Here is a 60,948-nt window from a genome sequence, read left to right as displayed (position 1 = left end):
CTGCTGTTGACTTGCAGGCAGGAACATCCCATCCCCATAGCCGCTTCAGAGCTGAGCTTGAAGTGAAGCCTCCTCACAGGCAGATCCAGCTCCCTGCCTCCTTGTCCCAACAACCAGATGGCCAAATGTCTTATGCCAGCAAAACTGCTGCTCACTCAGCACTGTCCTTCATCTTGCACACTCTTCTCAGCATGCCACTGCTTTTCTTAATGGGAAGAGCTGCTCCTGCCACCACCATGTCCATGATGCCTGGACATGTTTGAGCCTGCCAGGGATCTTTTCAGTGGGAGTATTCATGGGCACAAGGCTACGTGGCTTGCAGAACCAAACGCCAGTGGGAAGGTCTGAATGACATGTGTTCACTGATGCTAAGTCTCCTTTTGATGACTGCACTTTTTCTGTCCCAAAACAGAGGTGGCCTCATTTCACACACAGGGTATATGATACTCCCCAAGAACCTGCTCAGTGATATGATATTTGACCTCAAGCACAATTCACAGTTCTGCTTTATGTATTAGCAGTTACTTTTATCCTGGGCCCTTTGATGGTGCTTCTTACGTTTGCTCTTGGTGGCACTGAGCCTCCCAACACTGTTGGTTCTCACCTGTCCTTACTCAAGCATTCACATTCTCATCAGCTTGTTGCTCATCATCACTATCTACCATCCCCGTTCTGCCCCCCCACCCCAACTCCTTCAGGCTAATCCTCCATCACGTCGTGCTTTTCCTTAGCCCACGGGGTACTTACTCTCCCTCCTGTCAGATCCCTGTGTTGATTTCCAAGCCTAGACTCCCAAGTCTGCAAGCCCAACTTCCACTTTCATCTCTGTGTGTCCAATGTCCACCCTCTTGCTCAACCATCCCAGCCCCAAGGGGCGAGGGAAGAGTTTCCCACTCAGCTCACATAACACGGGATCGACCCAGCCCTCGGCTGTGGACGAGCCCAGGGAGTGCGGGCAGGGTGCGGCTGGGCTGGCCGCCTTCCCCCCGGGCGCGCTCAGAGACGGATCCGCTGTTTGTCCCGAGGGTGAGGGACGGCCGGCGCTTTGGGGCACCGGCTGGGGCGGTCGGGAGGCGGGGGGCGCGGAGCCGAGCCGTGCCGTGCCGACACTCGGGGCGCGGCGGCGGTGGGCACTGACGCACGGCGGGGCGGGCGCGGCGCTATAAAGGCGGCGGCGGCGGCGGCGGGGCGGCAGCACCATGGAGAGCTGCCGGGCGCTGGCGCTGTGCGCCGTGGCGGCCGCGCTGCTGCTGAGCGCCCGCGGGCACGGAGCGACCCCGCCGCGCCGCGCCCGCGACCTGGGACCCCCCGGCGGCGGCGGCGCCTCCCGGGAGAAGGAACTGGTGGGGCGGGGACCGAGGCCGGGCGGGGGGCACCGCCGGGGCTGGCGCGGTCTGACGGCGGCTCTGGGGTCTCTCGGCAGATCGAGGCGCTGCAGGAGGTGCTGGAGAAGCTCAAGAGCAAGAGGGGACCGCACTACGAGAAGAAGTTTGGGCAGGTTCCCATGGTGAGTGTCGCGGCGGAACGGAAGGGAAGGGAAGGGAAGGGAAGGGAAGGGAAGGGAAGGGAAGGGAAGGGAAGGGAAGGGAAGGGAACGAGACGGGACAGAGTGGGACTGGACTAGACGGGACAGAATGAGACTAGGCTAAACGGGACGGGGCAGGACTGGGCGGCCGCTGGTGGCGGTCCCACTCACCGCCGGCCGCTGCCCGCAGTGCGACGCCGGGGAGCAGTGCGCCGTAAGGAAGGGGGCTCGCATCGGGAAGCTCTGCGACTGCCCCCGGGGGACTTCGTGCAATTCCTTCCTCCTCAAGTGCCTGTAAGCAGGGGCGCCCCACAAGCCGCCGGGAGCGCAGGCACCGACGTCTGGCCGCCCCGACGTGCTGGCGACTTCCCGCAGCTCCTCCACCCAAGAAACGCAGCGAGAAGCCCCCGCGCCGCCCGTGTAACGCCGTCCGTGACATCCGACATCCGTGGAGCTGTTTTCTTTCTCTCCCCCGCCCCACCCCGTCCTCTCCCTCTCCTCCTCCCCCGCTTGTTTTTGTCCGTCCAGGAAAATCCCGGGCCGTGCCTTGGGAGTAGTGGTGTCGGTCCCGGGATCTGCAGTGCCGTCCCGGTGCAGACCCGAGTAGTGCCAAGCCGTGCCGGGAAGCGGTGCTGACCCCGTGCAGTGTCCCGGGCTCTCCGGCTCCTTCCTCGGGCGGGAAACATCCACCCACTGCCAGCCGGAGGAGCCGGGGGCAGGGATTTCCCTGGGGTGGTTGGGGGTAGAGGGGAGGGGCGGGATGCGAGTGTGTCCAAAGCATCCTGACCCCCTCTCTCTTGCCTCTCCTCTGAGAGGACCCAGTTCGGCACACCCCAGAAGAAGCGGCCCACAGCCCTCAGTGGGGTTCACCTACACCGCTGGCCTCAGGCCAAATCCAGCTGTGCTCACCCTGTGCTGTAGAAAGTCCTGCATGAGACACTGGTGGTGGGCAGGGGTCTGGTACCAGCCTGGCTGGGGGGGGGCTGGGGGGAAATCGATTGCTTTACCAGGGCCACCACGGAGAGAAAGCTGTCTGGATTCGTTGCAAACTACCTGGGGATATCCTAGTCATCTAGACCAAATGGCTCACGTTTCTACAATGAACTAATGTATATAAATACGTCTGTCCTCCACAGGTACACTGTGTGTTTCAGCAAACCCATAACGTGTTTTAATCCTTTGTTTGTCTCTATTAATAAAGTCAGTGTTCTGATGATGGTATTTTGGGTGTTTTAATTCACATGGGAATCTCTAGCACTCAGAGGGAGATACTAAGGGTTTCTCCACAACTATTGCAAGTGTTCCTGTGTGCCATCGGCCAGGTCAGGACAGGACTAGAAACCAAGGTTCATGTGCTCTGGTGCTGCTCAGCTGATGTCTGCTCTCTCCCCACAGGCACCCAGAGAGACTGTGATGAACACAGAGGCTTAGGACCTCAGGTTTTCCTTTGGGACAGTACATGGTGTATCCTGGCTGCAGGGACTTGTCTGGGGAGGCAGTGTATGGGGGCAAAAACCATGAGCTGGATCATCTGTGTTACTTTGTGTTTGATTACCACAAACGATGGATCCCTGAAAGAGCCTCTTGCCTCTTCTTTGTCACAATTCATCCATGGGTGTCTTTGCGAGAACCAGCTCTTAATTCTATCAGCATGGAGACGAGGGACTCCAGGGGCCAAGGCAGACACAGGGGAAAGACATACAAGAAGTTTTCATATTTCACGCTGAAGAGAGCACAAATTCACATGAGAAACACAGAATTTTGTGAGAAAAAGGCTTCTATAAGGCATTTGTTTTATTTCTAAACAGTAAGAGCACATAACCAACTCTGACTGAAACAGGTATGAAGAAGCTAACTTCAAAAAGAGACCCACCACTTCTCATTTTGCTATCAGTATGACTACTATTATTATTGCTGGTATCAGTACTGTGGTAGGGTTGTTGCTGGTGTTTATTGTTGTTATTATTAGTTATTATTTTCCAGGCCAGGAATGAGCTCATCTTAGCCCAGAGAAGGACAAAATAAAGGGTAGCTGAAAACACCCGGAGTGCTAAGGCTATTTTAACAGGTGGGGCCACAAGACTGGCGTATGCCATTCATGGGCAAGGGAGTACTGACCTGGGGGACTGTGTATGTGGGGGAGTCAGGAGGGGAGGGTTAAATTAAGGCAAGAGCCATGGTGCACTTGGTGGGAACACTGTTCAGGAAGGACTTTACAGAGAGAAATGGATATGTAGTGAGCAAGGATAGTTCAGTCAGGAGTGGTAGCCCACTCTGCCTGCAACTTTTGTGACCATGGGTGAGTAACGCCTGTGGGGGAGAGGCGTGATTGTGCATTTGCAGGGCTGGAGGCAAGTGTCAGGTTTTGTAAACTTGTAACTGCTTGTGGAGGTTTTTATGGTATTTCCCAGAGATATTGTAGAAATCCTTGATTTCTCACAGAATAATGAAATAATTTGTGTAGCATCTCTGTTTGGTTCCCATACAAACAATAAAAAGGACTGTACGATATTAGTACTGGATGCTTTCAGGCAGAGAGTGCATGCTCTGGCTGTTCGATGGTCCTCTCAGGCTGTGTCTGGCCCCAAGTACCACAATCATCTCAATGAACTGTTTGTGTAGATTGGCTCTACATGTAACATTTACTGAAGGTGTGTTTACACAGAACTGAACTGAAACATGAAATATTGGACTAAAATATATCAAGAATTATTCAGCTTATGTGTTGATTTTATAGTTCTTGTTTTTCCTGATTACAGTGCTTGAAATTATAAACATGGTTTACATAAAGATCAAAATTATAAATCTAAAACCTAACTTTAAAAATCAGGATTTAGGGTTTACTTTCATGATACTGACATTATGACAATACTCTCTGCAATATTGTGTGCACTAACCTGAGGGCTCTTAGCATGTTGGTTATATACAAGACCACTTACATTACATTGCAGTTATTTCTATTTTAGAGATTAAAAAAAAATACATGAGGAGAGAAACTTGTTCTGTAAGAATCAGGATAGAATCAGCATTTGTGTATTTTTCACTCTTGAAATCAATTACATGAAATGACACCATTTTTTCAATTAAAATACCTCCAGATTTCACCTTACTAACACTTCCAAGATGGGCCTACAGACAACATGTCCAAAAGAAGAAGCACAGTTTTTGAGGATTCCTCTTAGGTTTAGACACCAGAAAGGGTTCAGAATAATAATAACTGTGGTTCAGAATTAATGAGTTTACTGAGTATGAAGTAGAAAAACCCAGCTGCTTCAAGTCCTATCCTATTAGAACTCAATCACTGTAAATCTGCTTGCCTCCTGCCAACTCCATTTGAAGACCAAATTTTTCTCGTTGACTGGATCTTCCAGCTAGAAAGAGATGTAAAAACTGCTCCTGACAGGCTGGTTGTCAGGTAATTTCTTTCTGTGTGATGGGTTGACCAGCAGTCTCAGCTGGCCCCATAGCCCAGGGGATCAGTGCTGTGCGCCGCTCACTGGTTTTGGGGGCTGCTGGCAGCTTCCAGGCACTTGGGTTTGGCTAAAACATTTTCATGTTTTCAGCTACTCTACATGTGAAGACTGAAACATAGGGAGACATCATGAAAAAGTCTAGTAAAAAGGTGTTAATTCAAGAGGGTGTTACATGAAACTGCTATCTGAAATAAATAAAAAAAAAAAGAAATACAGTGCTAGAAATCAAGGAATCCTTGCAGAAACCCCACCTGTATCAGTAATTCAATCCCAATGAAAAAGCTAGTTGAATATCAAGCACCAGGACAAAGAGGCCCAGCCAGTTTTTCTCTTCTCCTTGCCGTCTGTGGGCTTTCTCCATGTCGTACCTGCTAGCACAGTGTGATCCACCTTCCTCTAGAGCAAACCTCTTCCCAGAGATTACCTAGTCAAAACTCAACGATCATCAACTTACAATATTTATCTGCAGCCAAGTCTTCTCCAGGAGGCTCTACATGATTCTCAGGCTTGGTGTTCCTGGTGGAGGCAGGCAGTGCTTTTCATTAACCAGCATTTGGAATATGTATGCCTCTGGGTGGCAGCTCCTGGGATAGCAGATGGCACAGTACTGAGAGGACAACTGAGGTTCACATCAGGAGTCACAGAGGTAACATTGCACGGATAAAATGTATTTCACATATACTGGACAAATCCCATTATGTTTTCTCCTGAAGGGGGTTTTGCTTCTTCTAAGATTCTGGGGGATCTGTTTGTTGTTGTGGTAGGTTTGGTTTGTTCTCCCCTTTTTCCTCACCCCCTTTCTTTCACTGCCTCCTTCTTTGAGTAAGCAGGGAAAATAGCTACACACTAATCTACACTGATTGATAGAATATGTGGATGTTTTCAGGTGTTCTACCTTTTTGTAGCTTGTATAGAAGTAAATGACATTGCATCCAGTCCGTTGCTCTTCCTTGTAAGGTTTGCATTTAACAAAAGTAGTGGAGACTTTATGGCCTTCTGCTGGTGGTATATCCACCACAGATTGGAGCTGGGCAAAAATGAAACCAGCAGAAGAACAAGAGGTGGCAGTGTTGTAATGGAATGACATTCTCAGCACGCAGCTGTCTCTCCTCTAAATGACTGTGTTAGCTCAACAGTGATGAATGGGATTTTGGGGATTTTTTTTTTTTTTTTTTTTTTTTGTACAATAGAGCAAGGTGGAACATGCAGCTATACTTCGCCTGTGACTCCTTACGACTCCCAGCAAGTCACCCTTCTGATCTAGGTCTCTAAGAGATGATTCTCCCTTGCTGGAGAGGGAGGCTGCACAAAAAGGAGCTCAGGAACCTGAGCAGCCTTACCTGGGTCCTTCCTTCACTCCCCCAGTACCTCACCCCATCTGTGTGAGCCCCTTTTCAGCTCAGGTCTGGGCCTTCACATTTTGGCAAGATTGTTCAGAGGGTGTGTGAGACCTCCCTGGAGCCTGTGGAAACAGTCTGTCTGCAGTAGCAGCTATAATGAGATTGGAATTTAAAACAAATACTGATTAGGCATTCAAGTGTTGCTCTTTTAGTTCTTCCCTAGTAAATGGCAAATACTGTTTTGTATGTGGTAATTGGCTTGATGGCAACTTGGAGATCCTGCCTGTTTTGCCTGGGGGGCAGAATGTCTTCTCACTTGCAGGCACTACTGTAACAGAACAATCACACAGCAGCCAGGCTTTGTCCCAGAAGTACTTCCCTTCTTCTGGTCCCGTGATTGTCTTGTAGGATCCTACAGGATTCACAGAAATGATCACACCAAAGCAAAGAACCAACTGCTGGGTTCCAGCCATGAACCACAAATTACATTTCAGGGTCAGGCACAGAGAGAGTGGATGGTGGTGAGAGCTCACCTCTGTGCCTGGAAAGACAGATAGTCCTGGAAGCTGTGCTAAGGCCCACAGAGAACAGGGATATAATTTGAAACAGCCAGCACAGCTTCACCAAGGGCAGGTCCTGCCTGGACAACCCAGTGGCCTTCTCTAGTGAAGTGACAAGAGATGAGCTGCAGATATCATCTGTCTAGAATTCTGTAAGGCCTTTGACACAGTCCCCCATCACATCTTTCTCTCTAAATTGAAGAGAGATGGATTTGATGGGTGGACTGCTTGGTGGATGAGGAATTGACCAGATGGTCACACCCAGAGGGTAGTGGTCAACAGCCCAACGTCCAGATGGACGTCAGTGACAGGTGGTGTCCCCCTGGGGTCTGTATTGGGATCAGTACAGTTAAATGTCTTCAACAATGACACAGACAGTGGCATTATGTGCAGGTTTGCAGATGACACCAAAGTGAGCGGTGCTGTTGACACTCCTGAAGGACAGGATGCCAACCAGAAGCACCCGGACAAGCTCGAGAAGTGGGCCCATAGGAATCTCATGAGGTTTAACAAGACCAAGTGCAAGGTGCTGCCCCTGGGTCAGGACAACCCCCAATATCAGCACATCTGGGGATGAACAGATGGAGAGCAGCCCTGTGAGAAGGCCCTGGGGGTGCTGGGGGATGAGAGGCTGGACATGACCCAGCCATGGGCACTCACAGCCCAGAGAGCCAAACGTGCCCTGGGCTGCATCCAAAGCAGCGTGGGCAGCAGGGGAGGGAGGGGATTCTGCCCCTCTGCTCTGGTGAGACCCCACCTGGAACACTGCATCCAGCTCTGGGGTCCCAGCACAGGAAGGACAGGGACCTGTTGGAGTGAGTCCAGAGGAGGCCACCAAGATGATCAGAGGGATGGAAAACCTCGCCTATGAGGAAAGACTGAGAGAGTTGGGGTTCAGAGAACAGAAGGCTCCAGGAAGATCTTATTGCAGTCTTTCAATACTTACAGGGGGCTTATAATAAAGATAGGCCCTGCTTTTGGCAGGGCCTGCTGTAATAGGACAGAGGGAAGCGGTCTTAAGCAGAAAGAGGGTAAATTTAAATTGTGTATTAGGAAGTAATTTTATGATGCGGGTGGCAAAAAAAATGGCACAGGTGCCCCAGAGATGTAGTAGGTGCCCCAACCTTGAAAATACTCAAGGTCAGGTTGGACAGGGCTCTGAGCAACTTATCTAGCTGAGGATGTCCCTGGTCCTTGCAGGAAGGTATTGGACCAGATGCCCTCTAAAGGTCCTTTCCAACGCAAAGGATTAATTCTATGACTCTATAAAAAAAAACATCATACCCTACCATTCTTCACAACAGACTTATTAACTCTAATGGACACACTAGACATGCTGATTTTCTCCCTTATGGAGATGGAACTCCAGCATGTCTATTTGCACTGGTCTGGTTAAAGAACATTTCCCCTGACTAAACTTCCACACTATTTAGATTTCATTAATGGCACACAATTTTCAGGTACACTCTTCTCTATTGTATCAGCTAGAAATTTATATGCTTTTTCCAAAAAGCTCTGTAGAGCAATCCTGCAGCCCATGGGGATCCATGGGAGATGCAGAGATCCACCCACAGCCCGTGGGGGAGGTGCCCACGCTGGAGCAGGTGGATGCCTGGAGGAGGCTGTGATCCAGCGGGAGACCTGGTGGAGAGAGAGGGCCCTGCTTCCAGGCTGGAGCAGCCTGTCCTTGGAGGACTGCACCCCGTGGAAGAATGACCCACATCACAGCAGTCTTGGGAGGACTCCTGTTCATGAGATTGGAACCATGCTGGAGAAGTTCACAGAGAACTGTCTCAAGTGGGAAGGGACCCCACGGTCTCAGATCTCGGTGATGAACTGACCAAACCCCCATGCTCTGTCTCCCTGTGCTGTTGGTCAGAAGGAGGGAGGGGTTGGGGAAAAAGGTGTTTTTAAGGGTTTATTTTACTTCTCAGTATCCTCTTCTGATTTTGTTAGTAATAAACTCACTTTGTACCTCTAAGGCGAGCCTCTTTTGCCCTTGGAGTGTTTTCTCCCTGTCCTTATCTCTACTCATGAGCCCTTTGTTGATTTTTTCTCTCCTCTGCCCAGCTGTTGCAGGGGAGGGTAAGTGAGCAGCTTGCATGGGTGCCTGGCATTTGGCCAGTGTCAAACCGTGACAAGCCTTCAGAATAGTCATTGCATTCATGAATATTTGCAACAAGACTTTACAAGTCTTGTTTAGAGGTTTGCCACTTTTTTAAAATCACTTTTTCATGACATCTATAAGGAATTAAAGAAACTAAACCACAGAGTCAATTAAGAAATGCAATAACTAAGCATTAAAAGACTGCTTCAGTATCTCCCAGGCCAAGATAAAGGCTTCTTTGAAATGCAGAATTGTTTAAAGCTGAATTGAATTCTGGTTGTGAATTTGGGAGGCAACACTAGCAGTTGTCTTCTTGCATTTATCCATAAAACAGGTAACATCTCAGACCAAAGTGCACATCCTTGCCAGATAGAGATCACAGAAATGAAACTAATGATGACAATAGGATGATGTGTTAAACAAAATGCAGCTAAGAACATAATAAAATGCATAAAGGCAAGTGAGAGATTATTACTTTCTGGATGACATATCCATGGAGGATGCTGTACAAGTCATAGTTTTATTGTAGCCTCACCTCTCATTTTTATTGATGGAATTAGCAGCAATCTTTATGAAGGACATCAGGGGAGGATATTTTTCTACATCTGAACACAGAATTTTTGGTTTGATTTAAACTGTGACCCTAAACTCACGTGGAGACTAGTAGATGGTGAACCTGTCTTTTTAAACAGCAGAATCAAGGAGGGATTAGCTAATTTATTTGTATCAGAAAACAAGGTGGCATTTTTTTCCTGTCAATTTATTATAAACACTAGTACAGGTACAGGATTCCATAACGAACCAATGGAGGGTAGTGGATGTAAAGGCACACCACCTAGAATGGTTTCACTGTGCCCTGACAAGGCTGCAAGGGCTGAAATCCCTTCTCATCCACACCTTTTTGTATTCCTGATACACATTAAATGACAGGAATTCAGAACAGGACATGCCCTAACTTGAGCTGATCTAGCAGGTTTTTATATGTAGTATTTCACCCTCATTATAAACATAAAGAACACTGTGATTCAGGACACAAAGCTGGTGTTTTGAGTTAATTCCTTTTGATCGTAATGCTTTAAATCTGTCTTCATGAGTGCATTCAGCAACTATTGTTGCATCTCATGCTCTTCAGAATATATTTTACATTCATTTAACTCACTTTCTACAAGCTTATACATCTTTTTATATCTGTCACTTTATGAATTCAAATTGGATTGAAATTTACCTAGTTTTAGTAGTATTCTTACATGGAAAAGTTATTCGAGACTCAATTAGCAAAGACGACAAAATTCTATGCAAGTAAGATACAAGCCTGATAGAATACAGTTATATTCATGTGCAAAATACTTGGATTGGGTTTTTTGTTCATAGAGAAAACCACAGAATTAAACAGAAAACGGTGGTTGTACTCGAAGATTCTTGGAGAATGACTGCTGTGCAATAAGAGCATTATATGCTACAGAATTTTGTAGGAGGAATTTAAAAAGCTGCAAAAATATGCAGTTCTCTAAGAACCATAGAATATCCTAAGTTTGGAAAGACCCGCAAGGATCACTAAGTACAACACCTGCCCCTGCGCAGGACACCCCAAGAGGCACACCATGTGCCTGAGAGCATTGTCCAAACACTTCCTGAACTCTGTCAGGTGCTGTGACCACTTCTCCACAGAGCGTGTTCCAGTGCCCAGCCACTGTCTGGGTGAAGAACCTCTTCCAAATACCTAGCCTAAACCTCCCTGACACAGCTTTGTTCCACTCCCTCAGGAATTAAACCCTGCAGCTGTTGAGTAGTTTCTGAAGAGAGCTGCATGAAAACTGTATGCAGTTCTGAATTTCTGTACAAACAGGACAACAACAACAACAACAATGCACTTCAGGGACAGTTTTGTGGCTGGAGAACTGATACACTGGTGGTTGCATCAGTTGTTCTTTTATTTAGATACTAGTACTAGCCAAATTGCATATTTGTTCTGATTTGGATTTACTTATGCCATTTCATTGCTATTACACTATTTCTAGTGCTATTTCTGTCTCATAAATCCTTAACTGAGTAAGACATTGGAGATCTGAAGAGCCATTGAGAACTTCCTGACTTCTGTTGAAGACATGGTGTAAACTCTATTTTGAGAGACATCCAAGCTTCTTGGAAAGGCAGTGGTAGCTCCAAACAAAGAACTTGTTCAGATTGAATATTTCTGACTGTTTGAGAAAGTTAACGTTAGGTACATATAGCCGTGCTAATTACTGCTTTCCTGTCTGGGCAATAGCCAGCAGCTACTGGAGAAACATATATGAGACTTCAGGTTCCTGCTGTTATGTCAGGGTTGGGGCTTTGGGAGGTGCTCCAGGATGAAGCTCCGGAGTCATCCGGAGTTACTTGGCACTGGGTTTCGCCTCTGCACGCCGTGAACACAAGAGGGTGCTGGTTACTGTGCAGAGACTTTCCTTTAGGAAATATCCCCCGGTTCTGAACGGAAAAGAGAGAGGAAAATCTGCTGCCCTGAAGATCCATATGCCGTGAACTGAAGAGACATGATCAAGGCAACCAGTATGCGTAAAATCACAGTTATTCAAGTAAGCTTCCTTAACAGTATTGAAGTTACAGGTATTTCTTGTTTGCACTCTTCTTCATCCATCCTTTACTCTTCCTGAAGTCAAAGAAAGTAGTATTAAAAAAGGTGCAATCTTGTAGCATCATTTCAGCAGGTCTGGGCACTTGGATAAAGTAACTGTGTAGCTCTTCCAAGCGAGGGTTTAGTAAGGTCACCCCTGGGCTCAGAAGGCACACTGCATTGGAGACCTTTCACGCCGCCCAAATTCTGGATGGGCTTTTTTACTCAACTTTGACTTGCTTTATGACTCCATTCTGAAAATATGCTCATCCAAGCACTGTTAAATATACACATAGATTAGTGTTTAGACCACATTCTACAAATTCAGCAGAAGATGGAAGCAGAGGAGTGTGCAGAGTGTTTGTTGGGATATTGCCGGAAAACAGTTTAGCAGTTGATAGAGGAATGAATCAATTTCAATATGTATACTGTGCCTGGAAATGGGATATCTACATAAATCACTAGCCAGGAGCCCAGATTGACCATCCAGCTAATGGCTACTTCAGTAAATCTGGTACATTGCCTGAGGAGGTGCCGCTTGAATTAAAATTAGTTCAGACACACACTTGGAAAAGAACAAGAGGCATTTGAAGATAGACATGAGAAATTTCTTATGCTTTGATTGATAATATCTTATGAATTCTAGGAATTTATTAACCAGCTTCTTGACTGTAAGAGAGGGGTTTAAGAAACATGGAATTTATTCAGAGAAACTGTACTTTTGGTTGGGGGCAGGGGGGTTTGTGCTGTGTAAGAAAGACATTCATGTTTGTGCACTTTTTTGGTGTTTATTGTGGTTCGGGAGAGACTGATGTTAAGGTAGGAAAGATAACCCCAAAATTACATGGTGCTGTGTTAATTTTAAAATACCTTAGAAGATTCTTACTAATGTATTTCAGAATTGCTACTGCACACACACACACAAACACACTTACCTACCTATGAATCAACCAATAAATCTTCCTGTATGCATGCATGCATGCAGGTCAGCAGAAGATGTAAGCAAGTTTCATCAGGTGGTGGAAAAGGAGGAAAGAGCTATGCAATAGCTTTCCTTTTGTATACGCCAACTTTTATCCAGTCCCTTCTTGTGCTTGAGCAAGCAGAACTACTTTTTTTAGTACCATTATTAACTTTGTATCATCTTTCTCAAGTAAGCCTAAGTTACTTTCCTTGGAATGGCAGTAAATAGACAGTTTCATTCCATTTCCTATTCAATTGTGTCCCTTTTTCTTACTCTCCAGTCAGGCATGTACTTCAGCATTGCAAAACTTTTTAGCTCTGAAAGAACACAAATGCAGCAGTGTATACAAAGAGCGAGCTCCTGCAATTTAAATAGGGCAAAAGTCAGCTAACGAAAATAATGCAATTTAGCACCAATTTACTGAAGAAATGCTCCAGAGCTGGCAGAAGACGTGAATGAAACCGCTTCTACGTGCATCCAAAACACTTAATGCTAGGGACCTTTTGTCTATGGAGCTATCAAAAGCTGAGTATTTGTCAAGTACTAGTGTGAGTATGCTCTTGGAAAATAATTTTAAAAATTACCTGATTATGAAAGAGAATATTTTAAGGAACTGTTAGCAGCAGTCAACCTAGATTCAAATTAACTTTTTGAATTGAGATGTAACTTCACTTTTTTGTGTTCTACCCTTCCAATTTCATTCTTTATGGCAGATCAGCAAAGTTTTTGTCATTTCCTAAAAAAAAAATTACAAGAAGCAAACAATGCTGTTTACAAACAGCACAGTGCTTCATCTGAGGACTACTTCTTGTTTTGACTTATGCGCTAGGACTGTGTGTGCTGTGAGTGAACAGTTACAATCTCCCTCTGGAAAAGATGTTTTGCAGTTGATCTGGATGAGGATAGGCCTTTGTCTTCCAGAAAAGTCCTGACTGCTACTCTCCAGACAAGTCAACAGATTGAAACAAGCAGTTTGTTTTTACTTGTGCCATGATCACAAAAGCATGAAACGAGAAGCCTTTGTTCTGTTCTTTTTCTTGCCTCACTGCATGTCTCAATTGTGTTAGCAATTATCATGTAGCAGGGCAGAGTAAAGTCAGTGCTATACAGAACATGTAGTCACATGAAATCAGATAGAGATTCCAAGTGCCAGATCGAGAGTAGAGAATAATGGAATCACTGGAAAAATCAAGTCTCTTTGCTTCCTCTTTTTCTGAAGATACTTTGTGTTACTAGTTTTCAATTACTTTGCCTCTCCCAACTCCCCCTCCCCAGTTCATGGTATTTTCCTATTTTGGACATATGTTGTATTCACAGTGTATTTCCATGGTCACAGGAGCCAAGCTGGCCAACTGCTGTTGAATCTTGATGATTAATGAAGGTCACCCACTGGGCTGCCTGGTGGAGTACTTACGTATCTCATTCCCCAGCTCCCTCCTGGACAAATTCTCTTCTTTTTTTATCACCACAAAGAAGCCTCCAAGTTCCCTCTACTCCTTGTGTTGCAAAGCAGGAGCAGAGTATGTAAGTGCTAGTGTTAGGACAGTAAGTGAAGCACAACACCTGAGTGTTGTTAAGGATTGAAGTTCATTCAAGATGTTATAAACCGGACCTTGCTAACAGTGAACTCAGTTCCACGGCTGTATCCCCATCCTAAACAAAGATGGAACAATAGTTGTGCTGACACCAGCAAGGTCAGAATCTCACCCCAGGCCCTTGCCTTCCCCTTCCTTATAATTCTGCCCTGTCTTGTATTTGGCAAGAAAGATATGGATAATTTTCCTTGTTCTTGTTCAGCTCTTTCCTGCACCATTTATCATTCTTCTGAACATATCAGATCACCTTTAACATATACTTTAAATTTATATGCACAAAACAAGTCAGTTACACTTTACTTGAAGTGCACCTACTGAGTGTGTTTCTTATGATGTAGTAGACAGTTTAGAGTATCTACAAGAGCACAGACATATTGTTCCTAAAGCACAGTTTTTCCTACAGTAATAGAAAGATTTTGCCATAACTCCTGTCTCATCATAGAATATGCTTATGCTATGTAGTTTGTTGAGCATAAGACCCAGTACTGTTTAGGCTCTACATGCATACTACTAAAACATTGCACTACATAATGAGTATGTTAAAAAATAAATTTCTTCACTCTAGGTTTTTCACAGCAGAGTTTCTGACATCCAACAGCAGGAAAAATTAACCAAATTTTTGGTTATATGGTATAGCAATAAGACAGCTAGAGCATGGTTGATCTATTGAGCAGCCCCATACAAAGACCCGTGGGCCTTTATTCCCTCAGAATTTATGCATTTGTTCTTCATGTGCCTGTGCCTGCCTGTGCCTCTTGGTGCAATGGCAATTTTTGGTCTGGGGCCTCCTAACACCTCGTGGGATTCTTTCTCCACAACCTCACAGACAGGCTGTGGAGGAACATAACTGTTCTTATCTTGTTGAGACTCAGCTTCTGCTGAGGACTGCGGCCTGCTCATCTTCTGGTTTGTGCTTCTGATGCACTAGCATAGTTGGTAGAGTATGGGAAACTAAGCAGCCCTCAGTTTAGAGTAAGGACTGCTTGGCAATAATTTGTGTGTAATCAACATTATTCTCACTGTACATGCTAGTAGGAAAATTACTAAGGAAATTAACTCTATTCCAGCCAGAAACATCTCTAGATGAAAGCTCACAGCTATTGGCGTACAACTCCAGAAAATTCAGCTGCTCATGCTAAAGCAAGAAAATTCAAGGCAAACAACATACTATACCATACTGTGTTATAACTCTAAGTGACTTATTCTTATTTAAAACTTGCTTATTAAGCCAAAGATTAGTATCTCCCAACAAGGACCAGATCATAATCATTGTCTTCCAATATCAAATCCCTGTCTCCATTTTTCTTTAATTCATTCTACCAGGTTAAGTATCTTCTCACCATTATTTTCCTTTCAGAAAACCAAATAATATTTATTTAGCTTACTGGAACAGTAGCACAAGGTACAGTACCACAGGCTAGGTGCACAAATAATGGGACACTACTTGTTTGAGAGCAAGAAGTCACCTTGCCACAAGAAAGATGACAGCTGCTGTGTGGATCCATAGGTAGGTTTGGCACAATAGGGGAGCTGAATTTTCCATTCTGTCTGCATCGTGCTTTCAGAACAATAGAAAAGTAATGCCTTTTCACCTTTGGACATTGTTATTTAAATATCAGATTAATTTCCACATCAATCAGGAGAGAAGCATTCTCTATGTTTGCTAGAACGATGGAAGTTTCTACAACTATATTTGGTGTGCTACTCCATGTTTGTCTTCATGAATACATTAAAATACTAAAATGTGTTATATACAATAAATTGTATATAAAAGTTTAGAGATCACTTGAATGAACTCCCACTGCAGATACATGGCTTAAGTGTAGAGGCTAAATAAAACTGAATATTACATAGCCGAAAGTAAAAAGAACATTTGATTATAATAATTTTGTTATGGTGGGTGCAGATAGTAAACCAAAGTTAGGTTTGGCAATGACATAACCTAATCATAATAAACTTTTTTTTTTTTTTTATATACAGATCAAATGCAATACTTGAGTGTCAAGAATGAGTTGGAAGTGTAAAAGGACTACTTGTATGTGTACTTTCATATATTTTTGTGCATGCAATGTGGAATCAAGTTCTGCTTCACCATGGTTTTTTAAGTAGCACTACTACTCGTGATCCAGCCTCTAATTTTAGATTCTCAAAGCAAAATTCTAATGGTGTGAAGTAACATCTTATGTAGAATAAGCACATGAATAAAGAAATTGCTACATTGAATTTATATTTTTAATGAGGTTCCCTGTACAGCAATCACGAGACATTCTAGATCAAGTTTTACTGTTTTATTTTTTTTAATTAAGTATTGAAAACAGATCAGTGAAATGCAGCTACATTTCATTAGCAGATGTTCATTCATTATACAGCTACCACTGTATTCTCATTGCTCAACACTCTATACTAGATGGCTCTTAACAGAAAGTACAAACTTGAAAAGTACACAGGGACGGAGAATACAATCAGAAGAGGAAAAATGATGTAAACAGAAATACTCATATGCAGACAACTCATAACCTCTCTGCAAACGTGTAGAGGTCAGACAGAAAAAACACTCAATTCTTGTCCTGCCCCCTGATGCCCCCCTTTCTTTCTGCATCTCCACACTAAATTTTTCAGAGCACATTAAGTTGTTTGTCATTTGAGTAACAAAAAAACCCAAGTCAAATTCTGTCCCTCCTTTGGTTGTCAGGTAACTAATAAACGCTTCATTGACTCAAAAGCAGGGCCAGAAAACTGACATTTCAAATTACCTGTAAAGACTAAAGCTGTTTCAAATGCCCATTACAGTGTATAACTTCCCTCTGCCGCAAACAGACAGGAAAGATGACAATATGTTGGCATAGCAGGTTTTTAGGTCAACAGCTATGCCAACATCTTGCCTCCTCTCCAGCTCTGCATAAAGGAGCTTCTTGGAAAGGTATCAGTGGGAATTGTACAATCTTTAAGTGTGATTTGTTTGATCTAAAATAGAAACCCGAAAATTTATGTAGAAGCTTCACACTGTTATGTAAAACATCTGAATATCAGTCTTACCATACAGTGTGCAGTAATGCTAATGTGAGTGGGTTTTACCCCTTAGGTGATGAGATCTAAAAAAAATCCCTGACAAAAGCCAAGTTTCTAGTTCCGTGCCTGTAACAGCTGCAGAGCAGAAACAGTGTTTGCTTAACTATTTTTCACAAAGCAACAATGTATTCAGGACTTTTCTTACCAAAGGATCAATAAAATCCAAGAGGGAGGGTGGCTGATCTAGAGCTGTATCCAATATACCACAGTAGAATCATATTCTCAAGTGACTTCATTATAAACTCATTTTCTGTTTGTTCCGTCTTTTTGTCCTAGATTCACCTAAACAAAAAAGTGATGCCAAAGGAAGAGATTTAAAACACACACATTTGCTGTTATACGAATACATCAGCAGCTTCATTCATACTTACAAATCACACTGCCACCTTCTTGTAATCTATTTCCATTCACCCAAACATTTGCAGACGGTCTTTTTGGGAGCAGTGGATTTGCCAAGGAGACAGATTTTCAGGAGGAAAGTGGTAGTCATTACAAAACTGGAGACAGACTTCTCCAATTCACCTTGCCCACAGTGCACACTTCCACTGTTTGATGGTTGGTTGGTGTTTTCTTTTCACTTATTTTAAACAAATGAGGGGAGATATTTTAATTTATTTCTCTAATCATGTACCTGGTACTATAAAGCAGTCAGGATGGCAAGAGTGAAATATAAAGAGTCTAATAAGTGTAAAGACATTTGATAACCATCTGGAGCACACTGACTAGGTCAGTCACTCACAACACCGAACATATGCCTTACTGAACTTTTTAGATGACATTGTCAGCTGTGGAAGTTGTCAACTGTACCTTTAATTTTCATTTTCAAACTCTGTATTCAAACCGGACACCTTGATGTTATATCAGCATTGTGGAGTTTTGGTAGTTTTGGGGATTTTTTTCCCCCAGATTTTTGAAAATGAGGAGAAAAGCAAAGGAAAAGTTGTTTACATTTGTTACGACATCTTTAACATACGAGAAGTGTATTCATGGTCACCAGACACCCCGGTATTTTAAAATTTTGTAGGTAATCTTTGAAGAACCTGGGGTTCAGTAAAATCTTTCAAAGCTGAGGTTGCACAATGTAGCCTCCTTCGGGTGTTACCTTGCTACCAATGATCAAGTCACTTCAAAATATACAACCTAGAACCCTCCAAAAAAGGGAGTGAAGACAGAAAAGCACATTTTTCTGTATAACATAAATATAATAGAAAACATTCTGAAGCCAAGCATTTAATCACATTTCAAAATACCGCAAGAGAGAACCTTTGTCCTTGTTAACACTTGTGTCTTTAATAAACATTACAATTAACATGCAAGCTGTGTCACACAACTGAAAGCCTGTTTTCCACCAGTTACTCTCTTCTAAGAAAAATGTGCAGAGCTGAAGACATATGAATGACACTACATTTCAAAGAGTCTCTTTGGAATTATATTTAAAGAAAATGTCTGAAATCTACCACTTGGGAATATTATCAGGGTCTGTTAGAATTTTCCCTTCAGTTATCTCAGGATGGAAAAATGTTTAAATTCTTCAAAATGGAAAGTAAATTGTAAGTTTCAAATGCTTGTTTCATAAAAATTCATCGATGTACAGAAAAAACATATTTACTTGCCTATTTTGTGTTTGCTAAGCCTTTCTTTCTGCCTTTAGAATTTAGTTTATAAATATGTGCAAAGCTTGTATGTTCGTATATAAATTTCCTTTACCATTATCTTACCAGCTCTCTTATAAGTCAGTGTGGTTATGTTCAAACTTTAGCAATATCTCCATACTTGCTTATGATAACAACTTTTCCAATACTTTTTTCTGAATTGAAAACTGCTTATATTTGGGATCATATTCTGCAGAATGTTTGTGTGTACGTGTACTCACATCAGTAGAGGGTTTTTGTACTCTGACATGACATAAAATAAACAAGATTTAAATTAAACAGCAGCGTCAGCAGACAAGATGAGGGTGTGTTAATGTCGATGCTCTCTGACCTGCCAATCTGATGCCTCATACAATCACTTCTGTCCTAACAAAGCCTGTTTTTTTGGAGGGCAGTGTATGAAATGCAGCTTAGTCTGGACTTAGGCCAAGGGAGGTATTATTTCAAAGCTGCATATCCTGGCTGTGCCAATAACCCAAAGAGTCTGGATTTGGCATGCTGTGATGACCCAAAATCTAATCAGTTCAAACCACCAGAGAAACTATGCTTTGCAGCAGTAACAGGCTGCTGCTGGAAGTTAACATCCCATTTGACAAATCCACCTCTGAAACTGAAAGCAGAGATGTGTAGAGCTTGCAGAACTAACATGAGGAGCTTACAGTACAAGATTCTGACAATCTGCTGATAAAGTACCTTTGATGCCACGCTCATTTTAGACACAGTTTACTGTGAAAGAAAAAAAGAAGCTTTAAATAATCTAATATTATTAATGGGTTTTGTATATATTGTAGATTTTTCCACAGACCCCGTGAGCTACAAAGGCCAACAGGTTAAGTATCTGGCAATACATCAAATGACATCAAATGCATAAAGCTAACCAGCTGTTGAGAGAACCATTTTCTGACTAAGGAAAAAAATGTAATTATAACTGATAAAACCAGAGGTGGGATAGTGCATTTTTCTTAATGACTTGCCAACTTCATCTGTTCTCCCTGTTAAAAAGTTCAGCACTAGAACACAACTTCAGTACAGCCAGGTAAGAAAATGAAAGGGGAAAGCAAGCAGACTACAGGCTTATTGATTTGATCCATTAAAGCACCTCCCACTCTCAGACCGCTCTTCACAATTTTCAAACATACTGCAACAGGGGAGCAGAGAAGAGAAACGGCAAAAGAAGACATAACACATGCAGAAGGAAGGGGGGTGATAACGCAGAAGAATGGAAACTTGCAACAGCAAGGACCTGCAGAAAGAATTTCCCAAAGCCTGAGATGCGCTTGCAGAACCACTTCAACACTCTGCAGACAGACAAGAAAGACCCGTTCAGATCAGGAGAGGCACCAAGACTGAGTTAGGCAGCCCCATCTACTCCCACATGACAGCCAGCACAGCTGGCAATGGGTGATAGCAGTAGGTGACTTCTGAGAGGCTCAGAGGTACCCATTTGATGAGCTGACATGCTCTCTAGAGAGGTGCTGCTTACAGGGGAGTCATAGCAGGGATGTCACTGAGAGACCACTCAGCCTTGTACAGTCCACTAAATACTACACAGTGCTGTTGTTTCACATGAAACAGCAACAGTGACACAGCCAGGAGAATCCTGAGGAGTATCAAGAATTATTACAGAGCCCTGGGTGTGACAGTAAGGGATTCTGAAGGGCAGGTAGTTTTTACATCAATCCTCCTGGTCAAAGGGAAGGTGTTTGAAAGGGCCAGTGGAATCAGGTCTGGGCTAACAGGCAGGCAGGGACAGGTGAGATTATAGCAGGGGCCTGCTACAGGCCGCCTGACCAGGAACACTGAGAGGATGAGTCCCCCTATAGACAGATAGGAGCAGCCTCACATTCCCAAGTTCTGGTCCATAGGGGTGACTTGAAGCACCCTGACAGCTGTTCAAGGGACAACACAGCAGGACATAAATAATCCGGGAGGTTCCTGGAATGGGGTGATGACAACTTCCTTCTCCAAGAGACAGAGAAGCCAACAGGGAAAGATGCCATCCTGGACCTTGTTCTCACCAACAAGGAGAGGCTGGTGGGGAATGGGAAGCTCCAGGGCGGCTGCAGTGACCATGAAGTCGTGAACTTCAAGATCCTTATGCCACAAGGAGAGGGCAGAGCAAGCTCACTACCTCGACTTCAGGAGAGCAGATTTTTGCCCTCCTGAAGGATCTGTTTGGTAGAGTACCATGGGATAAAATCCTGGAGGGAAGACAGAAAGCTTGCTAATATTCAAGATCCACCTCCTCCAGACTCAGGAGTGATCCCAACAAAGATCATGCCAGACAACATTGCCAGGAGACCTGTATGGATGAACAAGGAGCACCTGGACAAACTCAAACACAAAAAGAAAGCCTGAAGAGCATGGAAACAATGAAACAGACTCTGAGGAATACAGAGAGGTTGTCCAAGCAGACAGATGGTATGACTCTATGAAAACTAAATCCCTGATAGAATTAAATCTGGCCTGTATTTAAAGGGATGTCAAGAGCAACAAGAAAAGCTTCTGTAAGTACATCAGTGATAAAAGGAAGACTAAGGAAAATATGGATTCTCTTCAGATGGAAACAGAAGACCTGCTTACCACAGAGACATAGAGAAAGCTGAGGTACTCAATGATTTTTTGCCTCACTCTTTACCAGCAAGTGCTCCAACCAAGTTGCAGAAGGTAAAGGCAGGGACTGGGGAGAATGAAGAATCAGTCGCTGTAGGAGAGGATCTGGTTTGAGACCATCTATAGAAACTGAAGGTGCACAAGTCCATTGGACATGAAGAGATGCACCTGCATGTCCTGAGGGACTTGGCAGATGAAAGACCTACTATCCATGCAATTAGAGAAGTTGTGACAGTCTGATGAAACTCCCACTGATGGAAAAACATGACCTCCATTTTTAAAAGGGGGGAAGAAGGGAAGGCCTGGTAAATTACAGGCCAGTCAGTCTCATCTGTGTGTCTGACAAGATCATGGAATAGATTCTCCTGGAAATTGTACAAAGGCAATGGAAAATAAAGAGGTGATTAGTGTCAAACAACATGGCTTCACTAGGGACAAACTGTGACTGACAAATTTGGTGGTCTTCTACAGTGGGGTCACAGCAGTGGTGGGCAAGGGAAGGGCAACAGACATTATCTGCCTGAACTGGTGCAAAGCATTTGACACTGTCACACATGGCATTCTTGTCCCTAAATTAGAGAGACTTGGATTTGATGGATGGACCACTTGATAGTCAATAGTCGATAAGGAATTGGATGGTTGCACTCAAAGAGTTGTGGTCAAGGTCCAAGTGGAGACCAGTGACAAGTGCTGTCCCTCAGGGGTCAGTACTGGGACTGGTGTTGTTCAAGATCTTTGCCAGTGACACAAACGTTGGGATTGAGGGCACCCTCAGCAAGTTTGCCACTGACACCAAGCTGTGTGGGGCAGTCAACAGGCAGGAGGGAAGGGATGTCGTCCAGAGGGACCTGGACAGGCTGGAGAGGTGGGGCTGTGAAAACCCCATGAAGGTCAAAAAGGCCAAGTGCAAGAGGCTGGGCCAGGGCAATCGCAAGCACAAATACAGACTGGGCAGAGAATGGAATGAGAACAGCCCTGAGGAGAAGGACTTTGAGGGTGTTCGTGTACAAGAAGCTGGACATGATCTGTCAATGTGCACTCACAGCCCAGAAATCCAAGCATGTCCTAGGCTGCATCCAAAGTAGCACGGCCAGCAAGATGAGGGAGGGGCCCCCAACATAAAAATTATGTGCACTTGCTGGAGAGAGTCCAGTGGAGTGTCAGAAATATTAAAAGGCTGGAGCACGTCTTCTATGAAAACAGGCTGAAAGAGTTGGGGTTGTTCTGCTTGGAGAGAATGCTGTTCTGAGGAGACCTTATAGCAGCCTTCCAGCACCTGAAAGGCGCTGGAGAGGGACTTTTGACAAGGATATGTAGTGATAGGGCCAGTGGTAATGGCTTTAAATTGAAAGGGGGCAGGTTCAGATCAGTTATCAGGAAGAATTTCTTTACAGTGAGGGTGGTGAGGCACTGGAACAGGCTGCCCCGAGAAGCTGTGGCCTCCCCATCCCTGGAAGTGTTCAAGGCCAGGTTGGATGGAGCACTGAGCCATCTGGTCTAGTGGAAGGTGTCCCTGCTTATGGCAGAGGGGTTGGAACTAGATGATCTTTAAGGTCCCTTTCAACCCAACCCATTCTGTGATTCTATGAAAAGTGCTTAAATCAAAGAATCAGCACCTCCCTGAAGCAAAGCTGTAGCTTTAAAAGAATCTTGAAACAAAGGCAAAACTTCACATGGCCAATGGAGGTTAAGCTTTTTGGAGGGGAGAAAGGAAGGGAGAAATAACAATTGTTGATACTGATTCACTGGGATGAACCTTACAGTAGAGAATGCAAAGTTACCTTCCAACCCCCAGCTTCACCAGGTTATTGTGTATGGACCTGCTCTGAGCAGGTTTAGACAACCAGTATTCAAAGCACTGGCAGCTGCCTGGAGCCTCTTGTATTATAGGACTCCCACTATCAGAACCAGAAGCTGCACTGGCATTAGTAGTAGCACAGTATGTGTGAGGGAAAGCACCAAGAGAAAACAGGCAGCCTTACGGGCATAGTTTAATCCCTGTAATTATGCAGACCTGGTAATGTAAAAGTCTACAAACAAATTCTGAAGCTTCATAAAACTGCGAGTTTGGGATGTTACCTCAAGGACCTTTGTTTTTAAACCAAGTATTTTGGCAGCCTCTGACATGCATGATCCATTTCAATATATTTTCTCACTAATTATAGAGAGACTATGCCTAATTTCCTCAGAATAATAGCCTGAATTTTTTAAAGATAAGAGTCTGTCATAAATTGACTTAATTGCATTTTAATTAATTTTCATTTATTGCGCTGGCTAAAGTATTTTCTCCCATTAAATGCAGAATAAGCACATTTTTGAAGGAAAGAAATACTTCATTCCAAGGAGACCAACCCAACATATGCACGCACGACACTGCTGAGGAGTAAGACTGTTAATCCTACAGGACTGGTGTACAGTCAGGAGGGGCTTCAAGTTGTAGGGAGACTAAGGCCAAAGGCATGTCAACTCTCCTACAGACTGGGTTCCCAAAGAACATTTGGTAGATTTCTGAAAATCTGAAAACATTCTGCACCAGGAAGAAGATGGAATGAAAGAGCAGGCAAACAGTTTCTAGAAGATTCTGCAATCCTAGTTCCCATGAAAATTTTCAGCTGGGAATGTATCAACAGTAAAGAAGCAGTAGCTGGAAACAGAAAAACATACAGCTGCTTGAAATACTCATTGAGGAAAACGTTGTTATATTTGTTTTAACAAGGTCACATATATTCTTCCCTCACACCAAATTACTTGATCATGGCAAATTTTATAAATTATTCATCCAGAAATATTTATTCACTTATTACAGTACAAACCATTATTTGTTCTAACTAAACAGAACTGTCATCTTCCATCAGTTGAAGGAGTCTTCCATACTGAGTTTTCCATGGGTATTCTTCTAGGTAAATTAAAAAATTTTTCTTCTCTCCCTTGCTTCTAAAACCTATGAGATTATGCCATATTCTAATGCACATACATTTTCCTGCATGGTCTCAAAAGACACACCCTTGTCAAAGAGATTCCAGTTAATTTCTGTGGGTTTTTAATTGAGCCTATTGGGTCTACACATGCTGCTTCCCCCCCCCCCCACCCCCCCCCCCTTTTTTTAAAGGTATGTCTTGTTCTGGCATTTAAATTTTTTTTTTAAAAAAAAAAGGTTGTGCAAATCTTTGTGAATCTTTGTATCTCCATGTAGAAGTTAGCTAAGGTATGACTGATCCTCACCTACCTTCACAAATAATGATGTTTAGGCTCAAGTTAAAAAAAAAAATTAAAATTACTTTAAATAAAATTGGCCTGAGCTCTTTTGCTCTTTGCATTGGATATTACTTCAATTACTGAACTAATCTTGTTTACATTGGGATTTTTGTCCTTTAAAAGAATCTAACTCTTTGCAGGGGGCTGTGCGAATAACAGACACATACAGGACAGACTATGTCTTTTGAAGAATGATTCATTACCTGTCTTTCTCTGGATGCTGAAAGAAAGTAGAGTACCAAAATGAAAGATTATTGGGAAGATCCCAGAACTAATAATCCCATGGAGGCCTAGTTTCTCAGATTTAGCTGAATCCCAAGTCTCTGAGAGACACAGCAATCCTGTGCCAAGGAACTGAGCTGTGTGATTGGATGGGTTTTTCTCAGTATTTAACGATGCATCACTGAACCTTGACCCACTAATACCCCTGACTTCACCAGATGATGGAAAAGCTGTCACCCTCATGAAGGAGTCAAACAATTCACTTTCAAAAAATTCTGGCCAGTGAGTTTGTTTAAAGACAATGTAGCTTCAGTTTAATTTCATTTGTTTACATTCATGTTTATGCAGATATAAATAAAATACACATTTTATCAATATTTGAATTAAGCAATACACTTTGCATGTTCCAGTGGTGAAGTCTGCAACATGAATAACAACTTCAAACCCTGTTGCTTACGAGTTAGATGGAAACAAAAACTATTTCAATGGAATCAGATAAAACCAGATAGCATCACATGAAACTCACCAAAATATCCAATGCTACAGATCCACCAATACTCCTATAGTCCTTATTTCTGAAAGAAATCCCTGCCATTTCAATGTCAGCCCTTGTATTAAAAAATTACCTGGACTAAGACCCCAGGTTTTAAACTTCACTGCAGGTGAGGGATGTATTTCTTCAAATAACTCTTCAACTTATCTAAAAGTCTGCTCATTGTGTCAACATGTAAAAGTGATACTACAGTTTCAGATATTTAATTTTGATTATCTAGAAAGTCATCACACCTGTTATCCAAAACGGAATCCAAACTTGCATGAGATACCAGTAAAGTAAGTCACACGACTAAGCAGGAAAGCAAGTGTATCTCAAAAAATCAAATCAGTAATTTTTTAAGATCAAACACAGCAATTACTGACATCAGTAAATGTGATAAAGATGCTTGTCACAATTATGTTAAACTTCTTACCTGTCTTTAAGATTAAAATATTTAGGAAGAAGTTTGAAGTACAGGACTCTGAGATTTCTCAACCCCTATTTGGATCCCAAATAGTTGTAACATGAACACCTCTCATGCTTACTGGAAGTAAAAACTCCAAAAATCAAAATTAATCAACAGCTGATGATTCAGTCTTCTGGGTAAATGGGATTTTGCCACTGACTTGGTGGAAGCATAGTCAGACTAATGCATATGTTTAGAAGTCAGAATGTGAATGAAACCAGAACAAGGTTAATAGCATTTCCACTTTCCTGTGTGAATTCTGTCCTTTTAACACACTCTGTGAGGCATTAGTATGCCATGGGAAATAATAGGTTGCCATGAAAAAAATAAAAAGAAACATTAAGTAATTCAGGTCTTCTGAATACTTCTCTTTCTCCAATGAGAATTGATTAGGTGAATTAGCTAATGTGTAGCCAAATGCAAAAAAAAATCTTAAAAAAATTGCTAGAATAGACATCAGTGGTTATGGGAAAAATCTGCAATCTTCAAATAGGAACAGGGCATTCTATAAGCTTATAGTAAATTTAGCTTTGTCACGGGAAGACTAATTTTAACAGCATTTTAATAATGAAAGTAATGGGTGTGATTTTTTTTTCAGGAGTATCTTGTACACTGATAGTACATATGTCCATGGTAAAGGGGTTGTAAATGGATAGCATCTCAGCACATTGTTTGATAAAATAATTATGCTTCAGTTGGAGCAAAGTTTGATATAAATGAGAGATAACACTCTTAAGTGGAACAACTAGGGTAAATGCTGCTTTGTGAAAATGTAAGCCAACTAATATTTGTATATTCTCTAATGGGAAAGAGACAGCCCAGGTTACTTCCTTTATTTGTTCAAACAGATTAAGAGAAGCAGTTCTCAAGGCAAAATAAAAAAATTCAAATGTGCTGTAGCTACACGGAAGTGTTGCCCATATTGTCCTGTTCATACAAATAATTTCTTTACTATTGGTGTCCTAAAAGGAAATCCCCACTTCGTATGTGATGGTGTAGGATGCACATGCTGAATGGCCATGGGATATAATAATGACAATGGCTTTGGTGGGTAAAATTGTATTTAACTGCACTGTGATACACTGACCTAAGGGCTCCGCTGGGTCTGAACAAACATGTAACAAACATGTAACAAATCCTCTCTCTCATCAATAGGCCGTGGTAACTAACTAAGGATGTATAGAGCCAAGAGGAACACAGTAATTTGTTAAGAGTGTTTAAGCCTTTTGTTGTTTCTGCCCTGTGTGTTTCACTTGGACTGCAGGGTAAGGCAGATAAAAAGGACTTGCAGGCATATAGTGGCATTAGTTACTGACCTGTTGTTCCTCCCCAATTTGTTTACCAAATGAACCACTAAGTCTAGAAAAATAAATCAACAACATGAGGTATAAATTTCTTTGCAGCTCACACGCTGTCAGTTGTCCAAATTATTCAGTCCACTTTTTCCACTTATTGTAGAAACCAGACACTGATTCCTCAACACAGAAAAGCCCAAAAGTTGCAAGGAAAATTACTGCATATAGTCCTCAAAAAGGCATACAATATCCATCCTTACCTTTGCATTATGATTAGTTCATATTAGCCATAACATTAGGGAAATATGTTTGTGTTACCTACAAATGACTGCTGTCACAATAACACTAGTTACACAAAAACAATACTAGTTTACAGGCTGGCACTTCCACAACTACACCTGGTTACAAATTAATAAAAATTTATATAGACATCTATCTGCCTTTAAAGGAGTTGTAGAGTTGAAAACACATCATTATTCCCTCAAGATTTTGAAAAAACCCATTTTTTAAAATGAATCTACTTATTAAATCAACGATTCTGTGTAATTTTCTGTTTCATTTTACTGTTCCTCACCCTATCTGACATTCTCTGTCGCACTTTAAAGCAAGGTGTTAATTACTATTCCTGGGTAACTTCTTACAGGGGCAGGTGTCTTGCAAATGTGTTCGTGCAATTTAAAATGTTCTTAAAATAGCTTGCTGTGAGCGGCATGTTCCTAAGTAGGTCTAAGGAACACTGATTAAGTAAAGCTTCCTACTGTGTTGAGAACATCTTTATTGGAAAGAAATTTGCAAGTTAACCAAGACTGATCTGGATTTCTGACTTTTAACTGTGGTTTAATCCTGCTTCAGGCCAAACCAAGAAAGTTTTGGTTTTCAGTTTTGGGCTCAGACATTTTCTGTTCACTGCATAGAAAGCTGTCTAATGTCTACTACAGCGCTGCCTTCCTTCCCCTTCATCCCATGACCTACATGGCAGACACTGCAACTAAAGATACAACTTCTTATTGGAAGTTAAGGTGAATCAGTGATGGAATACTGGGGACACAGATATTGTTGCCGGAATTTTGCATTTTCTTGTATTTTCTGGGTTTTTTTAATGCAGAGTTTTTAAAAGTAGTAGACTGGCCATTCTGAAGAAGACTCATAGGAAAAAAGAAAGGTTCACCATGATTAGCCAACGAAAGTTACGTGGATAGCATATGTTAATTATTCTTCTTCATGCAGAACAGGTTAAAGAACACATCCCTCTGTACAACTGGTTAAACCCAGCAGCCTCTAGAGAATAGGTTTCTGGAGTCTACAAGCAATGTGGCTGGTAGATAGATACCTGTTGAATCTGACCTAAGGATACAATAGGCATCACTACAGAAGACTCAGAGTGACTGGTCACTTCTGATGGAGGATTGCTTGGACAGTCATTGCTGGAGAAGACCTGCTGAACTGGTCTCCCAGGGGTAACACATCAAGACCAACACAGTAACAGAAGAAAAGTGATTATTTTTCCTGTCCTGTTTATAAACATGAGAAGATTTTTATGCTCAGTAAGTGTTCTCCAATATTTGAGCATGACAAATCTAGACAGAATAATAAATTGCATTATTTGTTGCTTCCAGTAACAGAAAGATTCCCCTATAACAGTATCAAACTGGAGAATGTCTGCACAGCTACTGCCAGGCAAGCTAACCTCAAAGTGGATTTTGAAGATAATCCCATGGTGGTTTATTGCTTATACGGAGCTACCTTCTCTTTTAAGGTTTACCTGAGAAAATCTACAGAAAACACATTGACTTAGTCTTTGTTCAGTTTTGTTTTGGTGGGGTTTTTTTAATTGAGTGAATTACGGTTATCTAAATTCTTAAATTCTAAGGTAAAAGAATGAAAGCTACAAAAGAGTTATTTTAGGCATACATTTTATAATAAAAAACTGCAATGGATTGAAATTTTCTCATTAATTTTATCATGTATTGAAGTGGGTCATGTACATGTACACAGTAAAAGGAAGAAATATCTTTTTTTTGCCCCTAAACCACGCTAGTTAATTAAAACAAGATTTTGTGGCCGTAAGGTCTCTGTCAAGAGATTTCTAAACACACCTTTTTTGTTAAAGTCACTCATTCAAGAAAAAAAGGCATTTTACTAGTAGCCAATAATGTGTCTATTTAAAATAGTACAGATATTTAAATTGGACTCCAGCCTTATGGGTTTGGTTTTTTTTCTTTTTTTGTACTAATTTTAAAGAATCTTTAGAATGTATTCAGAGGATAATAGTTCACTGCTCATTTGCTCTATTTTAAAATTTTTCCATATTTTAGCCTCTGTAATTTTCATCTCCTGGTTATCTTGAAAATTTGTGAATACTGTTTATAAGAACAACTGCTTGTTGTATTTTGCTACATGAAGTATTGGCTCAATTCCTGTGAATGTGAGGGCTAATTCTAATAACCAAGTATGTGGAAATGACTGGTGCATAGCACCCTACCAGATCAAATCTCAACAGATAATTATTTACTGCCAAATACAAACACAGTTTTTTATTTCGCTGACTTTCTAAAAGAAATTTTTTTATTTACAGTATTTACCAGCTATATGCTCAAAAGGTTTTCTTTTCATAAGTTTTTGAAATTTTCTACCTTGTACTATCAATTCAATGGACTATTCTGTGGGAAATCAGTAATCATAGTACATGAAAGGACAGACTTCACACTTCTTGTTGCAGAAGTTACTGGAGACGTGAATTAAGAATACGGGCGGGAGAAATGAAAAGAGTTATCTTGCCGTCGTTATCTTGCTGAAAGACCTCTTAGAAAACTGAGTTCCTTCTCAAGCTTACACTTCCTATGCAAAGCAGGTACTGGAACTCTTACAAAGTTTTTACAAATGCCTACGAGTTGTTAGCACTTTGTTTTCGGAATAGCCAGGATGAAAGGCGTGAAGACAGAACAGGTGTGATGAGAAGCTCCCTGCTATGCTGCAGAAATAGTCACCAAAATGATATCAAACTGAGCCAGGATATCCAGAACATGCATCTGACAGTTTTTACCTTACTATTTACCCAAGTCTTGCAGGTTTTGTGAAGTTTAGTTAGTTTGGTATGAGACACTCAGAAATCACACACAACACTTGAACTAAAGGCACATTTACGAAAAAATTTAAGAAATGGTCTTTGGTCCACAATAGATGAAATTAAATAAAGTCAAAACCTGATTAAATAAATGAGGTGAAATAGATTTACAAAAGAGAGAATAATTATTTCACCAAATGAAGATGGGACTCTACTAAACGAAAAACAGTCAGTACATCTTCCGCCTCTGGATTTCGTCTTTTGCTGTCTGCTTTCAAATTTAGTAGATGTGCTGATACAAGTTATACAATAATGTTAGCTCCTGTCTTTTAAAAGAAATTACATCAGTCTGTTGTGGCCAAAAAAAAAGGAATAAAAAAAGAAGTGTATGACTTGCAAAGACCAGAAGCCCTTGCTAAGAAACACCAATGTTGGTGTCACAGACAGACGCATTTTGTTGCTGCCCTGGATCCATGGACATGCATTCTAAGCCTGTATATGAGTAGACAAAATGAGTTGTTACAAACTGACATTTCTGGTCAAAACAGAAAGACGTAATTTATTTTAAAAGACAACAGGTAACATTATTGTAAAATTTGTATCAGCACATCTACTAACATTGAAAACAGACAGCAAAAGACAAAATCCAGAGAAGGAAGATTTACTGACTGTACAGTAGGACGGTACTATCCTATCTTTTAGCATTACGTCTCTCTTTAAAAACAAATGTAAAATTTCAGAACTAATTCATCTACCCTATTCTCAAACTTGTCATAGCTCATTCCCATAAAGGCATTCCTCCTACCGCTAAACTTTCCTTTGATGGAAAGTTCTCACAGCATCTGTTCATCTGCCAACTGTACAGCATCACTAACAAGTGAGGGAAGACCAAGACACAGAAGAGACAACCAGAGCTATTCTGAGCGGAGCCCAACATCAAGTTCACCTATACTGTAGAGGCAAATTCCTTTCTCTTCTGCTCCCAACCCCCTCAAAGAACAATTAAGTCCCCAGTATTATTCTTCACTGAACTTTACTTTTATTGTGGGTTTTGAACTGCCAAGAATAAAACTGGGCTTAAATTCCTTAATTCTGCCCATCTTGTAATTCTTCCCACCCTCTAGACATACTACTTCTCATACCATGTGAGGGAATGCTGTGCCTTCTTTTTCTGGCCAGAACCTGACTGTCTTCCCTATTGATTTCTAAGAATAAACAGTACTGCTTAACTAGCTGTTTCCTAAGGAGACACAATAGCCACATGAGTTGCTGAAATAAATGGAAATAACACAAAGAATCACTAGTTAAGACAACAATTAGAATTTACACGATTTCTTTTTTACTTGTAATTTCTTCCATTTTTTCCATCCCTGTGCTTTCTCCATTCACAGCTCTTTCATGCAATACTCTTGCAATAAGAATTAAAAAAAAAAAAACCAAATACCTGCACATAATAGAACAAATGTCATTTCTGTATATGACATTTTAGAGTTCTAAGAAGTCTCCAAAAAAAGGACAGCTTGCTTCATTTCTTGGAATAACTGGGTCAAATGCAAAGAAAGAGAAACTGCAAGGTAAAGGACCACACAAAACTAAGGAGGCAGTGGGCTTCCTCCTGTAGATAAGGACAACACTGGCTTGTTCTTTTGCCAAGCATCCCAATACAGCGACACACATCACCTCAAAGCAAAAATGCTGATGCTATTCCCAGGCAAGAAACTCTTCTGTAACTGCAGAGTGTTCTGCAAATACTTAAAGCAGCCTGTTTGCTTTACAAAATCTAAAAAAGAGCACGAACGTGCCGCCACTACTTGCACAAAGTGCAAAATCGGAGGTCAATCATAGTGCTAATGCATTAGTAACCAGCCTTTACAGCTACAAAGATACTTAAGAGATTTCTTTCTCTACATATTGTTACGCTATTGCCTACAAGGAGTAGTCTGCTACCTTGAAAACAACACTTACCTTGTGTCACTCAATAGGAAAAATCTTGTCTTGATTTTGAAGGTTTAAAACTCATTCTGTATGAAAAAAAGTTTTATTTACATTGAGAATTCAATCATATACTGGGCTAATTATAACTGCCTATAACTTTTCTTTACTCCTCCCTAAACCAGTTGCAGGAAGCATTAAAAAAATTCATGGCTACACACAACTGTAACGCTAGTTGTAGAGTCCAGATGTTAAATATTGAAGAATAAAATAAAGGTTATGACTGTTCTGCATAGACTTGGGCTAGTCAGGTGGTATAGAAGGACGATTTTTTTCTCCTGTTTTTAACTAACCCTACCACACATGGACTCAGATTCTTCTCAGTGTTAAAAGCTACAGAAATCTTTTTATATGTTAGTTGAAAGGGTATTTTACTTCTCATAGTAAAAGTTCTGTCTTGAAATAATCTGTAAATAAATCCCCTCTTTAAACTATGTGTCTCTGAATACATGTGCACGCTAAACAATTTTGTCCTAGTTCTACTATTTAAGGAAGTTTTCTGAAAAACTAAGTTAAGCTGGCTTAAACTGAAGCAGTGCCAAAGGGAAGTTTGACTTGCAGTAAGGTCTCACTGTGCTCAAGAGTTCCTCCTAAATACAAAAAAAATGAAAACCAAGAGATTCCAGCAAACCATAGGCTTCAAGTCCATAGACTCTGACACCTTTATGCTGAATTACAGATGGTGTCAGTAGCACTTTGTATCAGAAATGTCTCAAACTCACTAGCACAGAAGAATTACTAGCTTGCAAAAAAAAAAAAAAAAACCAAAAAACCAACAACTAACGTAGCTCATAGACAAAAAAAGAAGTAAAAAATTTCAAATGTTTTATTGTTTATAAGTCTTTGCTCAATAAGAGCACAGACTTCAGAAATTTTTTGTACTATGGCTCAACTCCAGTCAAAGGAATGAAAGGATCCAGTTAAATATTATGGAGGAGCAACTAGTGTGACTAAAAAGCAGCATGCTTGACAGCATCTGCAAGACGAGATATTTCAGAGATCTACTAAACAGGGCTAAACATAACGAAGTATGTGATCAAACTGTACGTCTTACCAATGGCCAGCTGTAAAACGCGGCAGTTGCCCTAAGAAAGCGTTTACCTTAAACCACACCTGAGCACCACGGCAGGGTCTGCCTGTGGCTTTGTCTCTTTCCCAATTATTTGCGTGAGAGAAATTTGTTCTTTGATCCTTACCGTTCACTCCTTAAGCACATCCCAGCTAACACGCTACCTGTTTCGCGTTAGCGCTGCTACTGTTTCGACACGAAAGTGACTTTCAGTACTTCGACTCTGCGGCCGACGAGCAGGACCAACCTCTCGTCCGGGGATGCCAGCGGGAGGGAGCCGAGTGCCGCCGGCGGGCCCGGGAGATCCGCGTCCCTCTCCACGTACCTGCGCCCCGCCAGAGAAGCCGGTTCCGGAGGCACGGCCTGCTGCCGGCCCCTCTCCCAGTCTGGAGGCTGCGGGACACCCAAACCTCCGTGCGCGTCGCCTGCGGCCACAGGTCTGGGGAGGGGCGCTCGGGTCCCTTCAGCCGGAGCTCGGCCGGGGCCGCCGCTCCTCCGGGGACACCGCGCTCCCCCTCCTCCACACCAAGCCGGTCCCGACGGGAGGGCTCCCTGCCGCGGCTCGCCTCCGGCCGCGGGAAATGAGGGCGGTCTCGCCCGCTAAGGTTTCGGGCTCCGCGCAGCCCCCGGCCCCGGCAGGGGACCGCCAGGGTCGACCTGCGCCAGCACATCCACCACCCACGGCTCCGCAGCGCGACTCCGTCCGTACCTGCAGCGGCGGACGGGAGAGCCGGGAGAGTTGCGGCTCGGCGCGGCGGCGGCTGTCCCCGTGCTGTCCCCGTGCTGTTCCCACGCTGTTCCCGTCCCCGTGCCCGCCGCCGCACACCTGCCGTTGCCGCTGCCGCGCAGGAGCGGCCGCCGCCGGCCCCGCGCGCTGCCCGCGCCCGCGGGGGACACGCCTCGCCCCGCCGGGGCGGGGGGGCCGCGCTGGGCCGGGGCCAGCCCCGACGGCCGCCGCCTACGGCCTCATCGCTCTGGCCGTCCCTGCTCCCCTCCCTCCGCGTCCCCCTGGGACCTGCTCGCGGCGCGGCGGGTCCCGCGGGCGCTGCGTTTGCCCTTTGCTCCTACGCCACGCTGCGCCGAGACCCGGGGGCTACCGCGGGCTCCGCGAGGCAGCCGCGCCCGAGACCCCTTCTCCAAGAGCCAGCCTCCGACTGGAAGCTTGCTCCTGGCCGGGAGCGTGTCCTCCTGCAGGTCCCGGCCGCAGACCCGCCCCTCGGCCTCGCAGCTGCCGTCAGGCCCCGGCGCGGCCCGCGCAGTGAGGTCCTGCCCTCCGGTCGCTCGGGACCGCCAGCCGGGCAAAAGCCCTCTCAGCGGGCGCTGGGGCCTCCGGGGATGCACCCTGTCGCGACAGCAGCCGACGACAGCGGAGAGCTGATCTCCTGGTGTGGGCTTACAGACTGTTCACACAGGCCGGTGAACAGTCCAGGCGCAGAGGAATCTGTAAAACGTCTACCATTTCAAAACCATACATCTTAAACACCAGCCTTCCAACGTTGAGTGTTCAGTAGCTTTTGTCACTTTCTGTTTATTTTAGAGCAACCAGCAAGTTATCGTAACCTACACAAAATGTTAACGCCACCTGATACTTTCTACAGTTCTTGTGGTAGCAAGACAACCACATCTTAATTAAAATTATTTTTTTTTAAACAAATGTCTTATTTTTTGTATGCTTAGAAAAAATATTGCTCATCTGACCTGACAGTACAGTTGGGAAATGCAGTCAAACTTTTGGACCTAATTCCTTGGTTGAAAGTTGGCTGAAAAGAAACAGCAAAATGCAAGATTAAGAGTAGAGTGAAGGTTAGATACAATTTTTAAAGTAATCCATTGGGTTGGTTGGGAATAGAGGTAGAGAACATTGTTGTAGCAGAGCAGGAAGATGGGTGGGTTTTGTATCCTGTTACTCACGGAAAGTGAACCTTCACAATTTCTCTTTGGTGGTGTTTTACGCACAATGTGAGTTTTTGCTAGAAGCTGCAATGCTTCAGAAAAGCTAAAAACACATTTTAAATGTGATGTTTAAAATAACATTTCCATGTGAGGTAGTCAACTCTGAACTTTTGGTCCAAAAAGTACATAGGCATACACCATAGAGAAGCCTGCTGCTAATTAAAAATCATGTTAATTTCTAAGTTTAGCTACATTTACTTCCAATACATGCTTTTATAAAGCAGTGATTAGGCAAATATATTTTTCTTTATTCCTGTTCTGGTTTGTGCTCTTATCAAAAATCTTTGTATAGAGTAATTTTCAGTATTTCCTTCTGTGCTCTGTTAATTGCATAGCGCCATGTTCTTTTATACAGTGTTCTCACAGCAATTTGAAACGTTCTTTTGAAATTAAAAGAAGGCAATTGTAAACCCACAAAACTGACAGAGCAGCTAGTGAGATAAAATCTTCAGGTGCCTAGCTAAGAGGATTTTCAGTTATGTACGTGTGGACTGTTTTTCCTTAAAGCCTTCTGTAAGAGATGGCTCAATGGTGTTCCAGGAGAAAGTTTGCAGACTTGAGATAGCCATTAGTTCCCTGCTTTTTGCATTGCAAAACTGGCTGTAGATTTTTTACCAGCTGTAAAAGTATGTCAGTTTTAATCACCTTCCTCTTGATAAGAGAAGAAAGCAATACGTGCTACAAAAGTAGTCCCTCAGCAATTTACTACACAACAAAGCAAGGCTTGAAAAGACCTCCCAGCACATATGAAATCCCTTTTTGCCTGTACCAGTGCATTACAACTCAGTTAATATCTGGCAGTGGGAGCTGTTCCTCAGGTGTTTTTCATGGCACAGACAATATTCACATGTGTTGAGCAGGCTTCCTCTGCTTCCAGTCATGACTAATATGGCCTAACTTTACAAAAAACACAGAAATTGCTTGCTTTAAAAATAGCATTAAGGGACCAGTCTATAAATATCTTGGTCATACATGCAGGGCTGCTACTGTAGTGTTCCTTGGCAAAATCTTTCGAAATGGACAAAAGAACCACCAAACCAGGCTGGATTATTAGAAGAGAAAAGCAACAACAGCCACACAAGGCTGAAAAATGTGTGTATCAAGCTGGTCATATAATTTCCCAGAGATTTGTGTATTCTTAGTGAATTGATATATATCAGGAAGTGACTGCAGATTCCCTGGATTTGTAAAGTATTGTGTGTGTTACTTTTACAATTTTTATTGTTCATGTGTACCGTGATTGTAATGTCTAGGCCAGTCAAACCTAATCCTTACCCTGTAGTAAAGTTGGAGCCATACCTGCTTGTTGAATCATATGATGTGTGATGTGTTACGGATTATAAAGCACTTTGAAGATCGTCAGCTGGTTTTTTTAATAGTTTTCTGATATTTCTGTTTACCAGGAGTGCTTTTTTTTTCTGGGTTTGTTTCAGAAGCTCATGACAGCACAGATTTCTCACCTTTCAAATAATTTAAAGATATATCTTAAATGAAATCCCAAACTAAAACTATGCTCCATTCTGTTGACTCTTTCACCCCATCTGGCCAAAACCTGAAAGCTTTCAGACTACTGAAAACTGAAGATGAAATGGGAAAGAAAAAAAAATTGGAAGAGGGGAAAAAATTAGGAAGACTTTCTTTGCTCTGAAGTGGTGAGACACCTGAACGGGTTGCCCAGGGAGGTTCTGGATGCCCCAAATCTGACACTGTTCGAGACCAGATTGGATAAGGCCTTGAGCAGCCTGGTCTAGTGGGAGGTGTGACTGCCCATGGCAGGGGAAGTTAGGACTAGAGGGTCTTTAAGCTCCATTTGAACCCCTCTTTATCCTATGATTATATGAATATGCCAAAAGGATAACTGTATTGTTATGCTGAAAACCCTAAAACAACTTCAAGAAATGTCGATAAAGTGAATGGCATGTATGTCCACCTAATGTTTAAAGATGTAATTGTCCAAACCACATTATTTTTAGATATCCACTAAATCCACTGGCAAAAGCTTTTGTTTTTATATATATTGTGGGCTTGAAATGCTGCATATAGTTCCTGCTACCTTTTTCTGCTGAAAGTTAAACGTTCTAAAACATGAAGTCCAGGCTCTGGGTTTGCTGAGTGTATATTACTGCCATTTTTTCACATCCATGTAACAGTTTTTTTAAGAACATAACCACTGAAGCAAACGGTTCTTTGAAAAGTCATCCACTACGTGTCTTGTGCAGGTAAGAAACAGGGCCCAGTGGGCTGGCTAAAGTAATGTAATGAGTCAGGGGTGTGGCTGGTCAGGGAACTACGGAAAGACGATACTGTCCCCACTAGCCAGAAACAAAGAGTGGCCCCTGAGAAGGGGACTGCTCAGCTCCAATAGCTGCATTCCCTGTGTGCTAACCTCCTTCAAAGACTGAAAACTTCCCTGGTCAAGTTTGGAAACTTCTGGGTGGTGAAGACGGCGGAGGGGATGGCGTTGTAACTTACAGCTCTTCTCCTAGGTTCTCTGCACACCGCCTGTGCATCAAGGTCTGAGATAGTGAAGCCACTGCTTCTTAGGCAAAACTGTGAGTTTTACACAGTTCTGGCTCTTCCCATCAACTTTGCAGTGTGAGAGAATTAATATATTCTAGTTATTGTACCATGAGGAAGGCAATCATGGAGGAGGTAGAAAAGTTCCTTCAGTTGCTATTCTGGCAATGTGTAACTAATTCTTTTACCAACATATCATACAAAATGAACTTTTGCTGTGACTTTTTTATGTCTTCCTTGAAAGAGGGAAGGCAGCCCAGCATGGTAGAGAAAGCTTTTAAATAGTTCAGCAGTACCATGACACTGCCACCTCTCCCAGTTTCATCCTGTATAGTCAGGACTGACTTCCCCTTAAGAATTGATATAATATACAATATTAAATTATATCTTATATTAAAAATGTATTACAATTTAATTATATTTTCCTTAAAATTATCTCTTCGTCTGCAGCAACAACTGGTTCTTTTTATCAGAGAATCAAAAATTTTTATTGGTTTGGAGTTTTACTTCTGTTTTTCAAGAGCATCTGTCTTCTCCTGTTGATCTGAAAATTCTACCACTTTTCTAGTGAGCTGTGCTACTATATTGAAGGATTTTAATAGCAGTAGTATCTGGAAACTAAAAATTACTAAGAACTTTTTTCCATAATAAAAACAGCATTTCTTTAATCTTGTGTGAGCTTTTTTTAAGCTAACCCCTTGATTTGGAGAGGGAAAGGAAAACAGGCTTAAGGTTTTTAAAAGCTGTGGGTTAGCAAAAAGGTGTAGGAGTCTGTAGTTTTAGAATTCAAGTTTTATGGGAATTAACTTTTTTCTTGTATCTCCCTTTTTATTTTGTATTTATTGGGAAGATTAGTAAGTGATAAAAAGTGGTATAGACAGAACATTAATAAAATGCAGAATCTCAAATCTACACTAGAAACCCCAAGTACTGTGGCAATGCTAGTCCAATTTCAGGCAATAGTGGTTTTGAGTGATTTGAGTGAAACAACATGAGCTGTCTGCCAGCTTACCTGCCCTATTCCTTTGCTCCAACACACCTCACTTCTCCACTACCTTCACCCAGACCACAGAGGCTGCAAATATGCCAAAAAGAAGTCAGTTCAAGAGAAAGTGAGTAATTTGCGTAGTCACAGCTTTCATCAGGAAATATAGAAGATGCATACAGAGACCATGGAAGTGCTGCTTAACCCTGTACAGGCTGTTTTGGTAGAGTATTTTTTTAGCTGTGACTCTTTGATACTCTTTTGTCTTTCATTTCTAGGTGAAAGAGACATTGTGAATTAATTAATTCACCTATAAAATGAAGGCATGAATAGCCGATCTCAGCTACCTCTCAATGACCAGTTGGTTAAATTGTATCAGTGAGAATACTGAAACAATGAGAAGTTGAACTGAACCTCCTGCCAGCCTGCAGAGTGGCTGCTTTTCAGTGATACCAAAGGACCTCTGGCCTGACGAACAGTGCCACGTAGAACTTACTGATACAGAGCACTTTGCTGCTGCTCTTCTCTCCCTCTTTAAATGTGTGTAACGCAGATCTCTTGTCGGCAACTAAGCACCATTTGGTCTGACTACCAAATTTTGCATGGCAGAAGAAATGCAGTGAAGCTTCTCCTTTCCTTTTTACTGAATACCTGAAATAAGGTAATTTTGTAGTGCTTTAAAGCATAACAAGACCTAGAAAGCCATGCAGATAAAAGAACAGAAGTTGCTCAAAATGAAAGTATTTCCTTCTTGTAGAAAACAAAATCCCCAAAGAAAACTCTCCAAACTTAATTAGCAACCTGTTGATTCTAGAATTCTGCCTCTTCTAAGTGCTGCCGCATTTTGCATTAATTTGGTTTATACTCTGTTGTACATTAAAAGCTGAAGGGCTTCAGTGAAGTCAAAAGCAGGAGTTTTGACTTCACGACTACTAGCTGATTCTTCATTAAGAGTTTAAACCCCTCATAAATACGTTCTTTATTGTACTCCTACAGAAGCATTATGAGATACTGCAGATGTGTCAAATGTAGTAACAGTGTGTTTGAGGTTGACCGCTACAGAGGAAATTCTCCCAAAAAGCAAGACTAGACTATGTATTAGCTTCCTTACGCACTTCAGTGAGAAACCCGGAGGTTACCTTTTCCACAAGGTTGCTTAATTTGAAGAGCTCCTTCTCTGTGATTTCTCCTTTTTTTCAGACCACAGTTTGATAAATTCGTGGCGATTTACTTGTAGAATAGATAGATATATTACATCACATTTTATCATGAAAGAAAGATATGTACATATATATGTTTGTAAATACCTGTTCGTATGGGCTTGACATGAGTAGTTATCAAGGTGAAGTATTGGGATGATAATAAAACAGATCCATCCACGTAAGTTTTAAATACCCATGTCTCTGTAAAATTCTGGTATTAGTTTTCTGCTGTTTTGAAAAATTAAGTTGCTGTAAGCTCCAGTGCCCAGAGTGTGAAGGTAAAAATCAGAAGGAACAGGATTTCTCCTCCAGCTATGTTAACCTTCACACCTTTCACCTACAAAGTGCTAGATAAATGACATTACATAGGAAGGTATTATGGCCTCATTTTGCTGGTGAGGAAGCTTAGGATCAGACAACACAGGTAATTTGTGCGAGGACATATAGTGTCATAAAAAGGCCCACTGTTTTCTACATTAAAGAAGAAATCACAAAAGCCTTGCTGTCTTAAGGAACAGAAGTTTTGTGGTGGGGTGAGTCAGAGTGTGCATTTCACAGCTGCTGTGAACTTGTATCTACACATGGTGACCACTGAAGATGAGCAAGAGGGTAAGAGTAGCAACTGAGTAACAATGATAGGTCAGTGATTTTTGGTCTTGGAGGGCACTGAAACTGAAGCTTAGAAACCGTGTCCCTTACGTGAGTGACATAGCTGTGTGGGTTATTGACATGCAGAGGCACTTTTAGAGGAGCCCTATTGGTGTCAGCAAAACTGTAGTACAGGAATTCCCTGACCTGAGAAAAAAAGAATGCTAGACTTTCAGCCAAGTCACTTCGTTTTAACTGCATGGGTTTCACCAGCCTGTCAGCACCACTGATTCAGAAAACTCCTGTACAGGTTTAATCAGGAAAATACTTCCTGAGAGGATACAATGCAAGATTCGCCTATTTCTTCAAGCAAATCAGTTACAGAGCAAATTTATCATCTTTGCTTATGTTGGGCTTTGTCCACTTGTAAAGACCTGAGCACAGTATCCATGCTTTACTGGTCTCCTTATATCTCTTTCCTTGAACTTTTGCTTTAAGACATCAATTTAACTCTCATATTTTGGTAAGTATTTTCTTTGTCTAGCAAGGTACTAGCCATTCACCTAAGGTGTTTTACTGTTACACGGGAAGGTTGTGCAAACTGAAAGCATCCAATGAGAAGGTATTTAGAAGCTGCTATTTACCCTCCATGACTGAAATAAATTCATACAGAGGTGGACATTTGAAGACCAGCTGTTATAAAAATCAAAATCCTCATTTTGTATGCAGCTGGAATGTGCTAGATTTATCTATCTTACATATTTATTTTAGGCTTGGACACTCAGTTTATAAGGCTGCTTTTGAAGGTTTAGTCTAAATTATATACGTCTAATACAGGTATTGCATCTGATAAAACATGTTGAGGTATATGAAGTTTCTAATCAGAAACTCTCCTCAGAGCCTCTGAGGAGTAGCTAAAACACACTTTTTAGAGAACAACACCCTGTAAGAGGCAAATAATTTAACAACAGTCAGAAAGTGGTTTTGATAAACAATACCTCTAGGTGTTGGGGAGAGGGATTTTACTCTACTGTTGTGGTGCTATTGTCATGATGTGAAGCCAATAAACCAGCTGAATTTAATTGAATGTGGATTAGGCTTTCTGGAAGTAATTAATGACTATTTACGAGTCAGTTCATCTTTTCAATAAGTGTTAAGCTGCCCTTTTTCCCCACAAGATTTTTTTTTATTGCTGTTGATAAATTGTTAAGGAATGATAATTTCCAAATGACTGAGGCATATTTTCTTGGTCCTAAATGAAGAAAGCACAGAAGTTCTGTGATGTCCCAGGCCTATATGTCAATAATGAACTGCTCAGCACCTAGACATCTGTTCTTAGACAAATTCTGTCAAGGCAGAAACGAAAGGAAGGAAACCTTCTATGTGTTTGTACTAGATTTTCCTGGATAGTTTATTTTTGGGGTTTTTTTAAACAGAAGCAGTATTTTTCTTATTTTGAAACAACTTATTATCTTATATATTGTGAACATCACATAAAGAAACAAGAAAAGGATAAAGAACCAGTTTGAGAAAATTACATTCACTTCAAACTATTGACAGGCTTGTCTACAAGAATGAAAAAAAGAAAAGCAGTGTGAGTGCCTCACACTATGACATCTGAGCAGATCCTTTTTTGTCAGTGTCAAAATGTGGTGTCCATGAATGAACATGGTTAGTCTCAAGAGCATCTCCATATGTCTGTAAATTATATAATATGTATGAGTACATATTACATAATATGAAGTACATGTATACATAACTTTTGTTGTTGATTTAGCAGCACTGCAAAGGATCACAGAGGCAAAGCTCTCAAAACTACACAGAATAAAATGCTGACACTTTAAAATATGGTAGAATCATTTTCTTCAGGCAGGAGTATTGTGTCAGATCACTTTATCTCCTTTGCTCTGCTTCAGAATTATTCCTTTACTTTTTCTACAGGGTGTTGGTATTGTTTGAGACCTCAGACTGTCTCATCTCATCCAGAATAGTTTAGATGTATTATTGTTGTAGCCACCAGGTATTAAAAAAAAGGGGGGGGGCAGTTAGGATTACATTTTTGAGGTAGAATTTCCCTTTCTTTTCTTTACCCCTCTAAAATTTTCTTCCTATAGCTAGGAATTTTTATATGATTGTTTTCTACCTTATCTCCTGCATTTTAAATAAAAATTCATGTCTCTTTAATGAAAACTTGTGAGTGCTACTGACTGAAATAAGGTTGCAGATCTCACAGACTGAGTTTTAATTTGGATGATTGGAATTGGGGCGTTAAAATTTTATTATTGTTTCTAAGGAGTTCCTCAGATTTGTTCATGATTCCTGGTCATAAAGGACCTGATCTCAGGTGGCCCTGCTTTGAGGAGGGTGCCATAACAGATATCTCCAACCATTAGAGTCTTCTGCTTGTGCAGAAACAGGAGAAACCATGTCTGGGAACAGTTTAAGGGCTGTGGAGCCAAACCCGTGATTTCTTGCCAAGGCTGAGGAAGCTCACTTAGCAGTTTGTTGTGCAGATATGGCAGTCGGAGCTGTCAGAATCAGCCCTACAATATTTACCCCTGAAGTAACCTCAAAGACTAGCCGTAGTGATGCTCGATCAGCTTTGCTAGTTGCTTGTGTTTACTCACAGACTTCCTGATAGCATATTTATTAAAATTGGGGTTGCATAAGAGAACAGACATTGAGTGAGACCCTGCTGCTGCTTGGAGAGTCAGAGAATTCTGTTTGACATCCATATGAGGAGATACTTTCTGAAAGTCACACAAAGGCACTGAATCAGAATAATTTATTCTTCCTGTTTTCCCTTTCTAATCTTTCAGTAGGGGTACAATATTAAAAGTAGGATATTTAAGAAATCAAGAAATTAGAAAGCAAATTCATATTCTATTTTAATGGAATAGAAGTGAAATTAATTCCCTCTTCTTCCTTTCACTTGTGGTTCTTGTGCTAAAATCTTTGTTTGGCATCTGAAGCAGTAGACCTTTACTAGTTCTGATACATTTGCTATGCATTTACTCTGTCTTTTTTGAGAATTAGGATTTTGCCAAATACTGTGGAGTTTCTTACTCTACAGCAGTTCAGTTATACATTTGAATTCTGAAACAGGTCTTTAAATGTGAGACATGAGTGCAGAAAGGCCTAGAGTATCAGCCCAGAGGCTGTTCATAACTTTGCACTGTAAGGGACTGAGCTGTCTAGCACAGAAAGGCTTTGGAAATATAGGGTGGCATGAGATCCTGTAGTATGGTGGTAACAAATCACTAATGAGAGAAGTAGACATAAAAGTAATTCTTTCATGTAAACTGCCTTTTTTTTTTTTTTTTAATGGCTGTGTTATTTAATATTATTTAATATTCTGTATCTGGATGATCAAGAACAGAAGTAGTGCTGCCATGTCTATTCATGCTATTCAAGGGTTCTTTTTATGGATAATATATCTCAAAATTGTGTTGTCTGAACAGACATTTAATTTAATTGGTCTACACACATACATATAGCTAGTCATGTGCATATGTATTCTTTGGAATAGAGCCTTTAAGCAAACATAAATATAAGGTAATATAAAGGACCAGGATAAGTGGTGGGGTTTTTTCTTTACTATAGAGGGGACGCTTTCACCATTATATGTGAAAGAAGTGTTTTGATTTCGATTATATAACTTTTTTGGGAAAGCAGAACAGCATTTATAGGGCAATACGGGTGTTGAATCTGTTTAGATTATTCTGCAAAGTCTTAAAGGAAACAGATGTTTGAAAAACTGTCAGTAGCAGTTTCAATAATATTGCCTTAATGAGCTAGGTCTCTGTTTTTAGGAGTCTAGAACAGAAAGGCAGGGCCTGAACTTTATGTGCATATGCATGCAGAATGCAGCTGGAACCAGCATCCTTAAGAGAGTTGCCTGGCTCATAATAAACACAGTTGTCTTATGCATCAGAATGCAATTTGGTTTGAGCTTGATTGAGGTTGTCACTTAGTTCGGTGAAAGTGGACTTTCTAGAAGGACTGGTGGGCGCGTTTACACTGTGGTCACTCCTACGGATGCACCTGAGTTAAGCTATTGAAATAGATGCTGCTGGCAGAGTTGCAGGACTGAGTGCAGTGCAGGCCACTGCACGAATGCTTACTCAGCTGGTGGAGTGGAGGGTTTGGTCTGCTCAGTTTCATGCTACCACTGCCACTGGTACGCAAATATTTTAAGTGATGTGGATGCACAAACACTCTCCAACAAAACTGTTCTTGGTCTCCTTTGGAGAATGTGGAGATACTGAAACTGCATTAAAATGAGTTGCAAAGATCCTTCATGTGATACTGAATGAGCAAGTTTCAGAACCAGTCAGACACAGAGCTATCTCTGTGGGACCTTTTGGCAATCACTCTGAGAGATGGAACCAGTTAGCTGGAGGTAGCAGACATAAATGGAGTAGTGTGGCTTCTGAGACCTAAGTTAGTGCCTAACTGGTCAAGGACTAGTTATACTATTGTTCTGACTGGTTAGCTTGCTTCCTGTGACAGACTGAAGTGTAATTTTATGTAGAATAGCCTCAAATTAGCTTAGTACTCCTGAAAATGCCACCTTTATTAGTTTTTGAAAGCAGCTACTTCTTCTGTAGTGGTAACACCTGTCAAGCAGAATTTAAATCCTAATGCAACCTCCCAGATTTAAATTTTACAGTGAAACTCATGAAAAATTCTACCACTTTCTCATACTCTTCAACATTACTCTAAAAGACAGAAAATAGTATTTTGCAATCTCTTTTGACAGGAATCTACTGGTCTCATGATGCCCACACCCATTATGGGACCAAGTAATTCAGTTTTTCATTATCAATGTTGCTTCCACAGACGAGTGCCAAAACAAATGTTTATAGAGTTGTATCACTGAATGGAGAGATTACATCTGTAGGATTGTAACCACTCCCAAGTTTGGTTGTAGAAATAATTATTAGTGTCCCACATGTGCCCATCCTATTATTTGGGGGGTTTTGGTTTGGGTATTAAAGCATTGTAGGGACCTGAGGAGAGCGGAAACCCTCGTCATAGGAGAATTGTCCTGGCATCACTGACATTTAGATAAAGTGTATCCTCTTTCTTAACTTGTAGTCCTAATGAAATCTGAGATCTGTATCAACTGATTGAGGTGTTGCTTTATTCTAAAAAACTCTTTTGGGACATCTTGTTGTCATTATACAACATTATATTGGATTCTCAGCTGCAGTGTGGAAGAAAAGCAAAAAAACATTTACTGTGGAGTCCATTGCAAAGGTACACGCTTGATGGAGGTCTGGTGCATAAACATCAGCCAGGTTGCTTTCAGGACCTGTTTCAAACAGTGGCCCAAGACACATACAAAAGTGTGTGTCATTCTAAGACTATAATAAATAAACTAATTCAATAGTAGTCAACATCAATCTCAAATATGAATATGTTGTAGACACTTTGGTAAGCATTTTATAAGCCAGAAAATATTTTGGTTTTCCTTTGTTTCATAGTACCTATGAGAATTTAGTAGCTGGACTTCACAGATCATTGGAATATGATAGCTATAAACGCAGGATAACTGTGGTGAACATACCCGTTCCTTTTCGAATCACTTTTATTTGTAAATATTGGAAAAATGGGGATATCTGGTGGCTTGTTCCTTACAGAATGTGTCACACCTTTAGAAGCCAAAGGATTCTTGGTTAAGATGCTCATGATTTGTTCTGCTTGCAATAAATCTGTGTGGTGCTTTAGAAAACACTGCAGTCTGACTGCCTTCTATGTATTTATCACTACTGACCAGCTTGAACTTAAATATAGATGAAAGGAGCCCTTGTGAAGTCTCATATTTCTCTTAAATAAGCAGAATTAAAGTACTGAGAATTTTATTTGGAGAAGTATTGTAGCTTTGCTTTCCTTTCTTGCTTTAGTAAGTGTTTGGGAACAATTAGAGATACAGATTCATCACGAGCATAGTTTAACTTGTGTAGCCTACTTCTGTACATATATGTATATACATGTGTGTAACAAAGAAACCCCTGAGTTACTTTCAAATAAATTTTAGAGAAAAGTCTGTGTGAAAACCACATTGATTTGTTCCATAAGAAAGCCAGTACAACGTATATTAAATTACTTCAATAAAATGAGCCAGAAGCATTATCTGAAAGCATGAAAGCCAACATTAATATACATTATGCTCTTCACATAATCCCAGTCATTTCTCATGATTCCTGTGACATGTTCTCTGTTTGCAATAACCTGATTTTTCTGTCTTACCTAACTTGCATTTTTAACCAACCACTAGCTCTGATACTTATCATAATAATGCTTCCTTCATTCACAATCTCTGTGATCCTCTTTTAGTTGGAAGGACTAAATACCCAGCAATGCCTCCTTCTGAATGTCTGGTCCTTATCTTAAAATCCCACTGGAAACTTTCAATCACTTACATATTCGCTCAGTTTTATCTTGAAAATGTCCTATGGCCTCCTTTAATTGAGATCAAAATGAAAAGTAAACACAGTTTTCTACTACCAATAGCACTTAAGGTGTGATGGGTTACCAATTACAGAAAATAAATTAAAATAATTAATTCACAATTTATTGTAGTGTATTAACAACATGCTGTGATAAGCAGATGTTGGGTGTATTTGTGAGTGAGATCAGGAGTTGCAATAAATAGCTGATGAATGATACTCAATTTTGATTATTTATTTCTTCACGTGTTTCAAGACTTGCAGCTTCCTATATAAAGCAGAAAGTAACAAAAAGTTAGTTTTGTAGTTTTGGAGACCTACAGACTTGAGCAATGCTACTTTGGTTGTTCTTCCTGTGTTTTCTGGGCGTTTCTATGCTTTGGAGAGTCAGCAATGGAAGTGGAGAAAAAGTGATGAAAGGGATTTACTGTCTACAATTATTCTCATTAAGAGTGATCCTAAAACACACAGTGGGGATCCTTCTGGTTCCTCTCACTCTGCCTTTTTTCTACCATGGCTGTTGACTGCTTACAAATCCCTGTAAGCAGGTGGACCAAGGTCAGAGACTATTTCTTTCAAAACCAGGGGTAAAAAACTCTGAACACTTTTTTCCTTATGCAATTGTAAAGGCACATAAAGAAGTTTAAACAAGTTTTGGAATGCAAAGCCAAGAAGCAAGAGAAAGGAGTGAAGCAGAGCAGTCTGGAGCTGAAGAGGAGTTTTTCATTCAGCAGCAGACAGAGTGTGTATCAGAAAGGCAGCTGGCTTCTTCAGTCCTTTCCTTGGAGACTGCAAATCAGACTAAACTGGGTCAGGAGTCCAGTCATGACCTTCTGTAGAATAGTCTTTCCCCACTAGCTGCTCATGGGGACACCAATCAGTTTCCTGTTGTAAGCCCACTGTAATGCGGTGGGCTGAGCAAAACGTTACTGGGACCCAGTATGGAGTAAATTGGTAGGGGAACGATTCAACACGTGCACAGTGCACACTACTTCATTTCATAATAGGTTCCCACACAGACAAGCTGTTACTCGCACTTCCAAACAGCACATGCAGCCAAGTCCTCTAGGTGACTTCAGCTGGTGACGGCCTGCATGGTTGTGCTCTTAAGAGTGTGGTTCTGCTCTTGCAATCCTCTATGTGGAAAAATGGAATTGTCTCATTTACTATTTTTTCTGCTCTTTCTAGTCAGCCCTTTCTTACAGTTAATTAATAAAAAAGTTCACTGTCTCTCTTCTGGTGATGCTGAACTATCAGACACAATCAGAGGTAATAAACCAAGTGTTCAATGCTTCTGGGGAATAGGTACTCCTGTGAATATTTTAAATACATACTTAGTGGTTATTCAAGTACCAGTTGTTCCCACTCTCATTTTGACTCTTATTTTCCATAAAATGTGGCAATTAGTAGGAAGACCAGAGTCTCTCTTGTACTTTATATGTCTTCACTTCTGTATTCTGTAGAGTGAATGACACAAATACGTATCTTCACAGTTTCGTGTTATATATGGGGCACAGTACACACTTTCTTGTTACTGAAAGCATGGCATATTTCTTGCCTTACCCTAAGTTGCTGCTATTTTTCTTTTATGACCCAGATTTTTTTTCTCTTTTGGGTAACAAACACAGTTTGAAAACTTTTAAATTCTATCGAAGAACATAATCACTCTTTCATTTATGGTACCTATGAGAAAAGTCTTGTTTAGGCATGATTATTTTAGTTTATGACATTTATGCTTAGAATCTTCTGGAAAAATATTTATCTGCACATTTGTTGATGTGTTTGCCTTTCATAATTAATAACATGTTAAATTTGATAACTTGCTATCAAATAGTATGATAGCAAAGTTTGATATCAAATAGTTGAAAGCATTTTCTGCTTTCTCTCAAGGCAAGTTTATCTAAGATTTAAGGTTATTGTTAATATCATAACCCATAGGAAATGTTCTTAAGAATGTTATCAAGAATGTCTTAAAGATTTCAGCATTGGAGAAGCAGATCAAGTCCCGCATCTTTACCCTGTAATTATTTATTCATAGAGTCTTTTGAGCAGTCAATGCATGATAAGGAATATCCTCATAATAACTATAGAATTACTGTCTATATATTTTAAGTGTTGTAGCTACCATTTTAAAATGATTTTAATCTACTTGAAGGAGGTGGATGGTTTTCTTTCCACCCGTGAAACAGTAATGCATTTTCTTACTAATACAAATGATGCAAGAAAGGAGCTATTTTTGATGCTATTTCAATCCTTCCTTATTAATTTCTTTCTCTGAGTGACCTGTTCCAGTTTGGATGGCTTGTTATGTCACTCAATTCAGCTGTGTGAACACTTCCAGCTGAAGGCTTTGTCTTGGAGGACTTCAGTACAGAAGCTTTTATTTGCAGTTCATTTGCTGTCAAGTTTAATGAAATTCAACAGTTTTCTAAATTAGGATCAGGCCCACAGTTTAATGAAGTTAGTCTCTTATTTCCAAATATTTTTCTTATGAGCTGGCATTTGTGTGTCTTGGTGGACATGCATACATTTTAACCACCAGTTGAAAATATACTCCACAGAGCTGCAGCCCTCATCCCCATGTCTTGTTTATTAACAGCTTATTATGTATACTTAGGAAAAGCTTTCATCGCACAGTCCATGAAATGATTTCCAGAGCTGAAACATAGTAAGTGCTTTTTGGCTGGATGTTGGACACCTTCAACCCTTAACAATTTTTGGAGGACAAAAGAAGTCATAGGATGAACAGGAGATGCTTAATATTTTATAGGGTCAAACTGAATGAATTTAAAATAGAAGAAATGTCTTACACAAATCCATCTAGACATGCAGTATCTCTTAGACACATTTTTGTCTCTATTTGACAAATCCAAGGATGTCAAAAAAGTCAACTTTGTCCCAGTCTGAATTGAGATCAGTGATTCCTGTGTTATAAATTTCTTTTATTTGTGGCTAGAATTTACCCTGCATGTCACTAAATATTTTGAGTTTTACAGAGTCAGTGCCATATCATAGGTATGTCCCATAGAAATTATAAAAGCCCTATACTGTAAACAGACATTAATTGATCAATAGTAAGGCTGTCTTTGCTGCTTGGTTTAGCTTTTATTCTCGATTATAATTCTCAGTATTAAGTTCCTTTATGCAGCATCTAACATAAGGGCTGGGTAGTGATTTTCTAAATACAGTAGACAGAGATTTTAAAAGCTGTCCAGATACACTTGCACTGAAAATAATGAAACCGTCCAGTGTGGTCTTCTTCATTAAGGGTAGTTTGCCTAAATCACCAAGATTGCCCTGAAAATCATATTACATTTGATTAATTTTTGGCTTTTTAAAAATTTAGTCCTTATTTTAGTTGGATGTAGGTTTACTTCTATCTACAACAGAATTCTTTAGCATCTCTCTAAACACAGAAAATGACCTTACAGTAACCGCAAATTAGTGTTGTGAAAACTCCCTTTAACTGCATACTGTGCTTTAATTGCCTTTAATACGTAAAGCAGAAATGGATTTATAGAGGTCTTGGTGACTGTACCTGAGAGGTCTTGCGTAGAAAGACCGTTTTCCAAGTCTTTTAGGCACTTAAGCTTCAGAGGAAACAGAATATGGAGCAACAGGTTGTCAGTGCTTTTACACTTCTTCTAAAGAGAATACTTGCTAGCAGATATTACTTAGTAATTAATCTGTACTTCGGGAGTTTTTATCATTAGCATGGAACTGTAACATGTTTTTTCCTCAGAAAGCCTAGGTCAGATATTTGGGCCATCCAATCTTCTGAGGAAAGGACTTCATCTGAGAAATTCTCACTTTTTGAGGAAAAATCTACTGGTTTTTTTCAAAATCAGTCTGTTAAACAGGTGGTGTCCACTTGGAAAAAAAAACATGGAAAGCCACCTATCATGTGCGAACTCTCTCTGAGTTTTCAAGGGTTTTTGTGCCATCAGAAGTGCCTTTCTTCTGTACAGAAAGGGCATTCCAAAGTCTTGCTTTTACGAATATCTGACTGAAAGCACGTTTAAGAGACAAAATCATACAATTTAGTGTACTAGATTACTAACATTTATTATTCCTCAGCCGTCCCAAAAAACACTGTGTTGTTTTGCTCTAAATGGCTAAGAGAACAAAACTAATATCTTACCATATAAGTGTTTTTCAGAAAGTTACTTGAGTGGCCAAATATTTTAAAAACATTTCTTCTTACATCAGCAATCTGCTAGAAAGCATTTGGACAGCTGTGGAGCTGTTGAGATTGATCAGTGAGTGATAAACTTCTATCAAAAGACATACAGCAAAGATACTGCTAACCAGGAGACTCCTCATCCTAAACAGGTGCCCTTCTCTTCTGGTTCCTCCTCCTGCACCTGAATCTTCTTGGTGGAGCCAAGTTAAAATCTATGATTAAACTGCAGTTTGTACTGTCTGTTGCACAAATGCCATACTATCTTGAATATTTTTGAAATTTTTAGCTGTTTGTACTGCTACATAAGGTTCTGATTTGTTCTTTCAAGCTCTTATCAGCAGGCTTTGGATCAAGCTATCTATCGCCTGCAAGTAATCTAATATTCTCTAGCTTTAGCAGCGGAGGGAGCAAGGCTTCCTGTTTAGTTGACTCTCTGCATTTAGCAGTACACTTTGTCAAGATACTTCTGATGAAAGTCCCATCTGGTTTTAACTGTATGGCTGCAAGGCAAAAGTCAATCCCTCCTGCTTTTCTTTCGTTTCTTTATTCATTTCCCTTTCACATGCCTCTTCGTGCTACCTAGACAATAATCTTGGTACAGATACTTCTCCTTTCACCCTGCAGCAGGAGAAAAACACTTTAGAGGCAATGATGTACTCAAGGTAGATTTTTCTTGCTATTAATATTTTAAGATCCTGCCTTTGGCAGAAATGTGGAAAGTACCACGTTCTTGGTGGGGCTGTAGGAGACAAGGCGGGGGTTTTCTTCCAGCTTCAGCTGCAGAATGATTGACACGTGCTGGAACAGCAATTACCACAGTGAGTTACCCTAGGGTTGAGCACCTGGACTACTAAACAAAAAAGTGTTCTAAAAATTCTTCTGCTGATAGGTACAGGCTAGATAGGCCTATTTACCTATTTTAAAAATCTGTATGCTGTAGTCAACATATATTTCTCGGTTCCAGTTTTAAGCCTGCTTTGAGCTGCAACTCATTGTGGCTTTCTATTGCAGATACCTGTTGTGATTTCTACATCTTTCATAAAATTATTATTATTAATTCACTAGGCTGCATCCTGCTTCTAATATCTGCCCATTCTGTGACATTAAATTTATTTATGCCTTGTGCAAGCAAGGCATCTGCAGGGGGTTTTTAAAGGTGAAGAGCAACAAGGTGTCCCTGTTTCAACTGACTTAACACTTACTGCATTGATGTGCTGTTGTTATGTACATGACTGTCATAAGAAAAGTCCCCTTAATACTAGAGGTGACCAAAGACCATGTGGAGTCTCTAAATATATCTTTTATTTAATCTCTGCTGGTTTCCTGATTACTGCTGTCTGGACCCTAAGAAGTGACCCAACCTGTCGGACAATTCACTGGCTGACACATGAGATCAGGTGGCACATTTGTGCATCCACCACAAAAGGCCAAGAAAAGCTTGCGTTAGATATTCCTATATCTATTGCACAGACACTGTACAACCACATGTACAACCTCTGGCTTAATAAAGGAACGGGATCATTCCTTGAATTTCAAAGGTAAAGCAGAGGTTTACGGTAGTACACTTACTGTTATTAGGCAACTGACATCTAAGATGTTGAATAAGAGTGTTTTCCCAACTACCTGAAGTATTTTGAAAAATACCGTTTGCTGAACTGATCAGGGTGTAACTTAGCTCAAGTAAAAGTACTGCATTAGCACAGAAAGTACTTTTGCTATTTTACTTACTGAAGTTTAAAAACAGCTGTGCAACTTTTAAAAATGTTTGCATTCTCTTGTGTTATTTTTGTAGAAAAAAAATTCATATATTTAGAGTGCTTTTTGCTTTTCTAAACACTGGTGTGAAGTTATGCTTTTCAGAATAGGTGGCATACTGCAACATTGTTTTCCTTTGTGAGTACTAAAATGTTTGTTCCAAACTTGGAGGTAAAAATTTACAAAAATGCAGCACATTAACAGCTGTGCAGTTTCTCTTTTTATTTTCTTTTTTCCTCCAGAAAAGGAATCAACTGCCAGATTGAAAATTTTTGTACTGCATGTGTTGCTCAAGGTAGAAAAAATTGGCTTCTTTCTGGGTAAATTTTTCTTTCTTTAGGTGTTGCAGTTAGTTTTTCCCAGACTGTTGATGTTTATTTATTTGGAGTTTTATTTAAAACCAAGGCATTTTTCCTTCTTTTATTAAGAAGACTTTGTCCGTGGAGAAGCTTCTGCAGGTATTAGCTTTATACATGTGGTTACTACAGCTGATATAGAGCTGTGAATGTTCTTGCTTAATGTAGAGATTTAATTCTTCTTAGAAAAAGGATTCCAGGAATCCATAGTGAGTTTAAATGCACAGATTGGTGTTATTTCAAACATAAGTGCCAGAATAATTTCCAAAGCCAGCAGTAAAATGGTAAATCGCCCTGCTGGTACATATACAAAGTCGCAGTCCATGACATGAAGGTAAATGGAGCTCAAGCTCAATAAGCATGAAGCACACATCACAACACACACAGGTATTTATTTTCACGACTGAGACATTTATATTCAATATGTGTGTGTATATATATATGTATATATATATATATTCTTAGATATTCAATATATGTTATATTGAATTTAGTAGGATTTATCAGAGGTGGACAACAGCAGTAAACATCACATATTGTCATTTTTAACCAGAATCACATTATCTCCAAACCATGGAATATCTTTGAAAAAAGTTTTCTAACTCTGGGGAGCCTTGTGTTAGAAGTAAGATTACAAAGTAACTACAATTAGACTAGATCACAAGAGCTAATATCCTACCTAAAAAGGAAATATTTCTAGGGTGTATTTTAAACTAAAGGGAGAGGGTGAAATATATGAATACTTAATCACTCTGAAAGTACTTACAAATCTGATGTTTTCTGAATAGCATCCTGGTATCTGAATATAAGTGTGATTTAAGCAGTAGAGAGGATAGCTCTTATATTTTACAGTTGGCAGGGATGAGGAAGGCTAGGAAGTTGTTATCATCCTTTAAAAAAATATTAACCACCAAGGGTATTTGCTATCTGCTCAAGGAATATGAATTTTCACATGAACCTTGTTATTTTTGCAAGTCTCTGCTGTTTAGTTGATGTGTCCAAAGTTTATAAGGACCCACTGGCCACTAACCTTGGGTGTCAAATGAGGATAAAATGAGAGTGGACTGATCTTAGTACTGTGTTTTAGAAAAAACTACCACAAAAGGCATGGAAAGGTAGATAAATGAATGGATAGTTAGAAATTAATTCAAAGGTGTTTTTTCCCATGTCACAGGAGATTTGAAAGAGATACTATGTTGTATATAAAATTTTGCTCAAGTGAAAACCAGTTTGTCCTAAAATGGCTATAATCTTGGAATGTTTACTAGCACTGCCCTAAATATTTCCGCTACCAGACATGCTCACATAAAGACAACAGAAATGCCCATGTGAAAATACATACAATATCAATATCAATATTTTAGAATTGCACAGAATGCCCTTCAGTGCCCATTAAAAAAAAAAATCACTGAAATGTTGCCCTTACCTTTTATCGACTGTTGTTGGAGTGTCTTTCAATCTGATGGCATTATTAATGCTGGTAGTTCCTAAAACTTGCAATATACTTATTCTTCAGCTTTGTTTCCCTTTCATGCTTGCATTTTGGGTGACCAGAAAAATATGAACCACAGACAGAATTGTTCAGGTAGATTTGAAATTGAGCAGAATGAGTCTATCCATCCACAAGTGAGAACTTTTGAGCCATGGCCTTTGGAGACACGTAATTATTAGTCAACAAATAGTCCTCTCACTGGTGATTGATGTACTGTAATCCCTCTTGTTTTCACTCCAAAACCTCTCACTAATCCTTTCTTTGATTCTTCTAATTAATTGATGAGAGAGATTAATAGGAGTGTTCACGGACCAGGGGAAAACCCAGGAATACACTTCTGCTGTTTTCCGTTATCCTTTCTTTTTTTCCTCTCTTTTCATGTAATTACTACGTAGGAAGAAAATATTGACTCATATCCTGAGTTTGCCAGGTACACCTCACTGCTGTGTTTTTTTACACCTACACCTAAATGCAGTCTTAAGAATGACAAATTCTGAACCTACTTTCTCAGGAAGCACAGACATTTTCATGTCAGTGTGCTGCTGGGTCCAGTTGAGGCACAATCAGCCAAGAGTGAGGCCAATGACTTTGGAAGTACTCGTGAGCCTTTCTTCCTGATCCAAGGTCTTTGGATGTAATTATGTTGTCATTCAAATAACCTTGGGCTCGTAGCTACATTTCTGTAAAACTGCTACTCAGTATAGTGAGCACATCAGCTTTATGCATCATTAATGATACTTGATATAACGTAAAATTAGAATTGTGTGGATTGACCATAGTTGATCTTGACTGCAGCCTTTCATACAAAATTAAAGCTTCAAAGTTTTCTGAACTAATTTCAACCAGCAGAATTACCTTATACTATATCAACAGTTTGCCACATGTGACTACATCATTTTTCACGTGGTAGGAGAAACCCCAAAGAAATTTATTTCTTTACAAAACTGACTTTTCTTACATGAAACGTGGCACACATTTTTCTCAGAGAGAAGCTCCAGCTTACAATATGTGTAATTTATCAGAGTTCATATAATGAGCCCACTTCCACAGTCTTTGAATACTTCATATATTTGCTACAGTGGTTACAACAGCTCTTTTGCATCCTGTGAAGGTTTAATGTAATTTCCTATACTTGTATCTCCTTTCTAATTTTTCTAATGTTTCTAATTTTGCAAGCTATAAATTGAATATTTTTGGGAAAAAAATAGCAGAAGCTGTAATTTTTAAAGGTAGTATCTGGAAAATAATAGCTGGGCAGGGAGAAGAAGCCATTTTTTAATATTAAGTTTCTCTTAAGAAGTAATTTTTTATGTGTTGTAGTATCTCAGTGAAGTAGACTTATTCTCCTTAAAGCTGAAGAGTGTTTTTGGCTTAAGAAAGCCTTTTCTCCTCTGAAGGACTCTGAAATTTGCCATTTTGCTTCACATGATTGCGTGCTATTTTCCATATTCCAAATTCAGAGTAATATGAACTAGCTGTCCCCAGCAGCTGGTCTGTATTCCCAAAGCCAACACAGCAGGAACAAATTTTCTTCAAGTTGAATCTGCTGCCATTTTGACCTTTGCCTGGGAGAAGAGTGCCGGCGGTGGCTTCAACAGTACAATATTCAACTTGTTTGAATCCTTTCAGAGAGAGGTAGATTAAAGCTTCTGTCTAAAAATAACTGGTTTTTGAGTGTGGCCTTGAACCCAGTGTTCCCTGCAGATAATGTGGTGTTGTATGTGGGGGCATCATAGCCAGACCAGGGATGAAGGAAGGAAGCAAGTTGAATGATATGGCTGAAATGAAGTTGTTAAACCTCAGTCTAGGAGGAAGGAGAAGGGAAACAGGGAAATATGATACAAAGACAGAACAAGGCTTCACTTCAAACCCCTTTATTTTGAATATTTTAGGGTTTTTTTTCTCAAAACCCTATTTTTTAAGCTGTCCTGACAGCCCCCTCTACATCTTTTCCCATCTAAGAGGATGCTGGATTATTCATTCTTCTGAACTGATCTTACAAATTTATTTAAATATATTATTAAATATAGCTTTATGCAAAAATGTAAAACTGTTGTCTCATGTAAGGGACACAATGAGCCTTCTAACTGGAAATATTTCTCCTGCCTTATTACCTATACCTTTATTATTTACACCTTTACAAAGACAGCTATACGTATGACCTTGTGATCAGAGGTAGCAGGATGGATTTGTTCTTACTGCCATATGGAAAATGTGTAGTCACCTCAGAAGTGAATATTTTCAAGCCTAGCAACTCATGGTGAAATTATGGCATTTCAGCTTTTTCAAAGTAGATGGGAAAGTAGTCAAGCAAAACCTGAGACACCACATATTATTCTGAAAAAATCAGAGTTCTAAATGTTATATCCAGTAATGGAGAACTGACTGAGAAATTAGACTTCATCCTCAGTAGGTCTGACATTTCTGTCACACTGGTATCCTCAGAGCCAGAACCAATATAATGACCATATAATGAGTCAGTCACCCAAATTACTTGTCCTTTTTGCAGTGGGATAGTCTTCATGCCTCTGTTTCTGACAATCTTGACACTTTTTCTTACTTGGGATTCAAACTGTATCTGGAAAGAGAGGCCTGGCAACTGAGACATACAACAAATAGAAACACACTGAATTTTCTGGGAAAGCTGAGTTGGAATCAGTCTGAATCAGAGCTACACCATATCAAAGTGTACAAGAGGAACAAGAATGCTGCCAAAGGAAGTAATGCAAGGCCACTTTGCATACCGAACGTTTGTCCTCTCCCTTCGAAGTAATGAATCAATGTTCATTTCCCACACCTTTACATCTCATTGAGTTCCTGGGCAAAGTGTTATCTCCCCTTATTTAGGGTTGTGCAATAAGTTAGTTAATGTGCACAAATACAAGTGCTTACCCTTCTATTGTCACTGCCCTTAAGTGTTTGCTTTAAACCCCTCTTACGTTCGAGTGGAAGCCTATCTCCTTTTATAGGTATTAATCATCCCTTAGTCAGAAGTCCCGGTGTGGGTGCAGGTGAGCTGTGCTCAGGAGGCATCGCCTTCAGCAAAGGTGTTGCCTCACAAGTGTGTGCCAGCTGTGCCACTGCTAGGTCTGAAAGGAGCAGTTAAAGTCAAGGCTTAAAATAGAGCCCCACCTGGATTAAAGACACTTAGGGTTAGTGTAGGATTGGAATTAGGAAATGAGGGATGATGTCTCTCAGCAACCAAGGCAGAAATAAAGTTGTGTTATCTGTACAACATGCAATTGGGGTCTGTCTCCTCCTGTGGCAGAACTGCTTGTCTTTTGAAGTCTTTGTGAACATCTTTGTTTCTGCTCTCAAGATAATGCATTGCACAACTGTGACTTGAAGACTAGTTTTCATTCCAGGATGGCTGTGTGAAGACTATTTGTATGTAGGTGTGACTCCTTGCAAGACACTCTTCATAAGGTATCTGAACTGCCCTGTGGAGCAGACTGTCTGTCCCCATTCACTATGTATTAGTGAGCCAATTGCATTCTAACTTTTGACAAAGCATTAGTACTTTTCAGCCAGCTTGCATATTTTGCTGGTGTATTTATGCTTTCTTTCATTCTACAAATATTTTTTCCTCACTTTGAAATGTATTTATTTACTTTTCTTTACTATTACAGGTATGGTAACACTGATTTTACATTTGAATTGTGTTCTCTTTAGCCTCAGCAGTAAATAGACAATGTTGTTTCTCCAGCAGTATTCCAGTCCTAGCAAAATCATGATCCTGAAAGGTTATTTTTAGTAGGGCATGTGAGATCTGGATAATCAGAACCAGCAGAGATAAAATACATCCTCAGCAAGATAAGTGCTCAACTCTAAATAATCCTCAGAGCTTGACAATACCATGGCTGCTCATGATGTGGTAAGAGCTGAAACTGACAAGTTTGGCTGTAGTTCATGTTCTTTCAAAGCATGAAGATTTTTGGGAGTTCCCTTCCAAAATATACACTGGCTACAGAAAAATCAGACAGTTGTGTGAACAGCAGAAATCAGGAATCCTGTTTTCCTCTGAGTTTGTACTTCAAGACTGAGTTTTTAAGGACTGAGCTCTAGCACAGAAAGACATAGAGGTGTTGGGGGTTTTTTCTTATGTCCTTAAATACCTGTTACGAAAACTGTAGGAATGTAATATTTCTGAGGCCTCTGTCCCATTTGGGTTTCTTGACCCACTGATTCAAATATAGTTTTTCAAGGAAGTCAGGCATGCTCAGCCCTTTGCCCTGATTCCAGTGTACAATTTCCTTATGATTTTCTCGGTGCTCTGCACTGAAAAAATGGTGCTATACTTTTAGTCTCCCTTTGCATCCATCCTTCCTGCTTAGAAAATGAGAGGGATGGGGTGTTTTTGCATAATGAAGGATCAAGAGATCTTCATCCGTGTTCATGAACCCTATTTGAGATATTTTAGAGGAAAATAAAAGGGAGTCTTTGTAAATCTTTGTCCTGCAACATTCTTAGAAGGCTGCATTAACATTGCACATTAGAGTGAGATTTCACAGTATGGTTTCTGGGTGGAAAATCTAGTTAAAAGCTTTTCATCAGACTACTACCCTCAGTAAACTGTGGGGAGTGTGCTCTGTGCCACTGAGTGAAATGAACTGGTTGTGAATAGCCTTCTAAAGCATAGAACAGCAACCTTGGCAGCTCAGTCTGTAATGTGTTCTTGGTGACTGACTTGTCCTGCATCACAGGGGTATTTCTTGGTGGTGAAGTGTTTTTTCTAAGCTATAAGAGATCCCCATCATTCTTACTGTTTGCTTGTTTTGTTCTTCCTCTCTTTCAATGATTGTTGTGTGTGAATTTGTTATCACTTTAATTTCTGGGAGAGTTACAGTGTCTGACCTTCTCCAGAAAATACTTTAATTATTTGTATATTATTTTGATGATTGCTTAGTCTCCATATATAGTTAATTAATATATAAAATAAAATAACAAATCACATCTGTAGATACATTGTAGACTGCTCTCTAGACTCTCTAGACTGTCAAAAGTAATAAGAAATCTTATAAATCTTACAACCATACAGTAATAGCATAAAATCTTACGAACATGAGATCTCATAAATTCATTGTCTGTGATCATTCATCAGTGCTAGACAAAATGCCACGTGGAAGTTATGTAAGTTACAGTCTTTGAAGCACATAAGAATAACTTCAGGACAGGAATAAAGTAATGGGATGTGTAAAGGTATGTAAGCTCGTTATCTTGGATGAAAAAAATTGTTGTAACAAATGATTTCCAGTTACTTTCATGATTCCTCCTCCATGTCTTCAAACTCTTTTCCATTAAATATTTTCACCGCAAATGGCATGAAAGCAGAAAAAAAGAAGAATGGTAGCAGAACATTAGTGTCACAAAGAGAAAGCAGACAAATTTATCCATGGATGCCATATCTTCTCTATCAGGAGTGGCAGAGAGTCTCTGACAAATGATGCCTGTGTGATAGCACTTCTGAGAGACTCACATCAGATACTGCCCTGGCAAAACGAAATCAGGAACTCTCTCTTCTATACAACTGTGGACCTGTTTCTGTTTAAAAAGAGTTCAACCATCACAAGATACATGGGGTTTCTGTAGATGCTGTTGTTCCTGGGCTTGTTTATGGGAGGGAGGGAATTTGTGGGGTTGCCACCAGATACAGTGACAGCAAAATTTTTCTTTTCTGCTCTTGATTTGTTGACTCTAAAAAAGTTGCACAACTTTTGTACAAAGAGTTAGCAATATTCAGACTGTCTTCCTTGTATTATGGATCCAAGCCTTAAAGCATAAATTGTATTAAGGGAGGGCCAAATAGGGAATGGGACATTGTGCTAGGGAGTAGGCAGCAAAATGTGTCTGCTCTGTGACTTGGGTTGGTGAAGATTTATAAAGTACCTTTCCAAGCTCTTGTTAAAGTTCTGCAGGACATGCTTGAGATTCCCCATGCTCTGTCACCCTGAAGAAAGCCTGTACATTGTAACAGTTTCAACTCAAGAGCATCTGCGTCAAAGTCATTAAACAGACAAAGTACTCTTATGAATAGAGACCACAGGATAAAGCAGCA

General features: G+C 40.6%; 1 protein-coding gene and 1 long non-coding RNA gene across 2 annotated transcripts; one reads left to right on the top strand and one right to left on the bottom strand.

Moving 5' to 3' along the window:
* Positions 1-1,182: 1,182 nt before the first annotated feature.
* Positions 1,183-2,746, top strand: CARTPT (CART prepropeptide). Its single transcript, XM_032096488.1, has 3 exons — positions 1,183-1,343; positions 1,424-1,507; positions 1,716-2,746. Exons 1-3 carry the CDS (start codon positions 1,200-1,202, stop codon positions 1,821-1,823), a joined length of 336 nt encoding a protein of 111 aa, XP_031952379.1. The 5' UTR covers positions 1,183-1,199; the 3' UTR covers positions 1,824-2,746.
* A 7,978-nt stretch (positions 2,747-10,724) lies between these two features.
* On the bottom strand, positions 10,725-33,115 carry LOC116438444. Its single transcript, XR_004237743.1, has 3 exons — positions 32,312-33,115; positions 17,390-17,526; positions 10,725-11,652 (listed from the first exon to the last, which is right to left on the bottom strand). It is a non-coding gene; the product is annotated as an uncharacterized LOC116438444 (long non-coding RNA).
* Positions 33,116-60,948: the final 27,833 nt, after the last annotated feature.

Source organism: Corvus moneduloides, chromosome Z (assembly GCF_009650955.1).
Source record: "Corvus moneduloides isolate bCorMon1 chromosome Z, bCorMon1.pri, whole genome shotgun sequence".
NCBI lineage: Eukaryota > Metazoa > Chordata > Aves > Passeriformes > Corvidae > Corvus > Corvus moneduloides.
Note: the sequence above shows the minus strand (reverse complement) of the source record. Positions and strands in the feature narration are given on the sequence as shown.

Coding starts and splice junctions, on each gene's coding strand:
- CARTPT (XM_032096488.1), top strand. CDS start 1,200: ATGGAGAGCTGCCGGGCGCTGGCGCTGTGCGCCGTGGCGGCCGCGCTG. Junction 1,344..1,423: donor CCTCCCGGGAGAAGGAACTG/GTGGGGCGGGGA, acceptor GTCTCTCGGCAG/ATCGAGGCGCTGCAGGAGGT. Junction 1,508..1,715: donor AGTTTGGGCAGGTTCCCATG/GTGAGTGTCGCG, acceptor CGCTGCCCGCAG/TGCGACGCCGGGGAGCAGTG.